This window comes from Chelonia mydas, chromosome 8 (assembly GCF_015237465.2).
Source record: "Chelonia mydas isolate rCheMyd1 chromosome 8, rCheMyd1.pri.v2, whole genome shotgun sequence".
Classification (NCBI taxonomy): domain Eukaryota; kingdom Metazoa; phylum Chordata; order Testudines; family Cheloniidae; genus Chelonia; species Chelonia mydas.
In genome coordinates this window covers 62,431,645-62,503,733 of record NC_057854.1, presented here as the reverse complement: position 1 = coordinate 62,503,733, position 72,089 = coordinate 62,431,645, and the positions used below count along the sequence as shown (strand labels likewise).

Sequence of the window (72,089 nt, the reverse complement as noted above, 5' to 3'; positions counted from 1 at the left end):
CAACCAAAATTGGCAACCCTAACAAGAGCCCAAACCCAAACCTGTCTGAATAATACATTTCAATCTGCTGCATGAAACAAACTTGAATTTAGTTTGGAGGGCTTAACACAGTTACCTTTACACTTCATCACGGTACTCCAGTGACTGAGCATGAGGAGAAGGAAAGTAAGAGAGACTTCCTTTGGCTGTTGGCCCTCTCCTGTCACTTTGTTTATCCTGCACTGATTATATGATTTCCATTACAATGGCATGATTTAAACAATCCCATTACACCTGACTTTGGTTTTTATTTTGTATTAATGGAACTTTTCAGCTAGGTCCTGAGCCTGAACACAAACCCAATCAACAGCAATGGTATCTATTTCCCTACATGTTGGTGTTTCAGTGCCTGTATCATTTGGATTCTGTAAAGATGCTTTTTGTTTTAATAATCAGATTCAATGAACATCATAGTGATACCTGTAAATACAATACCTTGAGGGAATAATATGATTGATAATGTCCTCTGCTGTAAATGAATGTGTGCAGACGCCACTACTTAAACATATTGGGCAAGATTTTTTGGCTGGTGTAAATCAGTGTAGTTCCATTGAGGTTGATGGAGCTTGCTGTTTTGCACCAATTGAGAATCTGGCCCATGTGACCTGATTCTTCACTGCCTTGCATCTTGTGTAATTGTTTACAGCTGTGCACAGTTGATATCATAAGGTTCAGGCCAGTGGAAAAAATCAAGCTCTTTGATTCACATTTGAAAATAAAGGAATTTTCAGTATAAAGTACTAGAGTACTATGCAGCAAGATGGTCTTATTTGAAAGATTTTTTTTTTTCAAATAAATAGCTAGTTTTGAAAAGGGTGATTTGTTTTGGTTTGGTTTTTCTTTGTTAAATGTCTGACTTCCATTTGCTAACTAAACTTAATCTTTTTTTTCCTTAGAAAAGTGTTCTCCTGGTCATTTGGAAAATGGTAAATTTATATTTAACTATTGGACCACCTACAAAGAAGGTGATGAAATTTCATATGTGTGTTTTCCTGAAAATCTGCAAGCCAAAGTTACATGCACAAAGAATGGCTGGTCACCTACTCCAAGATGTACCTCTAACAGTAAGCAACAGTCATGTTCTATTGAGCAGCTGGTTAAAAAACTTGTAGACATATTACTAGAATCATCTGCCTGAAATAAATACAAAAATATCAATCCTAGCAGGTGACTTGTCACGACAATGCACATTTCTGACCTGAGTAACTGTGCAATTGTATTCAAAATTCGTCACCCAGCCCCTGCCGGCTGTTCATCACCCCTGCTTGTATGTAGAGTGACCGGGTGTGGGGCTTTTTGACCAGAACATCTGGTCGAAAAGGGATTCTGGCAGCTTGGCTATTGACTATCCAGTTGTCCAGTCTGGACAGTTGTCCTGACTATCCAGTTGTCCAGTCTGACAGCTTGGCTATTGACTGTCCAGTTGACGGCACCGTGCAGCAGGGCTGGCAGACTCCCTGCTAGCCTCGGCGCTGCTCCTGGGAAGCAGATGATATGTCCCCCCTCAGGCTCCTATGCATAGGGGCAGCCAGGGGGCTCTGCACACTGCCCCTGCCCCAAGGGCTGCCTCTGCAGCTCCCATTGGCCGGGAACTCCCTATGCCCAAATAAATTTGTTCGTCTCTAAGGTGCCACAAGGACTTCTCGTTGTTTTGACTGATACAGACTAATATGGCTACCACTCTGAAACCTTCTGATCCATGGGAGTCAGTTTGCTTGTCACCTCATTTATCTGCCTTGTTGGTCCAGAGTGGGAGTGTTGTAGCTGGCCTTCTCAGTCTGCCCAGATACTTTGTAGCTGCTGCCCGAAGAAAGATTTAGGCCATGTCTATACTTACAAGCTGACAGTGGCACAGTTGTACTAATACAGCTGTGCCGGTGTCAGAGGGCTCGTGTAGCCTTGTTATGCCAATGGAAGAGAGCTCTCCTGTTGACATAATCAAACCAGTGCAGTGAGATCTCTTGTTGACATCACGCTGTGCATGAATGCGATTATGATGACAAAAGTTCTGTTGGTCGAGGAGTATTTTTTCCACACCCCTGAGCAACAAAATCTTAGCAACATAACTACTAGTGTAGACATAGCCTTAGACTGCATGTCATCTCTCAGTCCTTTCTGGTAAACCTCCCACTGTTGCTTCAACATCTTTTGCAAAGGCTCCAGCTCCTGTTTTAGGTGCTGTTTTAATTCCTTTTGCCCATCTTTGACTTTGTGCTTTTTAGCCTAAGCCTTTCACCAATATTCAGGGTCTTCCACCTTTTTTTATGTTGGAAGGAAAAAATTGGTGTTGTGTCAAGTAGTTCCATGACACAGCCCTTGTTATTTACAAAGAATGGATACAAACTCCTGTTTCTCTGAATGGTTGGATCAGACAACAGGAGGCAGTTTCCTTGCTCATAATTCCAAGCCTACCTTTACATTCACCAATCTGACCAAAAAGATCTTTTCTGTCAGGGCCATGCTACCAGAACTTGTATTGCTGTCTCTCCATAGCTTTCTGGCAAGCTCACACATGCACACGCGCGCCCACACACTCCCTTCCTCCATCCCTCATTTAATCCCCAGCCCTCCTATTGTCAATCCCTAGAGAAACCACTCAACCAGAATTGCTCTAACCTTTTCTCAGGACTTGCACATGGTCTCGTCCATGGGCAGTGGTTTCCATTTTGTCAGCTATCACTAGACAAAGGGGCATGTAACTGTTTCCTCATTTCGCCTGAATGAAAGATGAGTATCATGCCCAGTTTCACTGAGGTCTGTGACTGCCCATAGATCAGACCTGCTTACTGCAACCTACTCTATCTCCACTACAACAATACTATTGATGGAAAAAAATCTATTGTCTTACATTGTTCTAGTTCTCCTGTCTTCTGATAAAGAAGAATCATAATTGCTGATCTTCTTCCCATATTAGGATGACTATATCATTGTGGCAATTCCCACATCACCTTTTTAAACTGGTGTGAGAAATGACACCACCTTATAGCATTATGGGAACAGAAGCAAATAATTCCTGCATACGTATGAAGAAGGCTGGCTGGAAGCAGCTGATAAGAAGCAGTGGAACGAAACAGGTTCAAGATCCCTGTTCCAAAAATTCCATCACTTTCAAATGCTAATAACTACGCCATGGATACTGATAAAATACAGTAATATGTAGTAAATCAATGTATGGTTTTCTGTGCTACTTTTAAGTTCCACTTTAAAATAAGTAATAGTTTTTAATATGAAAAGTAGTTGAACCACTGCTGTTCAGGGATAACTGCAATAACATTTGTTGAAGTTTGTTCCCATTTACTTTCCAAAAAAAGGTTAAAGCCATCCAGTATGAGTTTTATGCCATTCTGTTGAAATCAATAGTCTGTTCCTGTGCAATCCATAGGGGATTTGTACGTAATATTTGTTTAAAAAAATTGACATGTACTAAACTGATTTTCTGCTGTTTGTTCTCTCTCTGACAGGCACTTCAGGATGAATAAAATGAAGCATCAAGCAGATAATTTTTAGTCAGATCTGAGGCTCAAAATCCATTGACCGGTTATTTGTAATGTTCACACATTATGTCCTTTGTCAGTATTTTAGCTTAAATTGATTACATGTATCAGTTCAGTCACTTTTTCTATCGTTGGTCACAATGGTTTAAAATATACACTCATAAAATAATAACAACAGATGGGAAAATAAGTTCAAACTCAGATCAAACTACAGCTTTTTATGCTATTTGGAAAAGGAAACTTTAAGAGAAATTGTACACATCTGCACATCCTGAATTACACACTTCCTGCTTGCTGAAACAGAAAGCACCGGTATTTCCCTCTGGCCCAAATCAGGAACTCCAGGAAGTCTCATTAGAAACCTTAATCTTGAGAGATTTTTAGCCCAATCACCACACCAGAAAGTTTGGGATATGCATGGAGGCATTTTTGAATTCTGCCCATCGGTATTAGCTGTTGGTGATTATTTTTCCAAACGTTTTAGTCCATGCAACCAAAAAATGATCCTGTCATCTAGCACAGTTGTACACAAAACATTGACTTCTCTGGTTAAAGTTTAAATTCATAGTGTCTTAATTATTTTTCCTTTATAAAATTAAAGATTTGTATGTTTCATTTACCACTCTTAAAAAGTCTGTTATTTGTACTTTTTTGGGTTTTTTTTATTAACACCATAATCTGAAGTAAAGAGGGAAGGAATCTTAGGATTTGTAGAAAAATGGAGACAAAGATGAAAGCCTGCAGCTAATTTAAATAGCAACATGATACATGCATTTGATAGCGTGTGAATAAATTGTTTGTTGCTATTTTCCACTGTATGCAATAAACTGGAAATTAGACTAGTGCTGTGACAGAGATGAATCATTATCAGAATCCACATAGACAAATAAATGAAGGTAAAGTGAATATTGAGGGGATGCTATATGTAGGGAATGGATCAAGTTCTGGACCTGTGGCATACACAAATAAGCACATGTACGCTATAAAAGCTGAAAAAAAACTGGGCATGTATTTTCCCCAAAATTATGTGAATGTTTAAGTTTTTCACATTATTGCAAGACTGCCTCTAGCACTTATGTTACTGATTCTCCTAGTGGAATCCACAGTCCAAATTTAGTCACCCAGGCTCCCTATTCAATGCACGGGGAGAGTCAGTCACCCTAGGGTAATCTATATTTGAGCTTGGAGGTGGGATTCCCTGCTTCTATGGACATACCTGCCCTGCACAGGTACCAGCACCAGCTTGGCCTAGCTTCAACCCCACCAGACTCTCCGCTACCTACCTGGGGGGGCGAGCCCAAGCTATTGCCCGTGCTGCAGCACCACCGGCTACTTTTAGGTGCTAGGTTGGACTGAGTTAGTGTGGGTAAATACATCGGAGCTGGGCGCCACACCTCAAATGTATATGTATCTTTAGACTGGGATTCACAAAAGCCAGGAGGTTGAGCAAGAGGGCACCTAAGCTAGACAGTAGGGAATGCCAAGGACAAGGCTGTGGCCTAAGCCTTAACCCTCAGTGGCAGTTGAGAGCACTTTTCTCCACTCAGGATACACAGTTGTGAACGCTTTCCTGGAGTTAAGCACCTAAGTCAGGTCAGCTCTTTCTCATAAAATACACACCACTAGGTGGTGGTGTCATTGTACCCTACGGCGTGTGTGCATACACGCGCGCACACACAGGTAGAGACCTAAGTCCAAAGCTTGGTGCGGAGCAGGGACTTGAAGTAGGTCATGCAGGTGATTCACTAACTACTAGGCAATTGGTTATTCTGGTATATGTCTTTCTCAAGTCTCCAATAGTAGCTGTTCCACTTTGTCTGCCTAACTAACTAAAAAATTCATTAGAACGGGGACTTCAACTTGGGACTCCCACATCTGAGAGAGTCTCAGAAACCTGGGTGACTGGGCAACAAAATGGCAGATGGAACTGAATGTTGATAAATGCAAAGTAATGCACATTGGAAAACATAATCCCACCTACACATAAAATGATGGGGTCTAAATTAGCTGTTACCACTCAAGAAAGATCTTGGAGTCATTGTGGATAGTTCTCAACATCCACTCAATGTGCAGCGGCAGTCAATAAAGATAATGGAATGTGGGGAATCATAAGAAAAGGGATAGATAAGACAGAAAATACCATATTGCCTCTATTTAAATCTATGGTACACCCACATCTTGATGCAGATCTGGTCACCCATCTAAAAAAATATATATTGGAATTGGAAAAGGTACAGAAAGGGGTAACAAAAATGATTCAGGATATGGAACAGCTTCCATATGAGGAGAGATTAGTAAAACCAGGACTTTTCAGCTTGGAAAAGAAACAACTAAGGGGGGGATATGATTGAGATCTACACAATAATGACTGGTGTGGAGTAAGTAAATAATGAAGTGTTCTTTACTTCTCCTCATAACACAAGAACTAGGGGTCACCAAATGAAATTAATAGGAAGCAGGTTTAGAACAAACAAACAAAAAAAAGGAAGTATTTCTTCATACAACACACACACAGACACACATGGGGTCAACCTGTGGAACTGTTTGCCAGAGGATGTTGTAAAGATTATAACAGGGTTCAAAAAGGAACTTGATAAATTCATGGAGGATAAGGCCACCAATTGCTATTAGCTAGGATGGGCACAGATGCAAAACCATGCTCTGAAGTGTGCCTAGCCTGTATTTGCCAGAAGCTGGGAACAGGCTGCAAGGGATGGGTTACTAGATGATTACCTGTTCTGTTCATTCCCTCTGAAGAACCTGGTATTGGCCACTGTTGGAAGACCGGATACTGGACTAGGTGGACCCTTGGTCTGGATCTCCGCAAGATGAGGTGTGTGAGGTAATATCTTTTATTAGACCAAGTTCTATTGGAGGGAGACAGAGAGAGAGAGAGAAGGAAGCTTTTGAGCCACAATGAGCTCTTCCTCAGTTCTGGGGAAGGTACTCAGTGTCACAGCTAAATACAAGGTTGACCAGATTCTGGTCCTGTCAGTGACAGGCATATTGGCTTCAGTTTGGCATTGTCTGTTCCCTGACAATAGTGTCAGATATCATTAAGCAGTGGAATTGCTTTGAGAAGAGCTTCAAGCAGGCAGGTAGAAAATGGTGTGACACTGAGTTCAATGACAGTCTGCAATATAAGACCTATACAAGATTCTCATGGAAGGAATCAACCAGTTAGGGATCATGCAAAATACACTGTGCAAAGCAGGGAAAGGGGAAAGCATAAGGGGAAGAATAGTTATCAAATAAACAATAATGAAGTCAAGAAGCTGCTAACAACTTTGCATACATTTGGTGAGCTTTCCCTGTCTCTGAAGTACAGATATGAATGTATCGGTCAGTCCCGTCAGGGCAGGTGCACAGTCATTACACTGTCCATGACCCTCTGGTGGCAGGACACATGAATGGCTATAAACAGGTACACAGAAGTTTTTGCATTAATTGTCCTTAACAAAACAGAAAGATAAATCTCCATAAAACATGTGAGCGCCTCTCTCTCTCTCTCTCTTTCTTTCTCTCACACACACACACCCTCTGTAGTAGGGGGGTTGCCCATGCCCTGGACAATTTGAAAAATGGGTGCCCCAGGCCTGGCAGGAGCCACAGGGTGGAAGCCCTGAGCCCCAGCAGGAGCCGGCGGGGAGGCAGAAGCCCTGAGCCTGGGTGCCCTGGCGCCCAGCAGGAGTTATCAGGGACAGCAGCCCAGAGCCCGGCTGCCCCAAGCCCAAGCTGGAGCCATGGGGAGGTGGTGGTGGGGCAGCAATCCTGAGCCCGGGCAGGAGCTGCAGGGACTGGAGCTATGAGAGATGGCAGCCCCCAGCCCAGGTCCCTGAGTTCCAGGGGGTGAAAGCCCCAGGTCCCGTCTGGAGCCCGGGTGCCCTCAGCCCCAGCAGGAGCCATGTGGGGTGGCAGTCTGGAGCTCAGCTCTGGGGCTGCTGCAGCGCAGAAGTGAGGGTGTATCACCCTCACTTCTGCGCTGCCTGTGGAGGTGGGTCTGATCTCTCCCCTTAACAGCCATGCAGGGGAAGGAGAAGTCCTGTCCCTCCCCAGCCCGGCTGATTTCAGGAGATCATGTTTCATGGGGCAGGGCATATTGTTTGGACTACATTAGTCTTTCTGGTTCCCTTTTGTATTTTTTCCTATCAGCATTTGTTATCTTGGTCAGGGGTTCTCAACCAGGAGTCTGGGTCCCCCTGCGGGGGCGGGGGTGCTGCAAGCACGTTTCAGGGGGGTCCTTCAAGCAGGGCTAGTGTTAGACTTGCTGGAGTCTGGGGCACAAAGCCAAAGACCCGCTGCATGGAGCTGAAGCCTGGGGCCCTGAGCCCTGTCATCCAGGGTTGAAGCCACAGCCTGAATAGCTTAGCTTCACGAGGGGCCCTGTGGCATGGGGCCCCAGGCAATTGCCCTGCTTGCTCCCCCCCAATGCCAGCTCTGGCTTTTATATGCAGAAAACCAGTAGTTTTGGCACAGCTGGGTGTGATGGTTAGACCTCCCCTTTCTGGGGTACCACCTGATATACTTGGGTCCCACTGAGCCCACCCGTTCCACCAGCCTGGGCTTCCTCACGCTGTCCTTGCTGTTCCAGGCCCTCAAGCCTTCTCTAGCACACACAAGTGTGGCCACACCTAACTGCAGACACAGCCTGAAATCAGCTCTGTGAGGGCGGATTCAGCTCGGGGATCTACCCAGCACTCACGTGCAAACCTCCTTTGTGGTGTAAGCCCAAAATAATATTGTCTTGCACTGTATAGAGAGATCTGTACAGCACACACTCATAAAAATCACACCCCACAGCCCCTGCTCAATGCACAGCTTTTTGCCCCTCCCCCATGAATTGCACAAACTGGGTTTTGAAATAGACAAAAAAGAAGTTTATTTACTAAAAAGGTAAATTTAAAGTGATTATAAGGGATAGCAAACAGATCAAAGCAGATTACTGAGCAAATAAAACAAAACACGCAGACTAGGCTCGATAACATTAAAGAAATTGGCTACAAATAGTAATTTCTCACCCTAAATGTTGTTTTATGCAGGCTGCAGAGTTTCTTGAAGATAAACTGCACCCCTTGCAGCTCAAATTTCCAGGTATACCCATCATAGGCTGACCTTTCTCAGCCTGGATCCCCATCCTTCTCCCCAGATCAGTCTTAAGTGTTTCCAGCAGTCATCCTGGGCAGGGATTCAGTAAAGAACCAGTGACCTTGATTAACTCACTCACCAGCCTTAAATAGAATTTACATATAGCGGGAATCTTTTGTTTCCCAGTCTGACCTCTCCATCCCCTCTTAAAGGAAGATGGGAGTCTAGTACCAGGTGACACGATCACCTGACCCTGTAGTGTCAAAGCAGCAACTCAGGAAGCTTCTCAGGAAGGTGGGAGATTAGTATCTTCAAAGCCTTATTGTTCTTTCTAATGGCCCATTCAGGCTGATTGCCTACTGTCCGATGGGCGTTTCCCAGATGCAAACAATTTTGCAACTGATACAGAGTTTATATTCCTAATTTTAGATACAGCAATGATACATGCATACAAATAGGATAATCATATTTGGTTAAATCAGAACCTTTCCAAGGATATCTCACAAGACCCATCTTGCATCAAATACAACTTAGTTATGCCATATTCATGTCATAAGCATATGTCTATGAAGACCACGGGGTGTAGCGTCACAGTGGGCCATGGAGTTTTTATAGCCTATTGGAGTCAGAATGAAAAAGGTTGAGAACCCCTGATCTAGGTCATTGTGACATTTTATGATTTTTTTTACTTGCTTGTTATAGTTAATTTGTTAGCTCAATTAGCACAAGAAGCCCTATCTAGTTGCAGGCATCAGGCATTTGGGATGCTTACAAGCACAGCAATTAGGAGGCAGAATGTGTCCCATTCTCTCTCTGGGACGTTAAGCAGGGTTTTTGAATTAGAACAGATTAGAACTCGAAGTTGTAGCTGAGCCTTTGAGTGATGGACAACCTTGCACCCAAAATGCTTCTATGGCCTCTCCTGGGAGTGAGGTCAATAGTGCAGTGTGGAGCAGTCACTCCCCAGACTAGGGAAAGCCCTATCTCCACAAGGTCTGATTGATCAGGGGAGGAGCCAACCCAGATCATCAGCTGGGTAGAGTACTGGAAAGAAATCCTACACCTGACTTCCTGCTGCTGATTTTCCTGTCACTGGAAGAGGGGAATGTCACTGCAAGTCCTGAGCTCTAGCCAAGTAGAGAAAGGGGGAAGACCAGTCTTGAAGCTCTATTTTCCAGCAAGTCCCTTCATCAGGAAAGCCTCAGTGCTTTCTCTGGTACTGTCCATCTTACGTGGGTCCAGGTCCTGCAGTTCATCTTCTCCACTCAGTACAATGCCACCTTGGCATTCCAGTGCTGATTCTTCTTCAGACTAGAAGTGAGATCCTACATATTGAGATCTCCTTACAGGAGATCTGAAGCATCTCAGGATTCCTTATTGTGCAAGTTAATGCGCTGGCACCATGACTCTTACATGAGCAGATCTCGACATAGCTTCCTTTGGAGTTGGGCCATGGTACTACATCAAGTACAGCGGTGGACTTTCTTGAATCTAGGAAGTGTTTCTCCAGTCTCCATGTGATATTCACATAGTCAGCACTCTGCTAGGTCTCTATCAGGGTGCCATTCTCTAGCTGGCACTGTTCTGTGTACCAGAACCATTACACAGCAGCTGAAAGAATTTCTCTCTCCAGTTTCTGGTCCTCCAGCTATGGATGCTCAGCAGACAGTGGAGCAGATGGAATATTTAATGCTTTCACTCAACACTTCATTATTGCCAGATGAGGCTGCTGTTTCAGAATTATCTTCCCCTGTTCTAGACGATTACAAAAAATATGAGGAATTTATGAAAAAGGTAATTACCTCTGGGAATACAAACTGAGTTGGTCCAGGATAATCCACACCAACTGGTGGCTATTTTGCCTTCTTCAGGACCTGAGTGAGCACTCAGGAAGTAAATGCTACTTTTACTTAGTGAGGATGTGTTTTGCAGTTCCTTATCCTTCGCTCCCTGGAATCTCTGGACCTATTGAGGCTAATTATTTTCTAATGTGTGGTGTTCCTCCAGCATGACAAATAAGGCAACCGGGCAATTAATTGCTGCTCTCTACCCTGATCTATTAAATAATTGTTTTCTGAGAACTAAAATAATGAAGCCCTGCTAAAAAAATACAAGGTAATTCATTTCAAAGGTGTCAGTTGCACAATGCACACTGTTGATAGTTTTTTTCCCTGTATTTACCAAATACAGTAACTCCTCGCTTAATGTTGTAGTTATGTTCCTGAAAAATGCGACTTTAAGCGAAACGATGTTAAGCGAATCCAATTTCCCCATAAGAATTAATGTAAATGGGGAGGGGGGGGTTGGGTTCCTCACACTCTATAAGGCAGCACGAATGGAGGGAGGGGAGACAGCATGGCAGACAGAGACAGAGACATACACCCTGGGTGTGAGAGAGAGATTGCCCACTCTAAGGACACTGCCTTTTTAAGTAGATCAGCAAGTTGATACAGCAGCTGGTCCCAGGAAGCTCCCTCAGTCCTGAGCCCTGTCGTGTCACCTCCCGCCCATGGAGATGGGGTAAGTGGGGTGCAGGAGCAGAGGGGAAGGGGACACCCTGACATTAGCCCCCCGTCTTCCCCCTCCTGTACCGCAAGCAGGAGGCTCCGGGGAGCAGCTCCAAGGCAGAGGGCAGGAGCGGCACATGGCAATGGGGGGAGGGACAGCTGAACTGCAGGCAGGTGATAGCCTGCTGGGCGGCTGCAGCACAGGGAACTTAGGGGAGTGGGGAGCTGATATGGGGGCTGCCAGTCCACCCTGGTTCCAATCCCCCACCAGATTGCTCCAACAGGCTGCTCTTCCTGCAAGCAGTGGACAAAGCAGGCGGCTGCCAAACGACGTTATAAGGGAGCATTGCGCAAATTTAAACGAGCATGTTCTCTAATTGATCAGCAACATAACAACAAAACAACATTAACTGGGATGACTTTAGGTGAGGAGTTACAGTACTTAAAAAGGCAGTGTACTTACAGTGGGGTCAGCCTACTTAAAGGGGCAATCACTCTCTCTCACACAGGGTGTCTGTCTCTGTCTGCTATGCTGTCTCCCCTTCCTCCATTCGTGCTGCCTTGTAGAGTGTGAGGAACCTAACCCCCACTATTTACATTAATTCTTATGGGGAAATTGGATTCGCTTAACATTGTTTCACTTAAAGTAGCTGTCAAGGTTCCCTCCCCACTCTGAACTCAGGGGTACAGATGTGGGGACCCACATGAAAGACCCCCTAAGCTTATTTCTACCAGCTTAGGTTAAAAACTTCCCCAAGGCTCAAATCCTTCCTTGTCTTTGGATGGGTACTTCTGCCACCACCAGGTGAGTTAGACAACGATTCAGGAAAAGGACCACTTGGAGTTCCTGTTCCCTAAAATATCCCTCCAAGTCCCTTCGTTCCCTCTCCTGGGGAGGCTTGAGAATAATATACCAACTAAATCGATAAACCAGATTCTTAAAAAAACAGAACATTATTATAAAGGAAAAAAAAAGTAAAAGAAGCACCTCTGTAAAATCAGGATGGAAGGTAACTTCACAGGGTAATCAGATTCAAAACACAGAGGATTCCCTCTAGGCAAAACTTTAAAGTTACCAAAAAAAAAAAAAAGAACAGGGATAAACCTCCCTCTTAGCACAGGGAAAATTCACAAGCTAAAAACAAAAAATAAGCTAATGCGCCTTGCATTATTTACTTACTCTTTTTGCAATATTGAGACTCATTTTAAGATGATTTTAGGAGAAGGAGTTTTCTGACCTGATGCTTCTCTGCTTCCCCCAGAGAACACACAAACAAAGAGCACAAACAAAGCCTCCCCCCCTTCCCAGATTTGAAAGTATCTTCTTTCCCCATTGGTCCTTTTGGTCAGGTGCCAACCAGGTTATTTGAGCTTCTTAACCCCTTACAGGTAAGGAGGAATTCTAGGCTACACTTAGATGTATGTTTATGACAGTCACATTTTTCAGGAACATAACTACAACGTTAAGCGAGGATTTACTGTATTAGATACAACACAATGAGGGGGGATGACAAACAGCAGGGACGGACTGGGTGAGGAAGGGTGAATATCACAGCAATATGATCGCACAGTTGCTCACATCAGAAATGTACATTGCCATGACGAGTCACCTGCTAGAATTGGTATTTTGGTGTTTATCTTAGGCAGACCAAGATAGTAACATGCCTAGAGTTTTTAAACAGGAACACAATAGAAGTTACATATAAATTTACCATCTTCCAAATGAATGACAGAACACTTTCCTAAAGGCAAAAAGGTTAAGTGCATCTAGCAACTGGGCATTTTTTTCGTTAAAGTATCCTCTGACTGCTCTTGAAGCAATTCCATTCCCAACTCATCAGCTGCTACCCAAGGGTGAAAACCTGACCCCATAGAAGTCAATAGGAGTTTTGCCATTGACTTCCATGGCACCAGGGTTTCATTCCAAGCCCCTAAGGCTTCATGCTAAGTTATTATTCACCCACTTATCACTGACTCAGACTCAGAGTCTGAAGATTTGCTACAGAGAAACACAAGTTACTCCATCCTGCCAAGATCCTAACCAAGAGCTAAGCATGCTGACTCCACAGCCCACCATGCCCCTTAGAGCCTGGGAGCAAAGAACGAGGCTCAAGACCAAAATTCTGACCGCCTGAATATTTTTTTAACCCTTTCTCACCCACCTGCATGAGTCATGAATGCCAGGCAGGTGTGATTGGCAATTATATTGTGATTGAAGTGTGAGCTTCTTGTGGCTTTGCACCTCCTATCAATATACTCCCTACAGTGGGAAAGCCGCCCACTCTGTGCAAAAAGGATCCTCTACTTCAGACCCCCTCTTTAGAATTCACCTCTTCCGCTGTTACTTTCTACATCATTTTAACGACCAATGTCTCTGAGCCTACTGTCCTGGTACCAGAACTGCTATCCTGTGCATTGTGATGGTCTGAATTTGACTGTAAGCTCGTTGGAGAAGGGACCTTGTCCTTGTTTGAGCTCTGTAAAGTACTGTGCACACTTATGACACTATTTCATTCAGACAGAATTCAATTATAAGTATTGTTTTGACCCACTCCTCTCTTCTAAGTTTTCACGGGCAGTAGTTTTTCCTGACAGCAACTTTGTAATTAATCGAAGGGGGATTTTCAGGTAGTTTTTCAAATGTAGAATAAAAACCTTTCAAGCATCCAGGCCTCAAAAAAAGAGTCTTTTTCTAAAAGCAAAAGTAAGAAAAGCCACATGATATATCTGCTATTTCTAGCTGTAAGATATAATAGTACAGGTGTCACAGTCCAGAACACTCAGCACACTACATGCACCTAATTGACTGTACACAAGAGATCAAATAAAACTGAAAAACTGAATTATCAAAATACAGTGCAGATTTACCACAGATACATGAAGGCAAGTCCATGTGCCCATTAACACACTTCCTGACTGAAGGGGTTGTGAGGGTATATCCCTCACTGCACATAAATTCCAGTGTGTGGTCACTCTGAATCAGCTGTGCATGTCTTCGGCCATTGAACAGAAGCAGATTTTTGGTCTCCAGTTGCTGTTTTGTGAGGCTACACAGTGCTAAAAAAAACCCAGAAAAAATGAAAATGATAGAGCCTGATTTTTCAGTGTCCTTCATCTTGCACAGCCATTTACCTGCTCTATAGTGAGTCACTGCAAAATATGCCCATTCTGCTTTGTACTCTCTCTCTCTGCAGGGTAGAAAGTGTTTTGTAAGATGCAAGACAGTGGAGTATCAGACCCATTATCTTCATCAAGATATAGATTAAAATGTATTTCTCACTACAACTATAAAATTGACATTGCTGACAAGGAAAATAAAAGAGGTATTTCTAAATGTTAATATACATGTGTGTATATATATATATATATACACACACACACACATATAGTAAGACAGAATGTGATACCTACCCCTTACATTAGAGATAATCACTCATGAGGCATCAATTAAATGATGGTATACTGTATTTTCCACAGGGCTCTTGCCTCATTCAGGGTGAATTCACTGCTGTTCACAGGGCCAGCACAAGGTAAGGCATAAATGGTGCATAGACCTTGTGTTGCTTCTCTGTGCCTGGATGAATTTCTGCTTCAGTGAGCAGATTAGATGGTGAATGAGAAGTTTTTTTACTGCATGAGTCGGGGTGCGCAAGACCACTGCAGAATGCGTAGTGAATGAAACAGAGCTCACATTGAACACTGTGAGCAAAAATTAGTATGAAACAGCTGCCTCAGTCATTGTTCAGCTTTCACTCTGAATGAGGCCAGGTTGCTCTAGAAAAAATACAGTATGATTATGCATTAAAGGCCAGTCATAATGTATAAACACAGGGGGCAAAGTTAAGGTTATACAGGCAGCCTTAATTTTGGAATTTCTTAACTTTTGGGTTGCTTCACATAGTAGGCCTAACAGTCTTTTAGCTTAGTTTTGTTGTATATATAGAAAATATATAGTGGTTTTGATGACCATGTGCTAAACTGCAGAGCCATGTGATAAGCGTGTGCTTTGGACAGCATCCCCTGCCATTTGCCCACTTACCCGTCTCCCTGGGACTGCTTCTAACAACTGAAAACACTGTGCAGCTTCACATTTAGTGGCACTTTTTTGGGATGGGCTGCATAGTGCCTTCCTCCTGCCTTTAGCATTTGTGAGTCATGAGGCCAATAAGGCAATGGGCTGCACATAGAAGGATGAGGATGAAAAGAAATATTGAATAGTCATCTCATTCAGTGAGCACTGGCCAGTCTGTGCACTGAATGAGGCAGGGGTCCTGTGGGAAAAATAGTGTGTGATCATGCTATTAAAGATTTTAATGTAATGCATGTACGTATTTTGAATGCGTCACTTTGCAATCTTAATAATCTTTTAACATCCATTTGATGGTGTTTTGTATGTAATACAAATATGTATAATCGAGATTGTGAAAGAGAAAGGTAGGTACGAAATACGAGATATACAACTAAATATATTACATATAAAAATTAGTGTCTGAATTAAGTGAATAAAACCCAAGAAATTCAGAGCCCTGTCCTCAGCTGGTGTAAACTGACATAGCCCCATTGTGTTCAGGTGAAGTAACACTAATCTACACGAGCTGAGGATAAGGCCCTTAGTATTTTGGTCATTGTGCCTAGCTCAGCCACATGAGGTTTCTACAAGTGGTTTCCCTAACCTTGGACAAGGAGCCATTTTCCACATGCTGTACCAAAGCCAAAAAATTACATCATAACCATTTTTTCATAAGATTATTATAATTGTTATTTTTTCCCTTTAGAAACAGGAAAAAACTGTAGCTGTCCACCTACTATTGAGAATGGAGACACAACTACATTCTTGGAAAAAGGATACACATCTGGCTCCTTTGTAGAATTCAAATGCCAAAAATTTTATGCAATGGAAGGACAGAACAGATCTTTTTGTGACAATGGGAATTGGACAAAAGCACCATTCTGTTTAGGTAAAGAAGATACTGCTTTCTTAGGCTTTGAGTTTATTTAGAGATTCACTGAACAAAACTCATCACCTGTGTAAACACATTAATGTGCTTACCTGGGGGTGTGGGGGGTTACCAAGACAACTGCTTCTTTTTCTTGTTTTAGAGCCATGTGCTATTTCAGTGGAAGAAATGGAAATCCGGATGGTAGAGTTGAATGGGACAGCAAATGAGAACAATGGGTGTACCTAAAATGTAATGATTTTCTTGAGCTTCGCTGCAAACCAGGATATGCACTTGCAACTAATTTATCTCAATCTTATGGTGCAGTGCCATGGAAATGCAATTGTCTATCCAGAATGCAAGGGTAGGTAAAAACGGGCTCTAGTGGGTATCTCAAATATCCTGCTGTCAGTAGAGGGCACTCTGCAATGATAGGAATAAGTGAACGTGAAAGAGCTGCTTCTTTGCTCTGATCACTACAATGCAGATGTTAAAGCCTTCCAGATGGCAGATCGGTTAAGCTGATTACATTTCAGGGGCTAATAGACACTGTGAGGCAGATTCGCCCTACCCTACTCTGACCCCTGAGTTAATTTAACAACCAAGTGGCATTTATTTGTCACTCAACAATTTAAAAAATGTAAATGAGTTACTGTCTGTAACTAGGCGTATCTAAGGCTATTTCAGATGTTACTGAATCCATTCACAGAATATTTAAGGGCAATACTCAGAAGCCTTCTCAGAAACAGAGGTCAGAGCTGCTCAGGCCTTTCTTGACAGCACAACTTGGGTCTATAATGGGAAAATGGAATTTGTGCCTGGAGCTTGGTTTGTTGCTATTGGGTATGAAAGTGCTGGGAGAACTAGAGATGGTATAATCACTGCTGGGTATAACAATTTGTAACTACAGAATAACACAACGTCCTTTTAATTTCTATGGTACCAGCCCTGACGCAGCAAATCTGCCAGAGCTGGATGAAAAATGGAGAAGCAATTTTGTGAAAAGTGTTGACATCTGATGGTTTTACCATTTTTCAGGGTTTGAAATAGAGCAATTTTTCATTTTGTTCACAAAGTATATACATTTAATTTCAAAATTTTGAATGTTTTCCTTTCCTATCCACCCTCCCAATTTTTTTTTTTTGGCATCTTACTGCAAATAGTATATGAATAGTGTCTGCGATTTCCTATCTCGTTTTCCTTTTTCCACTCTGTAAATTTTGAAAACTTCTCCAACTTTGGAATAGTTACAGAGTAGAAAAGCCAAAGATGGAAAAAAGAAAAAGTGGTGGTAAAAGACTTTGACACCATTCATTCTATTGTATTTACTAATAAAAAGAAGAAAACGGGAGTAGAAAAAACATGATTTTAAATATCCAATTTTTATGAAAAACTGGAAAAATTCCAAACAAAAATTTCAAACCAAGCTACCCAAACTTTTCTGTGAAAGTATTTGGTTTAGAAAAAGACCCATTTCTCTTTTAAAAGCAACAGTTTTGACTGAAAATTTTTGACCAGCTCTGGCATGCGTATTGCTCAATTAAAAATCAGTTCATGCACATTCTATTTGGCAACTTCTTAAACAGCATTACAGTAAAAGTGGGGGAGCACAGTAGGTTCCCTCCTATGCAATTTCCATGTGTTTTATTCAGAGATAAATCACAATAATTGCTGATGGATTGTACAGCATACTGGCCTATTTTCATTTGTAAAATGTGTTACCATGAGTTACCATGAGTTACCATGCCAGGCCCTGCCAGACATTGTGCAGATGTGTCCATCGGAAACACTGCGGACAACAGTAACATTTGTAGGTGGTAGTTAGTTGGCCATATCCTGACTCCACTCAAAACACCAGGATAAGTTACTCCATGATGACAATGTTTCTTTCCTTAGCCTTTGGCATACAAGGGGGATTCTTTCAAAATATGATTTACCACATTCAGTGCTGCTTCACGCCAGAATTCAAAGTGTCTGTTTGGCCAATGACCTTCTGATCAATGTTTGATAAACACTCGCACTTGCACAATACCAGCCTCCACTGGTGAAATGCTGTGTCTCAGCAGAATACATTTTATCTGATATTTACACATGAGGAATTTTTTTTAAACTCCCAGTAGTAGATGTCTTAGTACTTTGTACAAGTATATCCCAGATCACGCTGTGCGGGGAGAAATGTCATGTAATGAAAGAGGATATTGAAAAAAACCCCCTTGAACTGTATTCCCGGTGGAGTTTACATATGTTATCTCTAGTACCTTGATGTTGAAAGAGAGGTGATAGACAGAACAACAGGGAGGGGTTAGAAAGCAACATCAATCTTTAAAAGCAGTTGCTGAGGCCAGAATCCAGAGAGGAGCAGAACTCAACATCAGCCATTACAAGTGCTGGGTTTACTTGGTCAACCACCAGAATGACTTTGCTGAGTTGTTTCATCATTCAGCTTCTCTGGGCTTTCTGTGCTCAGGGCCAAGGTAAGATGCAAAATGAATCTAAATATTCAACAACACTTTAGCTTAACTCTTCCCCGGTGTGGGGTGATATTAAATATGCTCAATACTGTACATAGTCAAGTGCTGTTACAGCAAACTCTCATATATACAACTTCACATTATTTGATAGCGTTGACATCCCCAACCCCACTTTGCAAAGGTGAAACAGTTGAATATACAGTAAACAGGACAAAGTCATTAACAAGAGAGTGAATGAAAATCTTTGAAGGAGGACAGGAAGATATTCACTCTCATTTTTACGAAGTTCTGGAGACTAGCCATGTACATAATCTACTGCCTGATACAGCAGGGCTGAGTGCATTCCCCAAAACACTGCAGAGTTCAAAGTGCAGACACAGGTGAGCAGTCCCAGTATTTCTATAAGTAGCACTGCTGTAATCAAGACAGCAGGTGAAATTCACTCATGTACTCAGATGTCTCTTATTTATGCCACACTAAATGAATTGTAATTGTAGTCATTGTATTCTGGTTTGTTTAGCAATTGTTCTGTATGGTTGCCAGGGTCACTGTTATATGGATTGAAGAAAATGCTCTGGCATGTGGGCCTGATTTATAGGTACCATGGGGATAGGTGCTTTTCATATACTTATTGATAATGCAATGGGCCCTATAGAATGAGTGGGTGCTTTAATTTCTGACACCAGACCTGACTTGTCCATTACCATGATGTCATACAGCAAAATATGTCTTGGAGGGATGACTTTCCAGGAGACTCAGGGGTTCCTGAGTATTTAAGGGCTATTTGAATGTGGTGCAGAGAAAGGAGGATCTATTTGAAACCTAACTATTAAAATCGAGTGGCTCTGAGGATGAATCAGGGTTGTGTAGTGAAGAAGTCTTGTTTGTAGGACCCCTGTCTCATCTGAGCACTAAGGATTATGTTCTGCCTGCCTAATATGATTATGTTATATTTCTCACCTCAGGGTTAATCCTGCCAAGGCCACCCATAATTTACGCAGCCAATCTCATTAGGGCAAGGAGTAGAGCTTCCACCTGGAATGAGCGGTTGGGGGGTTCTTCCCCCAGAAGCCACATATTGTGGAGGGGTTCTTCTGATCAAGAACACAAAGCCATTAGTAGATCAGGACCCACCTACATTGGAAATCACATCTCCATTTATGATGTGCCAAGACTTGCACTTCTTTGGGACAATGCCAATCACCAAGCCTAGGAGAAACTGTGTGTGTGTGCGTGAGCCAGATATAAGGTATTTCTGGTGAAGGAGATCCAGCTCCAGCTATAGGATGAACTTCCATGTGACATAACAAAAATTATGTCTGTCCAGTTTTAGGTCTCACTGCAAGACTTGCCTTTTTGATAAAGCTTTCCCACCCTAATCAGAATGATACTTATAACAATAACTACCTGCTCCCCACACAATAAAATAAAATAAAATTACCCTAAGCAGATCCTCCCAGCAGCAGACACAGGAGAAGAGCTATAGACTTCATTAAGTGCTCAGGGATCTCACGTTCACAGTTTGATGCAGAAAGTGCTCGTATACTGCAATGTTGAGACGTAATAAAAAAGATGGATATAAAGAATCTTAACTGAAGGGGATTTATAGCCTAAAGTCCTGTTTCCATTTCAACTTGTTTGTCTCTTTCTGTATAGAAATTACATGTGATCCCCCATTAGTGACTAATGGAACCTTCCAGCCCCAAAAGAGAGTGTTCAGAGAAGAGGATATAATCAGAGTAGACTGTAATCCTGGATTTCACTTTGAAACGGACAACATGGAAAAGACAGCGGAATGTACAAAGAATGGCTGGTTACCTATTCCAAGATGTATCTGTAAGTTTTTAAACATATTAAAACAGCTATCAAAATCCCGATGATTATATACTGTGTATCATGGACAGTGTAAAAATATTTAAATTAAAAGAAGCTAGAGGCCTCACTTCTGCAGTAAACAGAAATGAAAGATTCACACTTGCAGGGCTTTTCCCTTTTGCAAAGCTTACTTTGAACGTCTTGGAAAAAGTCCCGTGAAAAGAACATGGTGTGGTATCAGATAGTTGTAAATAACTGTGCAATGAACATATACACTATGACTGACTTGGCAAATGTGTTAGGATTAACCCTACTAGAGGGAAGATTTGTATCTCTGCATTTTACCTAACAAAATGGTAGCATACCAGGCACAATACCAGTATAGTATGAATGGTAAGAAACCCTGTGGGACATATTTGGACCCTGAGTCACTCATATACACCACAGCCCTAGTTTTGTGCCCTCAGATTTGGTACCTTCATTTATTCTGAACTGTTACAGTTTTTTCCAGGTGGTTCTTCCTGTGCTAAATCACAAAGTTTTTTCTCAAATGTTTACCTAATCTCTCCTCAGGTAAAATCTCTCTGGCTGCAATGAGAGTTTTGTTGAGTAAGGACTAAGTAAAAATTGAGGAATTTGGCCCTTGATATTTAACAATAAATGAAAGCTGTCTAAAACAGGAGGAGGTGTAAGAAATTTTGAAGCCCAACAGTGTCATTATAAATTAACCCTCTGATAATGAGACTACAGATTTTGTGGTAAACACTGAGTTTGTCCTGTGTGGCGGGAAATCACTCACCTCCAAGGTACCATCTTGCCCACTTGTGGATGGTCGTGTACCATGAGGAGATCCCTCACAATGTGTGTGTTCTGGGGGCAGGATCCCCTGTTCACCAGGTGAAAGCGGTAACGCATGCACCAATTGAACAATCTGAGTGAATTGTGAGTGGAATCTTGCAGAGCTCTCCCCTCCTCCCACCTCTTCCAATTAGTTTCCACAGAACAGGGTAATCCTTCCCGGAGTCTGTGAATAACAAGCTGTTATGCAGTAATTTCTAAAGCTGTCTCATGCTGCTTGATAGGAAAAGCTGATGGAGGTGAGAAGTAAAATAATCCAGATCATCAGATTGTATATGTCCTGAACTCATGACTCCAGTTAATGTAACATTCAAATAGCAAAGTACTAAAACTGAGGAGAGAACTGATGAGTGAATATAACAAGTGAATTTTTCTTTCATGTATTCTGTAATATAAATATGTTCAAAACTTTCTTTTAAAGTGAAACTCTGTGACTACCCACATATAGCAAATGGCAGATTAACTGGCTATTACAAAAACCACAGCAAAAAGGACTTTCCAGTACGTTTAGGGGTGACAATTTTCTACAGATGTCTTGATGGTTATGTATCTAAGAGTGAGAGCACCTGGAATCTAATCAGATGTACTGCAGATGGCTGGGACCCAATGCCAAAATGTCTTAGTAAGTAAATGTAAATTTGATTTTTTTCTTAAAAATATTATTGTAGCATGAAACACTAATAAATCTGTAGAGTATCATCAGCATTTGAAGGAACCAGGATGGGAGGAGTGGGGAGATTGTATAACAATGCTTTTGTAGTCTGGCTCTTACATGTCCCAGTCAAGACTCGTAATCCAGGGACATGAAAAAATCTTTAGTAGGACTTCCCCCTTGTTAGTCATGGCATACAAACAGAGAAGTTAGATAAACACACAAAATATCCTTTTGGGAAGGTTGCATAATAACATGACTTTATTTCTTAGTGTCCAAAATTTTAAGACACAAAACCAAAAACACAGAGAGAAAGCAGGCTGGTCCCCAAGGCAGGGAGGCACAATTCACCCCATTTTACTGCAAGCTGCCTCTTTACAGCCTAACTGCTACTAGATCCAGATTGAATGCTTCCCTACGGAACCCCACAGCCTGCAAGCAGGATCAGGAAAACACTGATCAAGTTCACATGGATCTTACTGTCATAGTTTTATGCAGAAGGTGCTCGTATACTTTAATATACTTTAATACAGTTTTCAAAACAGCACACTCCTCCGCTGTGAATTCCTCAATTAAAACAAACACAGTAAAAAATTTCATAAATCTAACCATGTGGGAGGTCTGTGATTTCACTGAGGCCGGTAGTAACTGCCAGGAAGAGTGAGTGACACCTGACCTTTGTCCTGTTCCTTATGGATCATGCTCAGCAAGAGCGTGCTCATTCCCCTTCTCTTACGGCCACTACCTTCCAGCAGCACCATTTCCTCTGGCCAACAAAATGTACAACCTTCTTTACTAACTTGAGAGGCCACATCCTATAACCATGCTGAGCTTGTATCTAGTAACAGTCGATCAGTGTGCCTCTTCATTTTCTCCTCTTTCACCTCTACCAAACATGTCACTGGTCCCAATATCTGCTTTACCACACCTTTTCCCCACTTCATCCCTCCCCGGTGATTTTCTACCAACACTGCCTGTCCTATGAGGACAAACCTGGCAGGTTTACATTGTGGGTTTTTGACTGTTTGCTGTCTTTCATCGAGTATTCTCAGTAAGTCTGGTCTAAGTAAATCAAATGTAGTACCTAACTAAAGTCTTAAAAAACTCAGCTGACAGACTGAGCTAGACCTATATGAGAACATGAAATTTGCAACACACTATGTCCCCCATTATTTTGGTCTAATGCTTGTTTCAATATCTGCACAAAACACTCGGCCAGTCCATTTGATGCTGGGTGATAGGTAGCCAACCAAATATGCTTCCACACATTTTTCCATAGAAATGTGTGAAAATCCTCAGAAATAAATTATGGACCATTATCTGAAAAGAGCTCTGTAGGTAACCTGTAGATGGCAAACAGAAGAGATTGTTGTCATGTACACCAACTCTGGCCACCGAGAATAAGCAACAACCACAACTAAATAAATTTGCTTATTTTTCTGCAAAGTCAATGTGCAGCCATTGACAGGCTTCATAGCCCCCTTTCATGGGTGACATAGTATCGTTTCTGGTATGTTTCAATGGCTGTTGCAGGAGTCATGCTGGCTACTTTCCATTTCTATATCTTGAACTAAAGCCAGCCACCTAAAATAACTTCTGGCCACTCCTTTCATTTTTACTACTCTTTGGTGCTGCTCATGTAATTCCACTGGCATCTTTTGCTGTTCACATTTTGCTATTACTACTCATAGCCCCCATAGAAAACAACCATTCTCCATGGATAACTCCAGTTTCCTGAAATAGTAAGGGCTAATTTGCTCTTTGGTTATGAGGTGTGGCCATTCCAGAAGTGCATCGCCTTTGAACCCAGTAGTTTTACCAGTGGCTTATAATCAGTGATGAGGGCAGCGATTAGATCACTTAGCTGGGATGTGGGAGAATGGCAAAGCAGGGACCTGACCTTGGTCTCTCACTTACTATGTAAGTGCCCTACCACTTGGCTCTTCTGGGATGAGCATCTCTCTCTCTCTCTCTCTCTCTCATATTTTTTATGAAATTTTTCAAAAGGTCTCAGGTTTTGTCTTAATGTGAAATAGGAGAATGGTTCCCTGTCCAGATCTATTCCTCAGCATATTCTGGGAACTGGTATGTGTAGGGAACACACTTAGTACCTGGAGAATTGGCTCTGGGCTGGAAAGTAATTCAGAGGTTGGGCGCAGACCAGGGGAGTCTGAGAGACCTAAAAGCATCACAGCTGTTCCATAAAGTCTTTAGCCAATATCTAAGATTTCCCAGGCTTGTGCACAAAGCTTTTTACAAAGCCAGATCCACTCTAAGTGGAAAACTTTGCGTTCCAGTTGGAGAAATCTGTTACCTACACCCAAGTTTTCTCCATCTGCTATGAATATTTTTTTTCCATAGAGCATGTATAGGTGTTTTACTGTCTGTCCAGCCCTGCTCCCTGGCCCCTCATAGAGTCTCCAGCCCTGCTTTCCCCACAACTCATCACAGACAATTCTAACTAATTTCAAAACTGAAATTCTGATCACGTATAGTAGGCGAGGGGAATGTACACTAATTGGCCCTGTATGGGTTTTGAAAGTACAGATTATTCTATTTTTATGTTAGAAGTGGCAGAAATATTATGAGATTTTACTCCTCCAGCCCCCAATGTGTAAAGTGCTCATTTTTGAAGTCTTGATGTTTGAAAACTTTTATTCTACCCTTTGAAAAACTAAAGGAAAATCTCCATTAGATTAGTTATAAAATTGCGGATAGGAATAGCTACTTCCCATGAAAAGTTAGAAGAGAGAAGTGGGGGTCACCACAACCTGGTGCAGTGTTGTTAATTAAATAGAGCTGTGGGCATGTATGGGTCTTCACAAAGCACAAATAAGGACAAGATCCATTCCCCAAAGAGTTTACAGTCAAATTCAGGTCAACATAATGCACAGCATAGCTGTTCCAGTACAAGATCAGTAGGTTTAGAGACATTGGTGGTCAGAATGACATAGGATGTGACAGTGAAAGAGGTGAATTTTAATGAGGGATCTGAAGCATAGAAGACCTGGTGCACAGAATGGTAGGCTTGACAGAAAGTGGAAAGCCAAAGGATCTCATTCCCCCCCACCCCAGTTTAAATACTTGCTGTCCAACTGCTAACCATACTAAACCTTTTTCCTTTAGAAAAGTGTTCTCCCATTTGGTTGTCAAATGGTAGATTCCTAATTCTATGGCAGAAATACTACAAAGAAGGTGATGAAATTTCGTATGTGTGTGATCATGAATATGTCCCCGAAAATCAGCAAGCAAAAGTTACATGCACAAAGAATAACTGGATGCCCACTCCAAGATGTATCTTGAACAGTAAGCAGCATTTTTGTTCTTTCAGGCTCCTGGCTAAAATACTTCCAAAACATGATCATGTTCTGCTTAAGAGAAATACAAAAATAGTGTAGTGGTTAGTATAGATAGAACCTCCACCCATAGGTGGTGCTGTATCTTTATCTTAGTGCAAAGTTGTTGCTTTTTTGTTTTTGTTTCTAATATGTTGTTATATCTGATCAGGGCATTAGTAAGAAGTTTTAGCTCTGCCTGTTTGTGCTGGAGTTACTACTTGCAGTGTCCCAATAAATCCTTTGATTTCTATAAGCTAGTGTTATAATACCAATTCTAGCAGATGAATTATCATGAGAATGTTTATTCTTGACCTGAGTAACTATAAGATCATGTTGTTGTGACCCTCAGCCTTCCTCATCCAGACCCTCTCTGCTGTTTGTCACGCCCCTCCCCTTGTTGTGTCATGTCTAATATTTCGATTGTAAATTTCTTGGGACAGGTACCAAGTATTTCTTTGTCTTCTGTGAACAGCCAAATATATTTGTGGGCATAATACAAATTATTATTAATATCAATGCTCTTCCTGCAACCCATATTTTTTACTCCTTATCCCCACCCCAGAGCCTCTCCTGATTCTTCTTATCTCCATTCTTACAGGTTGGCTCTGCTCATCAATGCTCTTCCCCCCACTGCATTTCAGTCATTCTATTTGCATTCTCTGTTGACTGAGCACCATCACTGTGGGGAATGAGCGTGCAGGAGAGACAATTTCAGTGGTCTCGGTTTTGATGTCCAGAACCATTATGGCCCCTAGAAGCTAGGAAAAACAATAGCAGTGAAGTCCTGCTCAGACCCTTCAATCCTAGAAAATGCTCAGTGTGGACAGGATCTTCAAAGAATTTAGCTGTCAAACTGTAACAGATATGTACTGGGCCTTTGAAATTTCAGAGATCTATGTAAACTTATAACTTGCCAAATTTTAGTGAATATTCTGGACGAGAAGTAAAAGATACATTCTTGATACCAGGTGGACATTCCAGTCAAGTTGCAAGTCTTTTCCCCAAAGCATCCAAGTGCCTTAGTTTCTTAACAAAACAGCTGTAAGATTATTTTAACATTAGCAAAACAATTTTTTTCCTCATCTCATTCTTATAAATGGCTGAACCGCGTTAGCAGATATTTTCAAAAACAATTCATACTGAGGTGACACCCAGCATAGAAAATTTTATCTGCAACAATTAATGTTTGACAAAGTCGTAAGCAACTGAAAACAGGGTCTTATAATGGAGTGTGTCCAGCAACCTTAATAACAGGCAACGTTACCTGAGCCAAATTATGGCATTTAGTGACTAGCCTGTGTTGGGGATGATGTGGAGGAAAACTGGCCCAGGGAGGTATTGTACTGTAGGAAGCCCAATCCCTCCCCCAGCCCCCTATCAGTCAGGAACAGTGTGTGTGTATAGGATCCTGGAGGGGGAGGCCAAAACCAAACTAACAAAAATGTGTGTCCCCCTTTAAAAAACCAACCCTCCAAACTGACCCCTTCTGGCAGAATTCCTAGTGCTTCCTTATTGTTCTAGGAGGCAGGCTGGCTTATTCTCCCTTTCCCTTAGGTGTCAGCTTGGGGAGGAACTGCTTAACCCATTCTTACGGCCCTTGAGATCTCTGAGCCTTGAGTCAGAGCAACAAAACTTATAGTCAGATATGCAAAGTCTCTAGGGCCCTAGTCAGGCTAGTGACCTAAAGACTAATGGGCCTGCAATCTGTAGCAGCCCGTGTTTACACCCAGGTTGTCTTGGTTGTAAGCGCCAGACTGTCCCGTAAAGGGGTAGTACACCTCATCACATATCTCCCCGCTCTGACTAGATCCATGGGTGCACTCAATAATTGTGCCTACATCTTCCTCAGTCAGAGAACAGAAATCAGTGTTATGATGTTCCTTTCCTGGACAGTGTTCTACTGCTCAGAACTGACATGGGCATTTCATCATATGGAGCTAGTGCAGAGGTATAGGATCAGTGATCAAGATAAACAGGGTACTGAACAGGTAGTGTACTAGCACCCTCATGGCCCAGTGGATGGTGGGAATCAAGAATCTTTTTGAGGGCAGAGTACCACATCTCTTTGTCTAGGGACTTCCTATTCATGTAGACGATGGTGTATTAGTGACCTTGGAACAGTTGGGAAAGGACCACACGCAGTGCTCACTTTGAGGCATTGGTCTGTAAAATAAACTCCCGTGTGAAGTCGGGGCTGTGCAGAAAGCATTTACTGCAGAGAATTCTCTTCATCTCCTGAGACACCTGGTTTCACTGAGGTGACTCCAATCTGTCTTGAGGCTGACTTTTCGACAAGGTCTATGAGAAGTGCTGCCAGTGAGGCAAAAATTAGCACAAACTGTCCATAATATCTGACTGGGCCCAGGAAGGACATACCTGTTTTTTGATGCTGGGAACAGGTATGTTGGCCGATAAACATGGCCATATTGCATCAAACTAATGGTCCATCTAGCCCCATATCCTGTCTTCTGACAGTGGACAGTGCCAGATGGTTCAAAGGGAATGAACAGAACAGGGCAATTACCAAATGGTCCATCTCCTGTTGTCCTGTGCCAGCTTCTGGCAGTCAGAGGTGTAGGGACAACCAGAGCATGGGGTAACTTGAACTAGGGATGCTGAGGTTGCAGCAGCACCCCCTGTCTTTAAGTGGTTTCCATCATGCACAGGGTTTACAGTTTTGTTCAATAGCTTTTGGCACCCAACTATAAAAATTGTTCCAACCCCAAAGGGGTTGCATCCCTGACCATCTTGGGTAATAGCATTGATGGACCTACCCTCTAATTCTCTTATAAACCCTGTTTTACTTTCACAATATCCTCCAGCAACGAGTTCCGTGGGTTGACTGTGCATTGTGTGAAGAAGTACTTCCTTATGTTTATTTTAAGCTTACTGCCTATTAATGTAATTGGGTGACCCCTGTTTTTTGTGTTAGGGAAGGGGTAAATAAAACTTACCTATTCACTTTCTCTACCCCATTCGTGATTTTATAGACCTCTATTATATTCCCCCCTCAGTCATTCTTTTCCAAGATGAACAGTCCCAGTCTTTTTAATCTTTCCTCATGTGGAAGCTGTTCCATATCCCTAATCATTTTTGTTGCCCTTCTCTGTACCTTTTCCAATTCTAATATATCTTTTTTGAGATGGGGCAACCAGAACTGCATGCAGTATTCAAGATGTGGGGGTATCATGGGTTTATATAGTGGCATTATGATATTTTCTATCTTATTATCTATCCCTTTCCTAATGGTTCCAATAATTCAGTTAGCTTTTTTGACTGCCACTGCACATTGAGCAGATGTTTTCAGAGAACTATCTATGTTGACTCCAAGACCTCTTTCTTGAGTAGTAACAGCTAATTTAGAACCCATCATTTTCTATGAATAGTTGGGATTATGTTTTCCAATGTGCTTTACTATGCACTTCTCAACTTTGAATTTCATCTGTCATTTTGTTGCTCAGTCACCCAGTTTTGTGAGATCCCTTTGTAACTCTTTGCTGCCAGCTTTGGACTTAATTATCTTGAGTCATTTAGTATCATCTACAAACTTTGCCACCTCACTGTTTACCCCATTTTCCAGATCATTTATGAATAGGCTGAACAGCACAGGTCCTTGAGAGACCCTGCTTTTTTCCTCTTTATATAGTGAAATCTGACCATTTATTCCTACCCTTTATTTCCTATGTTTTAACCAGTTACTGATCCAGGAAAGGACCTTTCCTTTTATCCCATGACTGTTTACTTTGCTTGAGAGCCTTTGATGTGGGACCTTGTCAAAAGGCTTTCTGGAAGTCCAAGTACACTATATTCACTGAATCACCCTGTCCACATGCTTGTTGATACCCTGAAAGAAATCTAATACATTGGTAAGGAATTATTTCCCTTTACAAAATCTGTGTTCAGTCTTCCCCTACATATGTTCATCTATGTATCTGACAATTCAGTTCTTGACTATGGTTTCAACCAATTTGTCTGGTCCTGAAGTTAGGCTTACCAGCCTGTAATTAACAGGATTCCCTCTAGAGCCTTTTTAAAAAAAAAAAAAAAAAAAAAACAGTGTTTCATTAGCTATCTTCCAGTCATCTGCTATAGAGGCTGATTTAAGTGATAGGTTACATATCACAGTTAGTAGTTCTGCAATTTAATGTTCCTTAATTTATGCTCCTTTCTATTTTCCTCAATAGGATTTGACTTTCAGTTTTAAAGTATGACTTTTTGCCTCCAGTTGCCTCTTTCACTCTGTTTAGCCTTGGTGACATTTTTTTTTATCTTCTTACTGCTTTTTTTTTTAATTTGGGTGTATACCTTTAGTATGAGCCTTTATTATGGTGTTTTAAAGGAGTTTCCATGCGGTTTGCAGGCTTTTCACCCTTTTCACTGTTACTTTTAATTTCTGCCTAACTAGCTTCCTCATTTTTGTGTAGTTCCCCTTTTTGAAGTTAAATGCTAGTATGGTGGGTGTCTTTGGTATTTCCCCCCCTACAAGAATGTTAAATTTAATTACATTATTGTCGCTATTACCGAGTGCTTAGTTAAATTCACCTCTTGGACCAGATCCTGTGCCCCACCTAGGACTCAGCCAAGAATTGCCTCTCCCCTTGTGGGTTCCAAGGAGTCTTCATTAATGGTATCCACTTTATCAACTAGCTGTTCTATTTAATTTTTTGCCTTCCCATTTTGCAGTTTCTTGGGCTCACCATCAGATTGGCATCTCGCAGTAACTGTAGGACTATGGCCAAGTCCCAGAGATGGGTGGACCAGTCCTAACTGTAGATTATGACATTGTCTAAATATGGTGCCACATGGCAATGGTGAAGGCATAACCCCTGCTGCATAGCAAATGGCTAGTGTCTGGCAGTCAGGACAGGAGGCAGATATTTGCTACCTATTTGTATAGTCTGGCCAAGAAACAAATCAACACCCCTGGACAGTTGGTCCTCGTGTTAGGCCACCTCAGTGTCAAAGATGTTACCCAGCACACTGTAATCTAGAGTGAAAGATTGTTCTGCTGGGCCCCTCTCCTGGTCATAAAGGGGTTTGTGTTGTTAGGAGGTCCACTCTCTAAGGTCTGCCCCCATGGTCACCTTCAGGTTCTGTGGAGTCACTTCTGGGACAGACCCAGACTTGCCAAACCTTTCCAGCCCTCCACCATTGGTTCCGTGGCTTTCAGGTCTTCTGAGGAATTTCAAAGGTCTGACTGGGCAACAGGGCTAGATCCCAGGTATCTGCTGAGTGCATTCCTCCTTGCCACTTCAGGGTTTCAGGGAAAGATGGGACGGAGTCTCCTCCCAAAAGAGCCAGAAGATGTTTTCAGTCCCGTCCCAGGATCACTGACCAGGATAGATGATCAGTCACTTCTATCTGGAGCTGGTCCATCTGGTTCACCACACGCAGGATCATTAAGGCTGTCAGGTATGTTTGCACATCACCGTGGCTACATGACACCTGGATGGGATGTCCCTGATTTAAGGCCTACAATGAAACTAGGTAGTGTTGGAGCTGGTCTGCCCACAGTCTGAATCTACCAAACGCTCCACGGTGTTTGGCCCTATTTTTGTTTGTGTTACATAAGGTACTGTGATGGCCTATGGATTCGTTTTCACTTCCCTAGACTAATCAAAGTAGCATCCCAGATAGTCACACTTCATAAGGGATCATTCATGCCAAATGTATCCCAGGTCCTCACAGTGATAACACACCACCCAACCGCCCTAGACAAAAAGTGGTGTGCTCCAGACAACTTGAGATATGTGAGGGCTGATCCTTTCTGTCTGTGCTGCTGTTGTGGGTGGGCCTCAGTCCAGAATTTCAGTGGCTCTGAGCTGACCCTCTGTGTGGGCATTTGTGCCATTTCCTGCTGCTGTTCCTGTCCACGCCTGCCCATTTGTGGGTGATTTGGCCTTCTGGAACCTCTCAGTCATTTCCATGGCCACTGCTAAACATGTCAGACAGAAATGCTGGATCCAGGCTTGTACTGCAGCTGGATCATCTACAGATATTGTTCCAGAACAATACCGTCCATTAGTTCCCCCATAGTCTCGGTCTCTGGAATCAGCCACTAGGCAACCATATTCTGGAGTCATTGGGCCACACCACATCGGTGCAGTCTGGCAGAAAATGGTTCATCCCCCAAACTCTGATGATATATTTCCAAGTAGATGCCAAACCAGTCCCTTATGTTCATCTTTAGTGTGGTATATGACTATGCCCTATCCTCACTCAGCCACTTGTGTCATTCACAGGCCATTTGTGTCTTGCTGGTGAGGTAGAAGCAAGTCACACTATCCAGTACTCCTTTCCCAGACCTTCTCCAAAGTGATCAAATAGCCTCTGGGTCATCATGACCACTCAGCTTGGTCAGGGTGAGGCTCGGGAGATTTACTATGGCTGGTATCTTCTCCCTGCAGTTTGCTGGGTGAGCAGTCTGGCCATGTCTGTCTGAAGCTGGTGGTTCTGCTCCTGCTCTGCACATAGCACCTCTTGTTGTGGGGTGACTATTTGCATCTCTTCTTGAGGCTGTTGGGACACCAGCTGTGATTCTTGATATGGGCAATTCCTCTCATGCTCCACCAGCTGTGTGTCCTGTGGGTATGGCTGGGCTGCATGCTGCGCCTCCAGAAACCACCAGCTCCAATCTCCCACTGTCTGTTATGTTGAAGGCATAATCAGAGTATTCCATCCATGACCTTTCTTGAGGGTAGGGGGCTCACATGGAACCCTGCTGACTACACCATTTGTACAGGGTCCATCAAGCGGGAGGCCAAAACCTAACTAACAAAAAAAAGGTGTCCTCTTTAAGAAGGCCTCCAAACTGACCCTGGCTATCAGACTTCCTACTGCTTCTTGGTGTTCTAGGAGGCAGGCAGGCTGGCTTTCTCCTATTCCTTAGGTGTCATGTCATGTCAGGGGAGGAATCACTTCATCTAGTTCATAAGGCCCTTGAGACTTCAGAGCAACCAAATGTATAGCCCGATAAACAAAGTCTCTAGGGCTCTGGTCAGGGTAGTGACCTGCCACCTACAGTAGCCAGCATGGTTTCAGGTCCCCTTTCCATTGTTTAGCTTCCTTTCCCTAATTATATAGCCCAGCTCCAGGGGCAGGGCAGGGTGCTTCTGGATTGAACCCAGGCTATCTTGGCTGTAAGCTCCAGACTGTCCTCCAGATGCCCTGCCACAGTGTAGTATATACATGTTAGGATGGTGCAGCATGTTCCTCTGACTATGCCTGACTAACACTTCTGGGAGTTTCAAAGTGGGTTAAAGCCATGGCCCTACCTTCTCTTTCTGACTCCCCTTCTTCTGTGGGGCAACTTGCACAATTTGTTCAGTGCACCTGGGGCCTGGAAATCAATAAAGATATCCCATATACAATTTCAAATACAGGTTGTAATTCTAGTCAGCAATACCATAAGAAAATTGAGCCATACAAACTCATCGTCCATTCTGCTTCAAAGCCTTCTTTCCTCCATATCTCTATTTTTGTCAATTGCCCAGGAAAACAGATGAGCTGTGTAGTGTATCCTGAAGGTCAGAAAATTCAGGCAGAGAGTTAATTCCAAAGCTGTGTAAGTGCCTTTAAGGGATAATACCCTGCTAACAGCACTGTTCCTTTGAATTGCATTGAATTAAATTGAATTAAATGTACAAGCCCCTTCTTGTCAAGATTTGTCAAGTACATTAACAATACAAAGTTTCTTTACGGAATTACTTGTCCACAAACAAACAAAAGAATTGCCATAAAATAAGAGTTATTAGTGTCAAAATCAAAATGTTCATTTCCTTCCAGCCAACTTAAGACACTATCAGAAATTATGAGAGCTGGGAAGCAATATGGTGTGATGACCTTTATCCTTCCCTACTGACATCCCACCTGGTCTCCATAAAATCAGAACAATACGAAGGAATGAAGTGAATTGTTCAAGGAGTTTTTAAATGGCATTACTCCATTTAATTTCATGTGCATCTCTCCTCATGGTCACCTTACATTTATAAAACACGTGTTAATTAACAGTATTTTTTTTCCTTGAAGTAATGTCATTTTCTCCCTGCTTTAGAAATATGTGGAAGGACAGAGGTACCTCATGGTTATTTCTATGAAACAAAGAACAGGTTTGATTTAAATGAAAAAGCAACATATAGGTGTCAGATTGGTTACACGACTCCAGAAGGAAATGAGACAGGGGAGATACAATGTCTTGAAGAAGGATGGAGTCCTTTTCCAGAATGCATCAGTGAGTAATTTAATGATTGAATCTCTCTATTTTTGTCACATGGCTCCTTACTGGATTTTCCCTTAATTGTAACTGTTTTTCCTTATTTTAACTAATCTATTGTTTGGGGAGGTGTTACCGTCATAAACAAAATAACTTACTGCCATTGTCTGATCTGTATTTAAATCATAAGGAGATGTATTTTATGTAAAACACCAGAGTAGAAAGGTTTCAAAACTTTCTTCTGATTGTTATCACCTTAGGTATCTTAAATGTCCCTTTTCTCCAGGCCAGGGGAAGTATGGTTTTAACGGTGGAGAATTAAATCTCCCACTTTCATGAAATAATGACTTACAGTATTAGCCCAGCCCAAGTGAAGTTTAGGGCATTCCTTTTATTCCAGGATACCTTATCTCCTGGTTATTCCGTCTATTACTATCACCTTTATGACTGAAAGAACTCACTTATAATTAGTTTTCAAGATGAGGCCCATTCTGTTTCACAGAGCAAGGGTACAATTATAACATAATCAGCATAGCTACCATGACTATGAGAATCCCCTCTACGGTAGCTGCCTGTGGAAATACATGAACTTGAAGCTGCTGACGGTTCTGGCTCTACAAAGCGGTGTCCCTTGTGATAGCACCTACCGGAGCTTTAGCAAACTGGGAAGCTTCAAAACAAATCAGGATACAAACTTCGTGCAATGAAGGAATAGACCGTTTTTCGGATGAGTGCCTCATTTTCCCATATTTCCAGCCAAGAATAATCCCCCCATTTCTGCAGGAGCTTTCTGCACCATATGACTCCTATGGAATGCAGTGGGGAAATGTTTCTGGCTTTTGTGGTGTTCATGTATGTCATGATGTTGGAAATACAGACAGTGAGCATGACCGTGCCACAGCGTGGATCAATTTGGTTAGTAAACAAGGACTAGACCTTCAAATGGGATAAAACGGGTCAATATAAGGGCCAATGTTGTTAAATGCAGTTAGAACATCGTATGTAAGGCTGTATGTGTCTTTCCATCCCTAACCCTTTTATACATACAAAGCCAAATTTGCCTCTTGCTCCATCCACTTGGCATTGCTCTGGCTGCACAAAACAGCCAGAAATCAATTTAACTAGCTAGTGAGAGTTCCCCCCAGCCATGGAGGAGTTGGCTAGGGAAAAGGGACATTACTGGGGTGTCCTTGCACTGCAGGGGTCACTGGCTGCTGGAGTGAGCCCTTGGGGCCATAGGTAGCCAGCACAAGGTAGCTTGAAGAGGGTGGATCAGTCTGAGGATCTGGAAGGCAGAAGATTGGCTTAAAATCACCTTTGCTCCCTCCCCTACTCTGGTTCCCTGTTGTGCCTAACTGGTAAGATCAGAAAATCTGTGCCCTGGCTTCCCCATCCTGAAGAGTTTAGCTCTTAGTGTAACTCTTGCAGCCTGAAGCCTAGGGGGTGGGTAGGCTTAAGAGCCTGAGCTCCAGCACAAGCCCCAATGTCCACACTGGTATTTTTAGTACTCTAGCTCAAGCCCCGCTAGTGTGAGTCTGTCGACCTGGGCTAGGAGGCTCACTCCGAGCTGCAATGCAGACATCCCCATAGATGGCTGAGGGAAGCATGACTACAACGGGAACAGCCACAGTAACAATATCCAGTACAGCAACTGAAGGAAGGGAATTATTCAGTGTCAGAAGGTAAGAAAAAAACCCAGTGGCCTCACTATAAGTAAGGAAAAGTTAGGATAGATGTTAGGAAGATATTCTTTATAGTAAGAGCATTAGAGTTGACTCTCAAGGGGAAAACCTGAGTCACTATCACAATAGATTGTCAAGAACAAACAGGTCTGAGAAGATATTTGTGGGACTAGCAAAGAGGGAAGCCTACAAAATCAGGTCTCAAATTAAATGCTCAAAATGATCTCTTCTGTACCTGACTTTTGAGTCTAAGAATCCTCTTCTTTTACCTCCACATATTTCTAAAGACAGATGCAACAGATGTAATGTGCAACACTTTGTGTAGAATACTCTGTTTTGGTGTGGCATTGAAACATTTTACATTTTTAAGTTTTTAAAAATATGCAATTAATAAGGTTGACATACACAAAGTACATATAATGAGGATACTTTAGGCTGTCAGAGTATCTAGTTAATAAAAATAACTAATCTTTCTCTAATTCTGTAGAGACATGTAGAATGCCTGCTTTTGAGCATATTCATTTCAACACCAGCAAAATGGTGTTTTTGCCTGAAGACATACTGGAATATGAATGTGCAGATGGATACCAAACATTAAATAAAATCTCAAGGGGTCACACAATATGTAGCATAAATGGATGGACTCCAGAGCCCCAATGTTTTGGTAAGCTATTTTTTTTGTACTAATGAAACGTCTACACTGCAGAATGTGTTTCTTTGAATGGGTTTTGTAGCGGTTTCATTTAATAATTTAAATAAATATGATTTAGGTGCAGGTTACATTGTGAATAATGATTGGGTGGAAAAAATTGATGGCTCCCAGGGTAGTCAAGAATCATTAATCCCATTTAGTCAGCAATCCCAAGGAAACAGTGTTCTTCATAGATTAAGATTAAAATATCAACCTCATTTCCCATTTCCTGGCTTTCTTTGAAAATTTGGAATAAACTATGTGGGTGACATTATTGATGGTGCACAGTGTGACATCTGTTTGTTGTATCCCTCCAACTTCATTTCATAGACTGTTTTTACAGATGATATAGGTAGTGTGGGAAGTGGTAGAGATGTACCAAGACCACAGCAAGAGAAAATTCTCTTTGGGCTATTGGAAGCATCAAGTACTGTGTCTCTTGAACCCTAATAGTTGTGGTCAATCCCCATCTGGAATCATAAGGTGTTCCTGAGCAGGCTGCAGGAAGCCCATTCCCTTTTATGGAGCTGAAGTATCTGTACAGAAACACCAGGGCCTGGAGTGGGGGCCGAGGGTTTATGGCTGTTTTAGACTGGGGGACGTGTTATGGTTTTACTTGCCATAGTCAGTGGATTTTTCGAGAATTAGTAACTTGTATGTTAGCTAGTTAGAGTGCTTGAATCAACTCATGCAAACAGAATTTTTACTAAAATAAGAAATACTTATTTTAATATCTGCATTAAGATTTTATTGTAACAGGGAAATCTAAAGGCCTGATGGAAAATACTGCAGCTTGAAAGGTTAACTTCATCAGCTTATTATTTACAGTTCACCAAATATAATTTTGCTGAGTGAAGCCCCAGGTCAGTGAAAATGGTCTGTTTTTAAAGTTTCCTGCAAAATTATTTATAATTGAAGATAGAACGTGGGGGAAAGATGATGAAAATTCAAACCCTCATTTATTAAGGTTCATCATTTGCCTTCTGACAAATATCATATTATGCCCTACAGCTTGTTTTTATTCATTTTGTTTTGCCTCCTTGTCTTCTTTTCTTCCCCACCTGAGATGGGAATCTTATACTTTTAGAGAGAGATTCCCAGTCTATCCTCCCCAGGACTTTTCTTCTTGCTGATAATCAAAGCCTTGGTCCACACAATGGGAGCCTTTCCATTGATTTCAACAGGCTCTTAATCAGACCCTAAATTATTTTGTTCCTATAAGCAAAATTATTGAATCCTTTTCCATAGGTGTAGTTGTTACAATGTGATATTTTCTTTCCTTCCCTCACTGCCATCTTTAGCAATAGAATGTGAAATGGTGATGCTGGCTCATGGAGAGACTTTTCCCAAGAAGGACAAATATCTTAATGGAGACGTGATGACATTTTCCTGTGCAAAACGTTACACCAGAGTAGGACCGGACTCTGCTCAGTGTTATTATTTTGGATGGTCCCCAGCACCTCCGACATGTCAAGGTAAATATTTACTCTCAGGTTATTGAAAAGGGAGAATAGTAATTCATCTGACTCTTGAATACTCTTAATCTTGGGGTGGGCTTCTTCTGTATTGTAACCTCTCCTCCAAGTCAAATCATTCATCTGTCCCCCTGCTAATGCAGGGACTGTTGCCTTCAGCACATTTTCATTGTCTAGTTCTAAATGCCCTGACTAACTGAGTTTTCACCATTTACAGTGGGAAACTATTCCTGAACCTCATATCTCACAGTTAGGATGAAATTAAGAAAGGAATTAGAAACATCCTATTATTCTTAGCTATGCATAGTGGAGAGGCCTGTTGTCTGAAAAATGGACAGGTAAAATTTACACGTATAAAAGTCCACTCAGACTTTTCATAGCAATGGTTAAAAATTACAATATATCTGATCCAGAAAAGGATAGGCTGTGCCTACCTAGTCCCTCTGTGTTGTAGGCGAGGGGCATAAGATAACCTTAGTGCATACCCCTATTTCCTTTCTAAATTATCCAGATCATGCCTCATTGTTTAAAGTAGGGTACTGTCAGGGTATACCCCCCCAAATCTGAACTCTAGGGTACAGATGTGGGGACCCGCATGAAAGACCCCCTAAACTTATCTTCTACCAGCTTAGGTTAAAACTCTTCCAAGGCACAGTCTTCTGCCTTGGACAGATGTTGCTGCCATCACCAAGTGATTTTCACAAATATTCAGGGAAGGGTCACTTGGAAACCCTTTCCCCCCCAAAATATCCCCCCAAGCCTCTTCACCTCCTTTCTTGGGGAGGCTGGAGAATAAAATACCAATCAGACATGAGCACGGACCAATCCCTTGTCTAAGGACTTTGGAATCAAAGGATTATTTTTTAAAAAAGAAAGAAACATCTGAAAACTCAGGCTTTAGGGATTAAACACCAAAAATAACTTTCTTGGAGTTCAGTTTAAAGGTTACAAGCAAAACAAAAGCACCTGGGGTTAGCACAGAGGAATCCACAAACCAAAACAATCAAAGGTTCCTAATCACATCTGTCTTAAATTTTCCTGTGCTACTTACATATCTAGGGTTCCAAATGAGGCATTTCTAGGTATGATGCTGATGATCTTCCATACCTGGCTTAAAGTTTACAGCATGTTGCTACCTTCCCCTCTCTCCAGCCTGAAAGACAAAGAACCCCCACTCATTTTTCCAATTTGAAAGGGTACAGCCTCCCTATTGGTTCCCCTGATCAGGTGCCAACTCAGGTTAAGCTTCTCTTAACCCTTTACAGTTCAGGCAGTTAGGGTTCAGCTGCTCAGGAGGATCCTATAGCTACTGACTGGCTGGGTGTCCATTAAAGGGAGTTACCCCCCACCTCATTTATCACAGGTACTAACAATGCAAGCTAATTATTCATAGTACGGGGAGGTGTTACGTAAACTTCTATCACATATCTATACTGGTGTTTTTCTACCCAGTCCAAAAACCATCTCACTCCTTGCTGTTCTATCCTGGAGTAGAATCTACTAATTGTGTGGAGTGAGACTAGGATGAGCCCTGCAAAATCATTTCCACTTGTGACCTAAATCAGCATTTGAATCCAAATCTCCAGAGATGTGTGGTCACTCACTAAGACATTTGTGTCACATTTCCCCACTTGCAGGAGTGAATTTGTTTTCATCCATGTTGATTATAGAGTATTTCTAGTTGTGCCTAATATTATACTAAATATTCAGATATTCTTTTTGTTCTAGTGGAAATCAAAGATTGTGGGCCACCACCCAGCATTACCAATGGGAATATTATCAGTGAACTTCATGAGAAATATCAGCATGGTGACTCAGTGGAATATGACTGCAACCTCAGATTTAAAATGATCGGATCAAAGAATATAGAATGTGTTGATGGAGAATGGTCATCTTCACCCGTTTGCATTGGTAAACTATAGATTTTTCACTCTTAAGATTAGAAAACTATACACAATGAGGTGTAACATGCTGGCTGGTGTGCAAAGTTTCGGTACCATAGCCCTCTGTGGGATGGAATCAGACCTGTGAAAGTTTGTGACAGCTGCATTCTTTAGTGAGGTAGCACTGGAAAGACTCCAGCCTTAATTGAAGTCAATTAAGCAGTTTCTCTTAGGGATTACTTGGGCGGCAATTGTTGGGCTAATGAGGCAATTTATTCAGTAAATGGGAAGATATATCTGGGAGGAACTAGGAAGTGAAGGGAGAGGAGAGAAAGCTGTGTGGAATGCTTTTCCAGTTGTATACTGAAAACTAAAAGCACATGTGGTGAGAGAGAAACAGGCTGTGTGTTTGTAGCTAGGTAGCAGTATTCACACAGTAAGTGAAGGGATACCCTGTGACAAAGTATGTTTATTACCTTGATGCCTAATATGCTACCCAGGGACCAACTGTAATTTGCAGGATCTGGAACGAAGGTTGATTAGGAAAATTGTAAGCTCTTTGGTTCTGTGTTTGTACCATGCTAGCAAAATGGGGTCCTGGTCCGTAACTGGGGCTCCTTGATACTGCAATAATGTTATTTATGAGTGCTATATGGCTAGTTTACTACTCGTACCTTGAGGGAGGCATTTGGTATGCATATTAATTCTTATAATTTTAAGAATTAAAAATAAATGCACAAAACTATAGTATTTTCTTGCTCTTGCAGTTTATTTGAAAATCAAATAGAGTTTTTTGTTTGGATTCAGCAGCAGTGAAGACCTGCAGCTCCAGGAAATAATTACAGATCTTTTCATAAAATAAAGAGATACTATGAATGTTACCTATTTATAGAGAATCTTAGGCGCACGGACAAAAACGGTTGAAAGGCAAAGAGGTGTGGAAAAAGATATTTGTGCAGATCAGTAATGGAATGCTTCCTGGGGGAATGTGTTGTAAGGAGTAATTTAATAGAGGGAGGGGAGGTTGGGTAGCGCATAATAAGCGATAAGGAATCCTAGGTGTAGGGGTGGGCATGAAATTAAGCACAAACTAAAAGTGAAATGAGAGGAAAAAAAAGCAGCTAGCCAGGAGATTTTGTGATGAATGTAGGTAGGTGGGGGTAGGCAATATGGGGCAAAAAGACAGGTAGTAATGAGATTGTGCTGAGCCTTGGAAGTGAGAGTAAGGAACCTGAATTTGTTGCAGTCAAAGAGAGCCAGCAAAGGAAAGAATCCAGAGAGCAGTGATGTGGTCACAGCAGGAAGGGAGGGAAATTATTTTAGCGCTGGTTTTGCTGCAGATTGGAAGATGAGAAGCTGAGCTTGAGGGAAGGCAGGAAATATGCCTGCAACCTGAGATTTAAAATGATTGGATCAAAGAATATAGAATGGGAACAAGATCAGGTCCTAAAATAGTGATTTTAATATTTGCATTAAATTTCTTTTATGATATATCTGTAAATGTGACAAAACTATAATATGGATCATTTATGTTCTTTACCCTACAGAAGAGGAAAAACTGTGTGTACCACCCCCCAGTATTGTCAGAGGGAGTGCTATCAATGTAAACCAGAACCAATATTTTCATGGTGATTCAGTGGAGTACGGCTGTGAAGGAAACCTTGAAATTGTTGGGACAAATATCATAAAATGTCTTAGTGGAGAATGGACATCTTTACCTTCATGTGCTGGTAAACTGTCGTTAGATAACACTTTAAACATCAATGTAACTTAATTTTATTTAAAGATGTATAGAGTTTAATAGTATTTTCATAAATATAGATGAATAATGTGGATATTGTATCCAAAACCAATTATATTAAAATAACATCAAGGTTGCAAAGTCAAGCACTCAAAAGTTAGGAAATACACAACTGAAGGTTGTCCATGTATCTTTCATTCTGCCTTCCTGGACATGTGTTATGTTATAGTCTTTAATCAGATGAACAATATACTATATTTTCCACAAAACCCCAGCCTCATTCAGTGAATGAGAAGTTATTCAACATTCCTTTTTATCCTCTACATTCATTATGTGGCCACGGCCTTATTTACTGCACACCATTCAAACCCTGCACTGAATAGAAAACTACTAATTTCCTGCTGGATGTTTCTGTGTTTCTCATCATAGTATTTGAGCACTCCACAAACATTAATACATGTGTTCTCACAACAATCCTGTGAGATAATGGGGAATTATTTCCATTTCACAGGTAGGAAACTGAAATACAGACATTAGGGCTAAAATTGTCAAAAGCGTCCACTAATACCAAATGAGACACCTAGGCTCTAACTTTCCACACTACTTCTAGCAGTTTTATAGCACACTGTATGTTAAAAGCACAGCTCCCATTGACTTCAGTTACAGGCATGAGTGCTCAGCAGTTCTACAAATCTGGCCCTAGATGTCTTGTGGTCAACTGTGAACATTTAATTGACTTGGCTAGCACCATATAATAATTCTTTTACAGAGTCAGGGATACAGTCCAATTCTCTTGGTCAGCATTCAACTTCTTGAACAATGAGACAATCCCTCCTCTTCAGGAAATTTCCTACCTCATTCTTTACCAGCCTTCTAGTGTGAAGAGTTGAAACAAGGTTCCTAAGACCAGTCTCTTTTACTATACAACCCTAATTCATCCTCTGACCAGGACCGTCCTTTGGACTGAAGTCGGATGAAAAAAGTATGTGATCATGTAATCAAAGACTGTAATTTAATGCATAATCACAAGGGAGCCAAATTAAGATTGAATAGGTAACCTTCATTCTGGCACTTCCTAACATAAGATTTTTTTTTTTGGATGCCATTTCAAAATTAAATAACAAGAAAACTGTAAAAACAGAAATTCCATTATGTGGAACCATTCTGACATTCAATTTGTATCATCGGCAAGGTTTGGCTCTTTGGATCCACTGCACAGACTTCTGAGTTAAAGGAGGCTGTCCTCCTTTGTGGATCAGGTACTATAGAAGACATACACTCTCCCAGTGAGTTTCACAGATATTTGAGAGCAAAGAAATATAGAAACTCAGGACTGCTGGATTTAATTCCAGGTTCTGGATAGGAGTGTATACTAGTGATTATAGACCCTTCCACTGTCCCACCCCCTGCTCCTATCCTTCTCCTGACCCCTATCCATCAGGCCCCTCCTGCTCTTCCTCTATACTCCCACCTTCCTCTCTGTCTATACCTTTTTGCTGGCTCCTGCCCTTTGCTCCTATATTCCCCTAGATCCTCCAGCTCCTGTCCCATCCCCTTCTGTTCCTATCCAACACCATCTGTTCCTATACCTTGCCAAAACACTTCCTCTCCCTCTACTCCCATCCTCCCAGATGTTGTCCCCCCTTCCACCACTGTCTCCCACCCCCAAGTGCATTTCCTCACACTCTGACTCTGCAAACCCCTCTCCCTGTACCCCACCAACCTTCCGTTTCTCACCCCCTGCATACTAAATCAGGCTGCTTCCTTATTCTCCTCACTACTTGAGCACTGTAAGTTAACATCATCTTCCCTTGCGCTCTTAATCTTCCTGTTCTCAGTTCTGGATCCCAACAGGACTACAGCAAACTGGAGCAGTAATTGTATGGAAAGTCCTGCTCCGCTCCTATCGCTGCCGAATGCAGTGTGTTCACTCACTTTGTGGAGATGGCACGTGCACAGTCTGGTCACTCATAGGAGCTCTAAGGACATGGAGCATGTCTTTTGAATTGTCTTTTGAGCTCGTGTGAGCTGAAATTATTCAAAGGTTCATACATTGGCCATATTTAGGCAGTATTTCCCAGGAACAGCAAAAGGCACATCTCTGATGCCAGGATGTCCCCTCTTGCCAAATTTGAGATCCATGCCTCAGTATGGAGGAGCTAAAGCTTCTAAAAACATTCTTACAACCAACTCATTAACATGGGCAAAAGAATGTGTTTTTCATTTACTTCATTCTTAGAAAAGGCAGAACCATTTTACTAACACTTTTCATACTAATAACTTCATAATGACATCATCATATCAATCAGAATTCATAAGTTGTACAGAATCATCACGCCTAGCATAACAGATTTCAGCCTGAACAGTTTAAGTTTAACAAAGTTCTAGTGTGAAGAGTTGGACAATCTTAATTTAGGCAGCTCTACCTGCACCGTTTCTAATTATTTGGAGAACCGTTCTCCACCTGGCATAGCTCCCGTATTGGTTTCATGCTGGATTTTCTCTACTATGGCTCCTAGTTTGCAAAGACTTAGGCATTAGTTTAACTTGACACACCATGAATAGTCCTACTGAACTCAAAGGGGTACTCAGTGTGTAAATGTAGCACATAAGTAAGTCTTCACAGTCCTGGCGTCTAAATTTGTTCTGGAGTTTCAAAAAAGTTTGACCCCTTGTTTCAATGTATCTTTCCAATAACAGGCAACTTTGTAGCATCCCTGGGACTTTTAGGATGTAAGGGGCTATACAGTGGGTTTGTTTATTTATTTGTTTACTTTATGGAATTTTCCAATAACCTCAAAAATATTTCCAGGATGTGAGAGATTAATCCCACCCTCTGACCTCCTGTATGTCTGAAGCCGGTCTTTTCATACTGGAACTACTTTTGTGGCCTTTTCTTCTAATTCTTTCTTTCAGTTTCACAGGCTACTATAAGATAATATATGGACTATGAAAATCAGGTAATTGCACTAAAATAAGATTTGCATATTTACAAAACCAAGAAAGTAAGTAAGTCACTAAGGAGCTTTGGAAAATTGTATCCTGTATTCAACCCAGTGGTCAGTTTGCTTAGCTTGCACAATTATCTGACAGGTTTCATAGTGGTAGCCATGTTAGTCTGTATCAGCAAAAAGAACGGAGTACTTGTGGCACCTTAGAGACTAAAAAATTTATTTGAGCATAAGCTTTCGTGGGCTAAAACCCACTTCATCGGAGAAGCCTTCATTATAACTCCCAGAAACTCCTAATTAAAGACACAAGGCCTGGTTCAGCACATCAACTTTAAGACACATACTCCTTTCTTGGATACTGATTGTTTGAAATAATCTGCTGATGGTGGTACATTTCTCTACACAGTGATAGGGTTTGAAAAATAGCAGAAGAAAAAATCAAATTAAAATTTGGTTGTTCTTTCACACATTTAAAGGGACACTGTTAACTTAAAAAAATCACCTTCTGTTAGAAAATATCTTGCCTGCTATTGTTAAAAGCACACAAACTATAAACACTGGAGAAAACATGCTTTTCCTTTGATCTCCTTCTGCTAATAATCTTGGACATTACTTGTAACAATAGTAGGTACAAAATTTTCACGTAGACACATCTTCAAGTTGATGGAATCTCTTTAAATGCATATTTACTTGACAGGTTCTTTGATCTATAACATATTTTAATTTTTGTGTTGGGTTTTATTTAGATCCATCTGTCAAATGTGTACTTCCAAGGAATCTTGAGAATATCAGATTTTTATCGGTTTACAATTTTCAGAAGAGTTTCTATCACAAAGATGTTGTAAAATACAGATGTAATTCAGATGTCAAGAAACTTAAACAAACAGTCTGTGAATATGGGAAATGGTCACCCAAGCCAGAATGCATTGGTAAGTATTTGCATTTATATAAAATTGTTGCTTTGTTATCCAGCTAAAGAATGCTAATTTTATTAAAGCTACTATTAATCTAAATGAAGTTCACTAGTTTGAAAAATAGGACTGATTTAATAATTAAACCATAAATTTGTTTATATGCTAATAGGAAGAAAACACTGACCAAATACTTTTTAAATTGCAGAAATAATTTGACATCCTAAACAAATGACTTTTGGCTCTTTACTATGAATTACTTTTGCAGAACAATTAAGAGTCTGAATAAAGTACTTATTGCAATGAGAGTTGGTTTAGTTTCTCTCTCTCTACATAGAGATGATGTCTTCTTGATCTGCAGTGCCATAAGTGAATGCAGATTACATAGACCTGACTTTTGTGCTGTGCTCAGAAAGAAACTTTAAACAAACTGTAGAGTTTTGGGGTCAGTGGGAGACTGCTAAAGAAAATGTCAGACCAGTGTGCTGAGCTTGTGCTAGTGAGTCTCTCTCTAATTAACTTAATCCTGTAGCAGAAGAGAAAGGGGACTCCAAAGGAAATGATTTTTGCCCTACATGTTTAACTCAATGGTTTACAAAATTTGTGTTCTCTGTGGAAGAAAAGGTGGACTCAGTATAGTGAGTGGTTTTATTCTCAGGTTACTAGGGTTGAACCGCATTTGAGGTACATGGAGACTGTGATTAAGGCCAATAAATATCTGTGGAAATGAAACCTCAACAAATGCAAAAACCTCTCAATAAGAGGAGGAGGGGGGAGGACTAGAAACTCTGGAAAACCAAGTGAGGGCTAGATGTGTTTGGTTTCTGTTTGTGATATCATTTTGAGCCTTCGTGTAATACAATCCCCATGCATAAATCTGGAAAAATGGATAAACTAGGAAATGCTGCCAGTTTGTCTGATGTTGGACAAAAATAGAATCCTGGAGGCTGCTAGGGCTGCAAGTGACTTAATTTTGTGGTGTAGATAAGCCCTAAGTCGACTTTATCTAATTCGAGCTCGAGCCCCCGAATTAATGAAGTCGATTGTGCTTGGCCACACCATGCTCATTGTCTCTCTGGAGCGCGTCCTCACTAGTAGCGCCTGGATCGATGCACAAAGCAGTGTATCGTGGGTGGCTATCCCAAAGGGCAACTTGCCGCAGTGTGTTTCAGGAAGTTTGTGTATGCCTCATGGGACCAAAACATTGACTCAGGGAAGAATAGGAACATTACGTCAATATCCCATGATGCACTGTACTTCCTCCCTCACATCAGCGGCAAACAACCACGTGGTTTTCGCGCCTTAAAACTGCCACACGCATGCCATAACCCCAGAAGCATGGAGCCCGCTCACCTGTGCATTCTTGCTGTGAGCATCTCAAACACCTTGCGCCTTCTTCTGCAGTATTTCCAGAGCCAAGGTAGGGTCCACCGCGTGGAACATAGCAATGTCCTGCAAGCAGCCCTGCTGCAAGCCATTAAAAAAACTCACAGTTGTTGCTGGCAGTCAGAGCAGCTGCACTATGTTGAGCGCTGTTACTGGTCCTGTGAAACAAGCACTGGCTGTTCGGATCGGATCATTTGGCAGGTATGGGATGATGAGCAGCGGCTGCAGAACTTTCGAGTGCGGAAGGTCACCTGCCAGGAACTTTGTGCAGAGCTTTTCCCTGCCCTGCAGTTTAGCAACACAAAAATAAGAGCTGCTCAGACTGTGGAGAAGTGAGTGGCAATTGCTATTTGGAAGCTTGCAATGCTAGACAGTTACTGGTCAGCGGGGAATCAATTTGAAGTAGGTAAATCAACCAATGGAGCTGCTGTGCTCCAAATGTGCAGGGCCATTAATCAACTTCTGTTTTGAAGGGTAGTGAGTGTGGGAAATGTGCAGAACATAGGGGATGGTTTTGCCTCGACGTGGTAGGGTGATAGATGGTACGCATATCCCCATCTTGGCACCAGACCACCTTTCCAAAGGGTACATAAACCGAAAGGTGCAACACTTTTCAATGGTGTTGCAAGTGCTGGTGGATCATGGGGAGTTTCACTGATATCAACCAGGCTGGTCGGGAAAGGCTCATGACGCACGCTTCCTTGAACTCAGGTCTGTTCAAAAAGCTGCAATCTGGGACTTTCTTTCCAGACCACAAAATTGACATTGACGACGTTGAGATTCCTATAGTTATCCTGGGGGACCCAGCCTACCCCAAGGCTCATGAAGCCATAGACTGGACGTCTGGACAGCAGTAAGGAACCATTCAACTATAGGCTCAGCAAGTGCAGAATGGTGGTTGAATGTGCCTTTGGTTGTTTAAAAGGGCACCGGAGAAATCTACTAACAAGGTTGAACCATAGGGAGGAGAACATCTCCATGGTTATAGCTGCCTGTTGTGTGCTCCATAATATCTGTGGAAAAATAGGGGGAAATTTTCTGCAGGGATGGGCAGTTAAGACAGGTCACGTGGAAGCCATTTTTGAGCAGTCAGACACCATGGCACCAAGAAGAGTACAGCGAGGCTTTGAAAAGCCTTTTCAGTAATGAGTCACAGTAATGTGAACTGCTTGTCTGCATTGTGCTTTCCCAAACCTTCACCTGGCTTGTATCACTGTCCCTGTAAAGCCAAACCCCCGCCCAAGCATGCTGCTTCCACTCAGTAAAGAACATTTATTTCTCGAATCCATTTACTTTATTTAACAAACATAAGTAAAGAAGGAGAGCAGAAAGAAAAGGTAACCTTGGGGAAAAGGGGTTGTAAAGTTGGAAAGTGAAAAACATTTTCAGCTGTGTAACATAACACCTCATTCCAGACTATCAAAGGTGGGTGAATGGGCGCCTTCTGTTCCTTGTACCCTCCCCCCCTGAGTTAAGCGAAAGGGATAATGGACTTTTTGCCCACGCCTCATGGAACGCTTGCGGGAGGGTGATTCTGGCCCAGGCGATGCTGGCTGGCTGTCCACCAGGTTCTGCAGAGGGACTCAACCCTCCTGCTTCTGTTCCTGCAGTTCAACCAGATGCCTCAACATGTCTGCTTGGTCCCTGATAATCCGAAGCATCTCATCCTGCACCACACGCTCTTGCTCATTGGAAGCTTTCCTGCTTTCCATGACCATTTTCTAACTTTTTGGACGCTGAAATCCTCCATGCTCTCAGCTCTGCGTCAGTTGTCCCAGAGGCATTCGTTATCTCAGTAAACATGTCCTTCCACGTTCTCTTTCTCCTCCATTCTAATCACTGAAAGTCTGCTTTCAGGTGTTGATGACCCACCGAAGGACACATCTCTAGCTTTCAGAAAGGGGAAAAAATAAAGGAGCCACTGTACATGAATAAAATGTTTCCCTAGCAAGGCCGTTTTCTTTAAAAGAAAACCCTTATTACACTAGGTGCAAGCCATAACATAATCAGAATCCATAACCGTTCACTGTGCTGTTTGCTGCTCCAGTGAGTAGTGCCCCCTTCCCCCCCCCCCCCACCTGCGAGTCTTTTACTTTTAATGAGAACTTCCCCTGTTTCCCCTAGGCAACCCTATGTGATATCAGTCTCCTGCGGGTAACAGAGGTGGAAAGGAAGGAGATGCTGCAAGTGTCTGTCCTTATGCTGTGTACTGCAATGATGCCAGCATTAATTCAGGAGTTGCATGGGAAAGTGTTCTACCATGGTGGAAGAAATAAGACTGCCCTGCCCAGAAATCTTCTGCAAAGGATTGCAGAGTACCTCCATGAAAGTTTCCTAGAGATATCCATGGAGGATTCCCGGGCTATCCCAGTCCACATAAACAGTCTTTTCCAGGGGCCACCCTCTGCATAGCTGGAGCTGCCTCTTGTAAGCAAAGAACCGCAGCACCTCGCTTTTTCTTCACAGTAAACATGCAATACCACTGAACGTGTGTGCCCACTAAAGTTTAACTGGACTTTCCTTTTAAATGTATACTCATCAGAGGTGCCTTCCCTGGCATCACGGTGGACCACCATGCTGTCCTGCGACCCACAGAGCTCCAGGGTTAAAAATATTTCCTGGATCTCAGGGAGAATTGATCCACTGCTCGCCTGTCTCTCATTATCCTCCTCCTCCTCCTCTTCCTCATCCACCATATAATCCTCCTTGTTGTCCCTAGACTCACACACCTGTGAGATGTCCATGTTGCTTGTGGGGGTGCTGGTAGGGTCACCCCCGAGAACTGCATGCAGCTCATTGTAGAACTGGCTTATGTGGGGTTCAGCACCAGAATGACTGTTTGCCTCCCTTGCCTTCTGGTATGCCTGGTGAACTTCTTTTATTCTCACACAGCACTGCTGTGTGTCCCTCATGTAGCCCTTCTCCCGCATTCCATGAGTGATCTTTGCATAGATGTCAGCATTTCTTCTGCTGGATCGGAGCTCTGCCTGCACAGACTCTTCTCCTCACACAGTGATGAGATCCACCACCTCCTGTGCAGACCAGGCCGGAGTGTGTTTGGGGCATGTAGTCTCCATGATCAGCTGTGCTCAAGCTGGCACACTCTCAGTGCTGATCAAACAGGAAATGGGAATTCAGAAGTTCCCGGGGCTTTAGCAGGGGAGGGGCTGTTTCCTGTGTACCTGGCTGCAGTGCAGCAGAGTTGAGAGTGATCTCCAGAGCAGTCATAGATGAGAATTGTGGCACACCACCTGGAGGCCAATTAAGTCAAATTATGCAACGCTGCGTCTCTACTACCTCGCAGTTTGCCCATGAAAATTGAACTAAGCGCTATACCTCTCGCAGAGGTGGATTACAGAAGTCGACATCAGAGGCGACTTAGGTGGAAGTAAATGACTCGGTAGTGCAGACACATATATTCACAGGTCAACTTAAGGCGGCTTCCTTCGACCTAACTCTGTAGTGTAGACCAGGCCATAGCTTACAAAGGCCTGTTGTTTCCTGACCTGGGACCTTACAAGGGTCCTGATTAAAGACTCTGTTCCCCTCAAATGGACACTTGAGGGGCTCAAAAGAGAGCAGTCATATTTCCTATTAAGTTCCAGGTTTTTCATGAGGACCATCCTTGCACCTCTTTGTTTCTGGGGTTTGTCAGGGACTGGAATGATCCCTGTGTATGTCAGAGCAGCCCTTCCTTCCTCAACATACCCATACATTGGTACACTGCTGTGTGGGATGATTCTGAGTGGCATCAGCCAACTCTTTTCTATTTGAGTCCCCCTTGTGCCAGTGGTGAGATCCACCAACTTAGAGCGCCTATAGGCCACTAGGTCCAGTATAGACAGACTGCAGGGAGCATCAGAATGAAGGCCGTCATTTCACTTGTGAACCCGTTACCCGGGGTTTTCAGAACCTCCAACAGGGGCAACTTAACTATTTCACTCCAGGCGGTGTAAGGAATAAATCAACAGGAACACAGCACTTCCGTCTGATCAGATTCATGCTACTAAGCATGCTCTATCTAAAATTACAGTTTATTAGATTTAAGCACACACAAACATAAGCAATAGGTTTAGATCATCCCAGATACTTACCTAACATCTGGACTATGTTTTGAATAATTGAATAGTATTCAGTTATTCAGTATTGAATAATTAACAGCAGGTTTGCAGTGGCCAGTTGCTCACCCACTGGGGAGAAAGGGTATCAGGAAAAATGTCTCTCAAGATGGCTTCAGAGGACTGCTCCCAAGTACACTCTATTAGCTAATGTTTTATAACTAACTTCTACAAAACACATAGGTCATAATGACCTCTACTGGATCATCACTTTTCTAACTTTTAATATCAAAGGTGTCTAGATTCAAAGTTTTCCAGCCACCAAGGTTTTCACACTCAGTTTTTTACTTGTCTGTCCCCGCCTCCCATTCTGATAAGCAGAAACTGTAGCTAGTTTTGACCTTGTCTCTAAAAGCCTGTCTCCAAATTAACCCTTAACTACGTGGTATTCTATTTCATTACTTCAGGGTGGTGGAATGCACACAAAATGGTTGCAATTAGCTTGATCATATTCTGGGGTATACACACCCCTCAAATCCAAGGCAACAAACCAAGCACTAGAGCTATGTGGGAACTGGCATTTCTGTTCCATGGAAAATTTCACATTTTAAAAAAAAATTCATCCCAAGTCAGAACAAAAAATCCAAAATGCCATTTTTTCCACAATTTGAGAAGAATTGAAATAGAATGTTTGAAAAACTCTGGACAGGGAGCTGATCAGCCAGCAGATCTTTGTGATTCAGCCCCATATGAATATGATGGCAATTAAAAGTGGAGAATGGTTACTAAAGATCTGTGGTACACTCAGTTTTTCATCTAATAACTGATCTTATTTGCAATGAACTGTCACATTTACCCTATTTTGAGCCATGAGATCTGACTGAAACTGTCTTTTGTTGAAGAGAATAAAAGAAAATGCCCACCTCCCCCTCAGCTACCAGGAGCTTCCAAGATAACAGAGAAAAGAAGCTATGAGACTGGTGAAAAAATAGCTTTTACGTGTCTGGAAAATTTCAAGCTTCATGGAGTGAAAGAAATAATGTGTGAAGATGGGAAGTGGCAGTCACCACCGCACTGTATTGGTCAGTAGGATGTTTTATTCATGTTTTTGTTTTTAATACAGATTTCCTGAAATTGAATGAATCAGACAAAAAACACATTCAGTAATAACTGTCATATTGTTGGAGCTGATACACACTGGGCCTAACTCTGCTCCCATTGAAGTAAATGGTAAAATTCCCACTGACTTCAAAGAAAGAAGAGTTAAGCCAGTACTGAGCTTTCTTAAAAATCCCTCACTTAATGCACCCCTCAGCGTGTAGGTGTATGTTCAGCTCTTATTTGGGGCTAGAAACAAGATGGAATAATCACACTTTAATGAAACTCTTCAGCATTATCCAGCTTTGGTATATGGAAAATTTTTTGAGCATACTGAGAAGCAGGAATTCAGTCACTTCATCACTGTTATCCTCATTAACTTGGGGTTAAGAGGAAAATTTTCAGTGGACATATTATTGCATAATTTTCCTTCATGGCGGTTTTATAGCTTCTTCAGAATTATCTAGTTCTGGCCAAAGTCAGAGAGAAGATATTGCACCAGATGGACCATTGGTCATGTTCAGCATGACAATCCCTGTGTTTCTGTTTGACTGAACTGTGCTTAACTTACACGGTAACTGCTTCAAATGTTTATTATGGGGCTGGCCAGAGGATTTGTTTGTAGCATTTCTTAATTTGAGCCCATACAAGGAGTCCTGCAATAAGAACAATGACTAGAACTTACATTCACTCAGCTTCACCTTTTGTTCTTTCAGTTTTAGATTACATGTGCATTTGATATGTAAATTTTATTGTTAATTTTTCTCTTCCAAACAGAAAAAAAATCATGTTTGCAACCATATCCTGTAGAAAATGGTGAGATTTTAAGTCTAGAAAATCAAAGCTTAAGAATGGAGCAACCGGGACCAGTGACTTATCCGAATGGTGAAACATTAAAGTACATCTGTAATGCGGGCTTCATGTTAAGAGGCCCGTCAGAGATAACTTGTAATATGGAAAAATGGACCTCACCTCCTGCCTGTATTGGTAATTATACTGTCTGCTGTGTTGCGTTTCCATTAATATTTTTTCAGTAGAGCAATCAAAGAGCCAAAGTCTCTGCTAGTGTAATTCCAATGGGTTCAGCAAAGAATTTGGCCCGGTGAGCTTTAAGTGGAGGCTAAATGATGGTGAACAGGAACTCTTACATTTGTTTAGATTGTTGTGAAACAAACTTCTAACTGAAGGATTTATTTAAAAAAAATGTTTGGTTTTTAAAAACTGCCTCGTGAAACTTATCTTCTGTCCCAGTGATTGCTCCCTCTTTTTTACTTCTCTGAGAAAATGAGACCTCTTCTAGCAGTCTGCCCTGCAGGCCCCATGAAGACCATAGGCACATCTGTTTCAGCAGGCTAATGTTTCCTGACAGCTTCCAAACAGTCACTGGTGCCAGCTATTTCCACTGTCAGTTCTTCTCTACACCTGGCGTCTTCATGGGTCAAAGGACCAGTGTCAGGAGCTGGTAGTGGAAGAGACTGGTTCCTACTGGAGTACAGACTGTTACGTTTCACGGACTGAGTGTTCTGAGTTTACAACGCCAAAGAGCCAGAGCAGAACTAGCTGTACCCAAAAATCCCAACCTGCCCTGTATGCCACACAGGAGCTGGAAATTCTCTCTCCTCCTTGGCGCAGTATCATGCTATGCCCATAGAAAACGATAGACATCAGCCAGTGTTCAGGTGGTAGCAATCGCCTGGGAATTTGCTTGTTCACAGAGTCAAAATAACTAAAAAAACTGTACATTTTATTTTACTTTAAAATATACTAAACTATGACTGAAGAAATTTTGTAATTGGATGGAATCAATCCATCCAAAAAATAAGAATTCTTTTATAGCTTTTATAACTTAAGTTTTTATAATGATTCAGAAAACGGAGCATATATATTTGAATAATCTTGTTTTAGTAGAGAGAGAGAGAGAATATGTTACCTGATGGGTATTTTCCATCTTTCATTACTATGATTCTACAATAGAAGACAGATTTTTCTAACTTTCTGATAATTGGTAGGGTCATTTCCCTCAGTCATTGTCCAATGTACATTCCTAAAGTGCTCACAAAAGTTTAGTACATCCAGCATTTCTGCTTTGGGATGTAATTGGGATGCTGCAGTAAGCACTGTACCTGTACTGCATCTTAGCAGCAAAAACTGACATGCCTTGAACAAAGATGGCTCATGAATAAGGCGTGCATTTGAGCAAGGTGAGGTGCTTCTTTACACTTTTAGAAAATGTGTGTTGTTTTGTGAGATGCAATATAGCACAGAAATTAGCACTTCCAGCTGGAAAAGGCACATGCATTGATATCTTGTCAGTACAGAACAATAAGGAGCCTTTTGTTTATTTCACAGGGGAAAGGGACCCATCATTTTGTACTTATAGCACTCATCACTTGCATGTGACAGATAAGTCAGATTAAGGATCACATTCTAACCAGTCCTGGCATAAGCTCACAACAAATTCCCGGATTCCTCTATATTTAATAAATAGACAATTTCCAGTGATACTTAATTTTCAAAAACATGGCCACATGCTGAGAAGTGAGTCAACCTCTTATGTATACGTTAAAACAGGAATTTTAATGTGACTATAGGGTCATTCCTGTAATTTTGACTTTGTTGGTAAATATGTTTTTATGGAAAAGCAATAGTTAATTTGGGGTTTCTTCTTGAACATTTCAATTTTTCTATAATGTGAACCTCCCCATGTGCTGTCCCTGGGATGGGGAATACCAGGGGAGAAGTAACATTTCCCTCTATGCAATGCAACTTTTATAGGTGTTACAACCAGGGCTTTACAAAAAAAATGTATTAAGCCAGTCTACATAATAGTGAGTGCAAATTCCAGCAATGGCTGCCCAACCCACAGTCATGGTCTATAATAATCACACAGTCCTAGGACTATTGAAATGAGTATGTGGTATAGCACTGGGCTGTCTAGTCTTGTGGCTAAGGCACTGGACTGGGACTTCAGATATCTGGCATCTGTTCCTGATTCTAAAACAAATGTCCTTTGTGATCTTGGGCAAGTCACTTAATCCTTCAGGGCCTCAGTTTACCTTCTGCAAAGGGATAATACTTATTTACCTCAGAGGGCACTATGGAGATAAATTAATTAAAGCTTGTGAGATGGTCTGATGCTATTATGATGGGTTCTATCTTTTCATCTCTATAGCATTAATAAGGGCTTGTGTACATGAGGTAGTTGCCCAAGTTTATCTTGAGTTGTGATTTTAAACCTATTTAGTTAAACTGGTGTATCAGTCTGTGAACTCTCTTATGTCCCACGTTCAGTTCCCTGCTCCACCACAGACTTCCTGTGTGACTTTGGGCACATCACCTTTTTTCTCTCTGTGCCTCAAATTCTCACCTGTAAAGTGTGGATAATAGCACTTAGATACCTCACGGGTGTGTCATGAGAGTAAATACATTAAACATTGTCAGTCACTCAGATACTATGGTGATGGTGTCTAAAAAAGTTTATTTCAGTTTAAACCAGATTCAGTTTAGTCACAACAGGTTTAAATGAAACTGAAGTGAGATACTTAAATCAAAATAAAAGTGTCTACAGAGGAGTTTGCACGGGGTTAAAGTAACTCAGTTTAAAAAACAATTTAAGTTACAATGACATGACTTCTCTGTGTTGACAAGGCCTAGCACAGGACAGGCCATTGCATGAGAAATCCAGGAGACAAGAAGCAACCAGAATTGCTGATCTTAGACTGAGGCAGAAACTAAACAAACACAAAAACTGAATTCTAATTTATTTAGCGTTTGTTTATTTAATTAACCAAGTATTGAGCAATTTTATTTAACAGTGCACATTGTGTAAGTTTCATACCCATTCATGTCTCAGTGAACATTTCTGAGTGCGGCTTGAAGCCTCTATTCAAAATTTCTCTTTTTGTATCTGAGCACATTGTTAAACTGGCTTTATTGAATTAAGGTAATTTGTGAGAGGGTTTCACTCACTTTCAATTTGTGTGACTATTTATTTTTTCAGAAATGCCATGCAGAGATGCACCGGATGTCCCCCATGCTCAGGCTGAAGGTAGCGTAAAGACTAATTATGAACCTGGTGAAACAGTGCGCTATCAGTGCCACCCAGGTTTTGTTGCTGTTGGATCACAGGAGGTAACATGTAAAAGAGGGCAGTGGACCCAGCTACCTGAATGTCAAGGTACAGTGTGTAGTTTGATTTAATTGTCAGGAACCTATTATAATATTATAGGCACTCAGATACCCAGGGGATGATGACGATTATTTATTTGAATTAGTATAGTTCCTAGGATCCTTAGCCATAGACCAGGGCCCCATTGTGTTAGATGCTGTGCAGACGCAGAACAAAAAGACAGTCCCTATACCAATGTGCTTACAATCTACGTATAAGACAAGAGTCAACAGATGGATACAGAGTGTACTGGGAGTACAAGGAGACAAGAAGACACTATTGGCTAGCATGACAGACAGTGGTATCAGCACACCAATGGCCTACGTTGTCAAGTTTTTTTGTAGGCATCATGGAAAAGGAGAATTTAAAGGTGGGATCTGAAGGAGGATAATTAGGTTACGTTGTGAATGTTTATGGGGAGTGTCTCCCATGTGTGAGGGGCAGCATGGGAAAAAGCATGAAGGTGCTAGTTTGAAAATGGAACACGTGGGCAGTGGAGGCTGGCATCATGGGCCGATTGGAGAGGAGCATTGAGAGTTTGTTAGTGAATGAGAGATGGTGGGATATTTGATGCAATAGTGAAGCGGGTAGCCAGTGGAGGGATTAAAAGAGGTGGGTGACATGTTCAAAGGGATGGGATCGGAAAATGATCTTTGCAGAAGCATTCTGAATGGATATGACCAGATCAAGAGTGCATTTGTCAAGACCAGAGAGAAGGTTATTTCAGTTATCGAGCTGAGTCAGAGAAACAGCTGGAGTAGATCGATACTTTAAGGAGACTGCAGCAGCCAATTCAAAAATGGAGCTTGAGAGCAGTATATTGTGGGATGGAACAAGGGAAATTGTAGAAATTTGGGGATCAAGTACCCACAATTTCCTGAGAAGTCTATAGGTATCCCTAAATAAACAGTGATTGCTGCACAATACACAGGGACAATTCCCCACAAGGTGCACCTGAAGGCAGTGCAGAATACACTGGGATTGGCTACCCACAGTACCTCGTGCCTTTTGTTGCATCAGATAGATATACTGATAGACTCGATAAATACTTTAGGAAACTTGACTGTTTTGTCCTCTGCTCCTGCAGAGGCAACAGAGGGAGCAGAAAGTTAACACCAAACTCTGTTCCATGGCTGTGCTTCATTCACTGGCAAGGCTGATACACAAATGCTGATAACTTCAGATATGGAAGGAGCTGCGAGAGGATTTGTTGTTTGTCAAATGAAAAAGGACAGAATAGGAAAGCAAATTGTTTTTCCTCCCAGCTTCTAAGAAGAGAACTTAAATGCATTTTTAAAACTATCAAAAAGTTCTGCAGGTTGTTTTAATATATTTCAATTTACTTATTTGTCACAATATAGAGTCCAGTGCTGCAGCCTGTGACTTTTTTTTGCCTGAATAAGGAATACAGAATAAATGCTCTCATCTCACATTTACAGATTTGTTTCATTACCTTTGTTATGAGAGTGCCTGGAGTTTTCTTTTATGGGCCATAAAGTATAAGATACTGCACAAAAGTGTTTCACATTGATAAATCTCCCCTTTCAGATGTAACATGCGGAGATCCACCTGCAGTTGCCAATGCTGAGATCATAAACCATAGACACAGAAGATATTGGCCTGCTGAAAGAGTTCAGTATCAGTGTCATGAAGGTTTTGAAAGTCATGGACCAAATGATGTCACCTGTATAAATAGGGAATGGTCACAACCTCCAACTTGCGAAGGTAGAGGTTTGAATTTTTATTAAAACAATTTATGCCAGATTGTACCTGCCCAGTATATGGGTGTCAAGTAAGGGAAGGAGGTTGCAGAATCCCTTCTGAAACATCCCTGGCAAGCAGAGTCTGAATGAATGTCGCTACTACCCTCCTTGGTTGCAGCTCATTTTCCCCAGTCCATGGCTTGTCAGCTCTATGGTCTATTGTGTAGAAGGATGGAGCAGTGGCCCTGCCGCCCTACCCCTTTTAGAACAATGTACCACTAGTAGAGAGAAAGCAGGCCTTACATGCATCTGAGCATAGGGATTGAAATTCTCTCTGGCCACTATGTAAGCTATTCAAAAGTCGGGGAAGGGTCCTTGCACCCTTGCCACAAGTGAGCACCTGTATTAGGGCCAAACAGAATCCGGCCGTTAGAATGGGTACAACATTCAGTACTTCACCAGCTCAATGGACAGTTCAAAGAGAGGGGTCATGCAGCCCTGCCCTTAACATGCTTATTATTAATTTTGCCAACTTTGGGTAAAATCACAGTGTCTCCTTCACTCCTCTCATAGTCCATATGGACATCTGTAGGTGACAGAGTCTGCAACTAGTGTCTCCTTTAAAACAGGAAAGGAAAAACTTTAAAAAAATGAAGTGTAGGAAAAGTTAAATTTGAAATGAGTAAAATCAAGGTGATGCAAATATTTTCAGCCAAACAAGCTGACTTTAAGATTTTTCCATTTGGAGAAGTTAGGAAAAAGACTTATATGCTGTTTCTTATGTTTTCAGCCCCTCAATAATTCAAAAGTCTGTCTTGTTCATCTTTTTTGAAGGATGTGGAGGGAAGTTCTGGTGTCCCTTGAAATCCCAACCCATTCCTGTCTGCAGTATTCTCTTTGATATTCTCTTTGTGACTAGGGCTGCAGCTGATTCAAGTGCAGATAAAACTAGTCATTGATAAAAATGTTAAATAGCATAAGGCCAAGGACCGATCCCTATAGGATCCTGGTAGAGACACACTTGCTTGATGATGATTCCCGTTACAGTTATATTTTGAGACCTATCAGTTTGCCAGTTTTTAATCAATTTAATATATGACATGTTAATTTTGTATTGTTCTAGTTTTTTAATCAAATTGTCATATAGTACCAAGTCAAATGTTTTACAGAAATCTAAGTCTGTTACATCACTACTTAACAAAACTTGTAATTGCATCAAAGATATATCAGGTTCGTTTGACAGGATCTATTTTCTATAGACCAAGGGTATTTCAGATTAATTATATTAATCTCTGAAGTTAAAAAGGTTTGTCAATTGGTTTTCTACAATTAAAAAGGTTCTGATAAACTAAACACAATAAATTACATACCTTGCCTGGAGGATCTGAACAGAAATGATACACAGCTAATGAAATGTCATTAAAGATTTGGTTAAACTGAAGTATTTCTTGGAAATGTCAGTGACTGTAAATGTGCCCATGTATCTTTTCAGATATGACATGTGGACCTCCACCTGCAGTTACTAATGGTCAGATTCTAGAGTATGGAAACCAAAGGTATTTGCCTGGTGAGAGAGTGCGCTATCGATGTCAACAAGGGCTGAGCCTCATTGGGTCACAGACAGTGACGTGTCAGAAGCAAAAATGGTCAGAACCACCAGAATGCAGAGGTATTTTATTTTATTATTTATACATATCCTAAAAATGAAGATACTGTTGGAATCAAAAGCTGCATTCATACTAAGAAGCTTTTACTTCTCTCTGTATCTTTCTCCCTATATTACAGAGATTGGGAACCTTTGGCACGCAGCCCGCCAGGGTAAGCCCCCTGGCAGGCTCAGCCAGTTTGTTTACCTGCTGCGTCTGCAGGTTCGGCTGATCGCAGCTCCCACTGGCTGCAGTTCTGTGCTCCAGGCGAATGGGGGCTGCAGGAAGCGGCGCGGGCTGAGGGATGTGCTGGGCGCCGCTTCCCACAGCCCCCATTGGCCTGGAATGGCGAACCGAGGCCATTGGGAGCTGCAATCGGCTGAACCTGTGGATGCGGCAAGTAAACAAACTGGCCCGGCCCGCCAGGGGGCTTACTCTGGCAGGCTGTGTGCCAAAGGTTACCGATCCCTGTTATATTATGTGACTTGCAAAACATGCACCAGAAAAAGAAATATATTCTTCATCATGCTAAGGGCCACAGATCCATTATGATGGTTACTTCAGTCTGCTTGCTGGAGTTTTTCCCTTCAGTACTGCTTCCTCTTCTGAAGAGCTGCATACAGTCTTCTGCGGGAAAGCGAGGCCAAAAAAGCCAAAGGCAAAAAGGAAGTTCTGTGTCTCCTGCTTCATCCCACCCCCCTTTTTGAGTAGCTCATTGGGAAGCTCTGTGTTCTTGATGAACAGAATGGAGTTTCCATCTCACAGCCCAGTCTGGGTCGGGGTCAGCTTGAAATCTGTCCAGGCACGAAAGATAGAAGCCAGGCAAGGAAAATGCAGTTCTGATTCCAACATGCAGGAAGCATTTCAGCAGCCCAGGTGCAATCACCTCTGTTCCCTCCAGCAGATGGAGAAAGGGGCAGGTGGAATTTGAAAAGCCAGCTCCAGTGGCAAGTAGTTCCCACTTCCATGCCCCCATCTTCAAAATAGCAACACCAGAAAGACAGTGTAGCAGACTGAAGATTGCAATGGCTCCACCTCGTATAGGATCACAGAAAGGCAGCATTAGACACAACATGCACAGTGCCACCATCATGTAGCTGGGTAAGGGGCATTTTTGCCCAGACCCCTTCCTACTCCTGCCACTTGTCAAAGGTCTCCTAGAGGTCTCCCACAATATTCCAGGCTCAAGCCTTCAGAGGAAATGCAGACCCAGGTAAACCTCATGTGTCAGAAAGGGGTAGAGCATGGGGACCTCCCATCTTGGGCAAGTCAGTCCTAAGGCATCAGGCTTCTGGAGAGTTCATTTTTGAGCCCAAACCATTCCTTGAGGGAGCCATAGGCAAGCCCCAGAGTGGGATGTGAGTCATTAAGCCAAACCTCTCTGTGGGGAGGGAGAACCCTACTTATTCAAAATATTTTTTGAACAATCCCTGAGCCCAATTTCTTGCCTCCCTCTGAAACAGGAGCACAGGACCTGTCCCCGGGACTCTTCTCAATTGATGGGTCTAGGTTTAATAAAATAGTCACAAGTGCTCTCTTTCTATAATATAATCTTTTCATCCTTCCCAAAACTGGGACAGAACATGCCCAAAGAATAAAAAAGAATTCAGGTTTCACACTTGGTTTTCCCCATACACAATCTTCCTAGGTTCAGTCTCAGCACATGAAGTTTAATGGTTTCAGCATCCAGATTCAGAATACCTGCAGCTTTCAGCCTTTAAATTAACAGCATAACAGTTGCAGTATACTGCCCTCAGCTTCCCTGTCTGAGTATCCTGGCATTAGTTCTTAACTAGTTCCAGTTCACAGGCCTCAGCCCCACCAGCACACACAAGGCTCCCACTCTTGTGGAATCATCCACACCTTACAAACTGAAGAAACCTGTTTTTATTTGGCCCTTCCTCTGTCCTGATTGACCCAGACTCTATTTCCTCACCTAGTGTTTCAAATCAAATCCGGGGAACTAGTTCTTGCTTTTCCTGGCTAACTGTTGTCATGACAACCCCAACTAATTTCCCAATGTCAGCGCTTGCTAAACTCTGGGACTCATTTAATTCCCAACAAAAGTGAAATAGGAAGTAGAACAACAAAATTTTGCAGCATATACGGACATAAAGCAGAGGGGTACAAATACCAAAAACGAATATGATCTCTCATACGCCATCTCCATTTGTATCTCATTCACTCACTCATGCCACTTGCAACAAAAGAGTTTTATCAACAATAGAAATTTCTTAAAGGGAAAACACCTCCTCAATGTATATCGCACCACAAAGTCCCAGACCACTCTGTCACAGGGCCAAACACCTAAGACCAAAGGGTGAAAAGGGGGTGTCAAGAAATCTTCCTTTCCAGGGAAGGAAGGCCTGATGTCTGAATCTGTGTCAGAGGATTACAAACAAGTGCATGAGGGATATATAGCTATAGTTTATCTGAGGCAACCTCGGACCTTCTGAGGAACTTTTATAGCATTCCAACTGAAAGAATCTAGCCTTTGTTTATTTTTAACAAACATTCCCATTTTACTATACCACAGATAATTCCCCCCTTTTGCACAGGGATGACAACTTTTTCAACTCCAGTCATTGCCATTTGGTCTCGAAAGTCTTCCAAAGGTCCAATAATATTAATAATGGTTTTAAGGAAGAAGAAAACATACTCCTATCTCTTTCTGGACAATTCTACTGGTCAGGGCTTTGTATAGACTGTGAGACCAAGAGACTTATTTAGGGGGAGCTCATCAAGCTTCTAGGTTGACTGGCCAATATCCACCCTGTGCCTTCAAAGTTTCTGAACCCATGTTGCTTACTGAAAGAAATGTGACTGTATTGATTTTATAAATGTTACTAAAACTATTAAACAAATTAAAATAAAACCAAGAAAACATATCACCAAAGCTAAGTTGCTATTTCATTAAACTAAACTAAAAATAGTGTTACAACAATCTAATAAAAATAAAATTAATGAAAGTTCAAGAAATCAACAAATTAGTCTCAATATTGGATTGAAATTAAATAATCAAATTAGTCAAATCATCAAATTAATGCAAAAAAATTTCATATAAATTCTAAGAAGGAATCTGAGGAGATGGCTGTCCATTTCATTGTAAATCCCAAGTAAGGAATTTTACCAAAGTCAATTAAATATATAACTTTGCACTGGTTAAATAGATAATAATTTGGTTTCAGTATTAAGATAATGTCTGAATCGCAATCCCAGAGCCAATTACAAAGCTTCTTCCATCTAGTATAGTGGTTAATACTTTCCTCTCACATCGACAGAGATATTATATTATAATTCAGACTTTAACAGAACACTCTTGATAAGGAGAAGTTTGACAACTATCAGAAGTTACCAGACAAGTTATCATAAATGACAATATCAAATCTCTCAGGACTTTTAAACATAGAATGCAGAACCCACTCTCTAATAAATAAGTTCTATGAGACATTATTTGGGCTGTGTTAACATAGGGAAATTTTCTTCTGGTGGTTTCCCCATGAAGACTTTATGGGTAGTGTTCTACATAAGCATGCTTACAACCACAATTCCACACCCTAAAATTAAATAATATTAAACAGCTGGGATGTCTCGCAAGGGAGCTCAGCCTTACACTTGATTCTTACTGTTTGTGAAAGTTGCTTACTCAACCTTGATGTACCTCCCCCCTCATAGTGAGAGGCCTACCTTGGAGCCATGCAACTTGGTGCAATCAGCTTTGAATTAGGTCATCTTTAGTGAGTATCAACTTGGAAAAGCCCCCCCTTAAATTAGCAATTTTAAAAATATTTGGTGTTTTCCATAACACAGAGATCGATGTCTGTGGCCCACCCCAAAAATATAAAAAATCTAGATACATGAGACCACTTTTGAGGAAGCTGGCATGGTTTTATCTGGGTGAAAATTCTTAAGATGATATTATGTCATCATTTTATGGAAATTTCAACATAAAAATACTATAAACGTAGGTAATTGAGAGAGAACCCTAGCAACGGCCAGTTACTCAGCATTCTTCCATCAGAAAAATTTAAAATAAGTTCAAACTTCTTATCAGCCCAAGTAGCTGGGGAGCCAGGTAGCCCGCCCACCCAACTAGAGCCTCTGGGAAACCCAAAAGCTGTACATTCCATTGCTTTGTTTAGAAACAAAAAATCAGAAAAATAAGTGATATGGTTCCTCTTCCATTAGCTATAAAGTTATCATACTCTTAGAGTAAATGTTAACATCCTCTGCTCATTAAAATTATTATTTTTAATGTTGTGGCAATAATGTGAGTGTGCTTATGGTGTTGCCATTTACCTTTTATTTACAGGAAAATACTATGAAAATGTAATTTGAAGCTGGAGGTGGTAATGCAGTTAAAGAAGTAGAATATATTCTATAATCTCTCTGGTTTCAGGCGGTAGCCATGATATCTGTATCAGCAAAAACAACAAGGAGTCCTTGTGGCACCTTAGAGACTAACACGTTTATTTGGGTATAAGCTTTTGTGGGCTAAAACCCACTTCATGCCCATGAAAGCTTACGCCCAAATAAATGTGTTTGTCTCTAAAGTGCCAAAAGGACTCCTCGTTATAATCTCTCTCTGGCAGAAGCAATGTAGTCTTGAAAAAGAGTAAGACCTTCTTGTCCAGCTGCCACCGGTATCATTACGATTGGAATGGTTTATTTTTAATAGCAGTTTATTGGTTTATATACATTAAAGTCAAAATCATACTATAAATGTAAACCATTTTAAGTAATTATGACTTTTATAAAAAATAAATGAAAAGTTAAATTGATGAAATATGAACAAAATGTAAAAGGTCTTTTAAAAGTCTAAGTTAACTTCTAAATTCAGGAAAAAAACACAGTTTCTTTAAACATTGCCCCACCATTTAAAGTTCTATAGACTGCATTTGTTTTTAGGAAACCATAGCTATTTGGGCAGCTATTTAGGAAACCTGCTTATTTGGGCAGGAAAATCCATAGAGTCCAAGGTCAGAAGGATACGATTTGATGATCTAGTGTGACGTACTGTAGAACACAGGCCACAGAACTTCCCCAAAATAGTAGTATTAGGGACCCATTGTGCTAGGCACTGTAGCCATATGCATAAAGAGACCGCCCCTGCCTCAAAGAGCTTATGAATCTTCCTTTACTAATAACTAGAGTAGACAGAAACATTTCCAACTAATTTTTTTCAGCAGAAAGATCTTTTCTCTCAACACACACATTTTCCACAAATATAATATTTTAATTTTCCAGTTCTTTTGACAATAAAATAAAACCAGGGTATTTCTGTTAATATTTTTTTTTTGCGGGGGGGAAGACGGGGGAAACAATCATATATTGCAGTCCCTGCTCTCAGTACAGAGCCTGTTGCCCTTTAGTTCCTTCTGGAAAGAGGACAGAAAGGGGAGGGGCCTTGGCTCACACTGGCTAGAGGATCTGGCCAGCCACAAAAGGGAGAACACTCCCCTTGTATTGCCAACCTCAAGCATTCAGTAATTATGAATAAGGCCTGCTAAACTCATCAGATGCACTAAACAATGATAAAATATTTAAAAATAATAAATTTGGGGTCTGTTTGTCTTCTGTTTTTTTTAACCCTCTGGGCCATGTTTTCAAGTGCTCCTCCACATCCATGAGGTTTATCGTCTTTTTATTTTTTTAATGACAGCTGAAATTCTCACATAATAACATAACTCCAGGAATTGGAATTAAAAAAAAAAAAACAGCACATGAAATACCATGTAACTCATCACAAAATCCTGAGAGTTGGCAACACCACCCCCTCTTTCCTTAGGGGTGGTGCAGCATGCACAGACCCCCTGTGCATCATTGAGCTCAGGAGGTGTTCCCTCCCTATGGCACAGTGGCTTCCAGAATTCTCCTTAGGGTGGAAAGGCTACACATGGCTCCCAATGTGGGCCAGTGCCTTCAAGCATGGGGCCAGTTCCTCAGCTGTGCCGAGTATAAGGTAAGCACAGCTGAGGATGGGTGGGGGAAAAGTGGCTTTGAGCCTGGTTCTGAGGCCAATGATGGTTGAAAAACCATAAGAGACAACTCCTCAGCTCAGAACTGGCTAGGGGTACATGCTGCAGGTCATCTCTGCCCCAACACAATCCCTCCAGACACTGCCTTTTTCAGCTGATGACTTCCCCGTGCAGAAACAATCCTTTGCAGCCCCTTTAGCCACTCTGGGCTATTTTACTAATCAAATCATTATCGTTTGATATTTATTGAGAGTAACTATCAAATGATGAGTGGTGCTTCTCTTTCCTGTATTTGTATAATCCATTGTTAATCTGTTGGGCCCAAGGCCTTTTCCAGAGAGCGAAGCATTAACTCCATTCATGATTACATCACTTCTTATTATTACCATTGGTTTTTCTCCTTGGCATGTTTCCTTTTTTTATTTTCCTCCTCTTTTTCTCTTTTGTTTAATTTCTTTGTTGAACTCTCATTGCTCATTTTCTTATCTAGTCAGTATTTCTTCCTTTTTTCATTTTGTGTTTTATGTTACACTTTTTAACCCGTTTTCTCCATTTCTCTCCTTAACTTGAATCCTCTTACCTAGTTTTTACCCTCCATCTCTCATCTCTCTTAATTCTCTTTCCTCCTCCTCCTCCTCTCAATACTTAGTCACCACAGGAAGAGTATCTAATGCTCTAATGTACTCAACCACTGTCTGAAATACCTCAGTGGTTAACATGTTCATGGAGAAATGAGGCTCTGCACAGGCCAGTGACTACTTGAGTGACAAGAAGTGGGAACACTAGCACAAATAAGAAGCCTCGGCACAAGATGAATTGTGTCAAAGCCTCCTTCACTTTGTGTGTCAAATATTAAGTTGGAATGGTGTGATTAGTATGGTGGAAATGACTGGCAAGCCAAAGGATTTCAAAACAGGATACATTCCCTGCTTCAAAGTCCACCCAGAACCAATTCATGAAGAGCTAGAGCATCTTGTTACCCTAGTTTGCCATCAGTTTCATACAGTACTGCTGCAACTTGAATGTCCGTATGACTTTTAATATTTTGGTTTCTGTTCCAATATCAGGATAGATGTTTTTCACTTTTTCCTTTGATTTTTCCTGGTCTCCAAATTAGAGTGAATTGATAGTGCTGTACTGTCATATTACAGCATTTACAGTAACTAAATGCTGCCCAGTAGTTTTATTTTCTATTTCTATACTTCATTTCAGAGGCTGGTGGAAAGTGTGGGCCTCCACCAAGAATTGATAATGGAGACATTGTTTCATTCCCATTAAAACAATATGTACTAAATTCAACAGTGGAATATAAATGCAAAAGTTTGCATATATTGAAGGGACCTCAAAGTGTTAGATGTGACTCTGGACAATGGACAGACCCACCGGTTTGCTTAGGTATGTACAAAAATCAATTATATGAAAAAGTACAGTAGTGAGTTACGAAGCTGTGTTATTTTTTAAGATGAACAACGCTGCCTGCTTACACACAATACCCATAGCCAGAGTATGAGACTAGTAGCAGAGGTGAAACCCATGGAGATGGTGGTGGAAAATAACCAGAAAGGATTCTGAGCGCCAATAAGTACATGCCCCATAAAGCAGTGAATGGGAAAACCTGCCAGTGATTGTCTTCTTTACACACAGAGAATGTGGAATTTGTTGCCTCCTTTCCTGGAAGTCCCTTAGAATTCAGTTAGTTAATAATTAGGGATTATAGAATGTGGAAAGGAGGAAAGAGGAAAAATTTAGTAGACTCCGTATTTGGGCTCTGGTATTTGTTGGCAACACAGAACTCAGGCTAGCACAAGTACCTATCTACATACCAGAGCCATTCCTGTTTCTGTCTCTAAAGTCTGGGGCTTTTGTTACATTTCATTACACAAGAGTTGTCTTCATCAGCATCTTTACATTCTTATGAGAAAAGGTTCAAATGAGGGCGGGGTAGGAGCGATCCCATATTTCCACGATTGTGCATAGCTTCTTGTGTAATGCTCTGTCCATGTGATGAGAATGTTGCTTCTGTTTCTGCTCCTGATGCTCACTGCAGAATTCTAGCCCTGAATTTCTGGGTCTTCTGGGATCAGTCCCCAGCTGTCTCCAGGATCAGGGGAGGCATAAAAGTGGCTTTTAGACAATCTTTGCCACCTCCACAGATGGTGCTGAGCATGAGCATTGATGACTGAGCCTAACGTATTTGTATGATGCTTGTGTGAGTGATGTGATTCCCCCTTTTAGGGCTGGTCAAAAATTTTCCATCTAAACATTTTTTGACTGAAAATTGGGTTTTTGACTGATTTTTTTTCACAAAAATTTCTTCTTTCCGTGTAAAGTTTTTATTTTTTGTTGTTGAAAAAACAAATCCTTGAAAATCAAAGTTTTCAGTTTCTGACCAAAAATTTGTATTTGCATATGCTGTGGTGGTTCTTCATGGTACTTGTAGTTCCAATGCTTCAGTTGTGGCATCCTCCACTGTAGGCTGGGCTCCCCAGCTGAAATACATCTCCCATGATGCACTGTGGCCAGGGATTTCCATGATGCACCACTTATCCTCACCCAGTGGGGGAGACCATGGCATATCAAGGGAAATGCAGTCCAACCAGGAAGCCTGAGGAGAATGGGATCGTGAGACAGATGAACTATAACTCCCATAAGGCACCATGGTGGCATTTCCAACAATTTTTTTCAATTATTATTTTGCTGAAAAGTTAGAAATTCTGCAGAAGAAAACCTCATTTTCTGACTAGCTCTACTCTCTATGCATCATGTAGCAGATAATAATAATTAATTAAGAATAACGTTCCTCTTCCTAAGGCTAAAAGCCTGGCATTCATTATATTCTGGCTACCTGAATATAGCCTGTGGCTTTCATCCAGCCATTCTGCTTCATCCTTCTGGTCCTCAGGAGCTGTTTGCACTCCACAAAAGCTCCTGCTCTTTCCCAAAGTGTGCCTCCACTCATGGAGAAAAGATGCCCAGCTGTGGCAGTTACTCTCACTGGTACCACCTGCTGGTCAACTTCAGCAGCAAAGACCTTACCACCTGCAGCTTTTATGGCTGTTCCTACTCCTGTGTCTGTGGCACCCCATAGCACTATCACTGGCTCTGCTTGCCCTGTCCTGCCTTGCTTACTGATGGTACAAAGGGCTGGCCCTCGCAGCTGGAGGGACTGCAGCATCCATCCTCTTGGCCCACTGTACTACAATCTCCTCATCAAGGCTGCTCATGATGTTGATCGCACCAGTTTATTTATCTTTTAAATCCTTTGCTCAGTTTCCCCCTCACCGGGACTCCTGTGTAACCCCAGTAGTGGCATGCACGTGTGACTTCACCCCACATTCTACTGAGCCAATGGTTGCTCCAGTGTTCCTTGTAAATAAGTAAGAATTGGTGTGGACATGGTCACGTTACAAATGAATTAGAAGTCAAGAGAATATCTGTGGATATTTATTTACTCTCACTATTTTCCTAGCTCTAATTGGGAAGAAATTTTCCCCATAGACATTTCATTGCATAATTCTCCATCAGGAGATGAATTGGGACTATGACTGTACAGTTTATGAAATCTGGTTGATATTGTGGCATTGTATTATGGAAAACTGCCAATTTGTATATGGATCCACCATTGCTGACAAGTCCTGTAGCAGGTACACACCAGAGAGGGACAATGGGAAATATTTACAGTTAATGACACAAAGGTTATGCTGAAAAGCAGCTGCATCTTGAAGGGAGAAAGAAAGGTTGGAGCAGTTGAGAGTGACACAAAACACAAAACAAAGGAAGCTGGTGGGATTTAAATAGCCAACCAAACAGGAACAGAGAAGGCCAGACAGGAAGAATGGGGGAGGAGAGAACAAGGTCACGCAAGCTGGGTAAGGAACTCCATGAGGGACAGAGACCAGCCAGCATGTGACAGACTGAATGAGGCAGGGAACTGCCTACTTTCCTGGACACACAAGGTTCCTCAAGGACACGCAAGAGCAGGGTGAACTAGTGTAGGACACTGCAGTCTCAGAGCTTTATTATTTTGTGTGGTCTATACTGTCCGGCATTTTATATTAAGTAAAAGAGCAAATGTGTTACATGCTGTGCAAAGTGTGTGTGTGTGAACTTCTTCCTAACTGTTGTGTGCCCCTGGGAGTCTTAAACTGTAAACCAGGAGCTTCACACCTTTTGGGTGGAGTTCTGGGATAGGGTGGGTTTAGGTGCAAGGAACTCTGAAGAGTCATCTTTCCATCCAAGCGCTAGGCAATTGGACAGCGGTCTGAGCCCTGGACATGAAAGGTCTGAGCCCTGAGAGTGTGCCTAGGGACCTTAAAATTGTGGCAATGGCTGGACTTAGCAAGTGTCCACAAGGGGGTATTTGCTAGGATCTATGACAGAAGGGAAGAAGGTCTACGCTCTTTACTGGAAAAAGAAAAGGAGTACTTGTGGCACCTTAGTTGCACCCGATGAAGTGAGCTGTAGCTCACGAAAGCTTATGCTCAAATAAATTGGTTAGTCTCTAAGGTGCCACAAGTACTCCTTTTCTTTTTGCGAATACAGACTAACATGGCTGCTACTCTAAACCACTCTTTACTGGAGCATCTGTCTCTGTAACATCAGAGGCAAAGAGAAAATAGCACTGATCTTTTTATTTATTTGAAGCATTTGCGAATACATAATTTACAAAGAAAGTGCTGTTGAGTCAAATGTTCAGGTCAGACCCATGTGCAAATAACTAAAGTGCCATTTCTTTTTTTTGCAGAGCCTTGTACCGTAACCCCGGAGGATATGGAGAGGAACAAAATACAGCTGAGATGGCCTTATGAAGAAAAAATCTATGTGTTATCAGGGATCTTTGTTCAATTTGTGTGTAAATGGGGATATAAATTGGATCCAACATCTTCTGGACTTAGGGTACAATGTTTAGAGGGGAGTCTGGAATACCCTAAATGTAAACACAGGAAGAAGTAATCTTTAGTTTAACCACAATATTGATAACTTGTCCACTAAGCCAAGTTTTTTATTTATTTATTTTTATTGAGGATGTCTAAGGGTGTATAAAATACAATCAATACATGACATAGTGACTGAACAGAGTCAAATATAATATTCTCTGAAATTCTAATGTATAAAGTGAGATTTATGCCTTGTTCACAAGATAAAAACTGTTGCTTAATATCAAAGTGTTGAATATTCCAGTAGAAGTATGCAAGTTATTATTAAGAAATTAAAAACATGAGATCAGATCCCCAGCTGGGATAAATCAGTGTAACTCTGCTAATTTGGAGAGGTTATTCTGATAATGGTGTTTTAAATGGAGAAGGAACAGGGAATCTTGGATCCTTAAAACATATTTTTGGATTAAAGTGTCCTCTAATGACATTAAGAGATTTTCCTTGGCACCCAACCCTGTGCCAAGAATTATTCACATGAGAGTCTCCCTCCTCATGCTTCATGGCACTTTGACTCAAGCCCCAAGAGCATTTGTTTGTAAAGTTTGTACGTAACAGGCAGGACTGTAGAGAATTCTACAATAAGGAAATTAACAGTTTGTGGTAGATGATACTACAGCTGGTTGAACATCAGAATGTCCCTTCTGTGGGACATTCTAGAATTTTGATTTTAAAAAAATCATTCTGTTTCAGAACAAAAAGTGAAAATTTCCCACGGAAGGAACGTTCCAAAAAATTCAGCTGAGAAATAATTGAAGCATTTATTTTGAAAATTTCAAAATGAAATTCCATGGCAGAGAGCCCAAGTCTGAGGTTCCTGGTTCAGCCATGTCTCTTCGGGCTTCCGGATGCCCTGCCACAGAGCTGCCACTGAGCTAGTTCAGTCACTGAGAAAACCTGGGACTTCCTGCCATGGAGCCAGGAGTTTGGAAGCTCTCAGGGCTACTATTAGCTTCAAAAATATATCTTTACAAGTAACTTCTTTACTTTCCATTTTTTTTCTAGCTGATTGGTTCCTTCAGATGAATGAAAATAAGCATCTAACAGTATCTTTAACCAACATCTTATGTTCAATATCCATTAACCAGTTATTTGTAATATTCACAGATTGTTTCCTGGTTGTTGGTTTTTTTTGGCATATTTGCATGGATTACAGTTTACATGTATGGGTTATACACGTTTATTTATGTCTTTGATCAAAGATACATTTCTACAACTAATTTCAAGTAAAGCAGGATGGGCAACTGGGTTTGGATAAAATAAGATCTGAGCCAAATCTTCACCCCAAACTCAAGCCAACGCCAAACCTTTTTTTGATGCTTAAAACGTAATCACATATGCTTCTGCACTTCCTATTTTTGCTAATATGCTGATAGAAGTAGTATTTCCCACCTGGCCAATAGGAGGATGTATGGGAAATCTCCCTAGCAACCTTGATCTTGTACCAGAATGTTGGTTTTGTTCAGGAAAACATTCAGACCTTTTTACTTTTGGGGGGAAAAACTGACTTTTGGGAAAAGAAAATAATTTAGTAGATGCAACCACAATCTATTTAACAGAATTATATAGAAATGATTGTTCCTTTTGGTTAAAGATTAAACATGCATAATCTTAATTTTCTTTTTTTAAATGAAAACAGCGTACAAAACATTTAGCAATTAAGATAACCTGAACATTCCTGTCTTGTATATTTTGTGGCTTATTAACAGTCCCATCCTGAAATAAATTGACTGGAAACTTTAGGGTATGATGAAAAATGCAAAGAAAGATGAACCAAGGTCTGCAGAAAACTTGAGCAGTAGTGAGCTACGTGTGTTTCGCAGTATGTGAACAAACTATTTCTGCCTTCCTCTGTAAGCAGTGAATTGGAAAGTTGACCAGTCCTGTAACTGATTGATTTGCCAGAACCAGCTGGGAATAACAAACAAATCCAAAACTAGTGTGCATTGATGGGATGCTCTGTCCCCAGTAAATTGGTCAAATTCTGGAACTTAACCAAAAAGCCCCAAAAGCAGGCAGAGTGGAAAGGTGGTCCAGTGGTTAGGGCACTAGCCTGGGACTCCAGAGACTTAGTCTCTGAGGGTATGTCTACACTACGAAATTAGGTCTAATTTATAGAAATCGGTTTTTTAGAAATCGGTTTTATATATTCGAGTGTGTGCGTCCCCACAGAAAATGCTCTAAGTGCATTAAAAGAAAAGGAGTACTTGTGGCACCTTAGAGACTAACCAATTTATTTGAGCATAAGCTTTCGTGAGCTACAGCTCACTTCATCGGATGCATATTGTGGACTTATGCTCAAATAAATTGGTTAGTCTCGAAGATGCCACAAGTACTCCTTTTCTTTTTGCGAATACAGACTAACACGGCTGTTAC

The 72,089-nt window shown here is 41.5% G+C and overlaps 2 protein-coding genes across 2 annotated transcripts in view; both read left to right on the top strand.

Moving 5' to 3' along the window:
• The window catches only part of LOC119566992 (complement receptor type 1-like), a 207,535-nt gene extending 203,383 nt beyond the window's left edge, over positions 1 to 4,152 (top strand). Inside the window, 2 exon segments of the mRNA XM_043520786.1 lie at positions 936 to 1,103; positions 3,501 to 4,152. Of these exon segments, the coding sequence (XP_043376721.1) occupies positions 936 to 1,103; positions 3,501 to 3,514 (182 nt within the window). The 3' untranslated portion in view covers positions 3,515 to 4,152.
• Positions 4,153 to 18,444: 14,292 nt separating this feature from the next.
• Positions 18,445 to 71,528, top strand: LOC119566990 (complement factor H-like). The gene is made up of 18 exons (XM_043520697.1): positions 18,445 to 18,536; positions 20,190 to 20,369; positions 21,628 to 21,828; positions 24,985 to 25,164; positions 30,453 to 30,608; positions 33,250 to 33,426; positions 35,578 to 35,754; positions 37,083 to 37,256; positions 38,985 to 39,167; positions 40,687 to 40,869; positions 44,578 to 44,760; positions 51,089 to 51,268; positions 52,062 to 52,271; positions 55,285 to 55,461; positions 57,001 to 57,177; positions 58,648 to 58,824; positions 65,992 to 66,174; positions 69,524 to 71,528. Exons 1-18 carry the CDS (start codon positions 18,476 to 18,478, stop codon positions 69,730 to 69,732), a joined length of 3,168 nt encoding a protein of 1,055 aa, XP_043376632.1. The 5' UTR covers positions 18,445 to 18,475; the 3' UTR covers positions 69,733 to 71,528.
• Positions 71,529 to 72,089: the final 561 nt, after the last annotated feature.

Excerpts from the sequence above, each read along its gene's own strand:
- LOC119566990 (XM_043520697.1), top strand. The coding sequence starts at position 18,476 with ATGACTTTGCTGAGTTGTTTCATCATTCAGCTTCTCTGGGCTTTCTGT. Across the intron at positions 25,165-30,452 it reads TCCAAGATGTATCTTGAACA|GGTTTCAGGGAAAGATGGGA; the intron begins GTAAGCAGCATT and ends TTGCCACTTCAG. Across the intron at positions 57,178-58,647 it reads ACAACCTCCAACTTGCGAAG|ATATGACATGTGGACCTCCA; the intron begins GTAGAGGTTTGA and ends GTATCTTTTCAG.